Raw genomic sequence first — 65,104 nt, 5'->3', positions numbered from 1 at the left:
GTCACCCTGTTGCTGATGCGGCCCATTATGATGTACTTCCAAAGTGCCAAGGCCATATATTGAAGTTATCCAACATTTAGAAAACCACTCTCCCAAAAACTGGACATATATTGAAGTTATCTAATAAGACACTACACTTAGATTCTTGGAAAAAATTGCGTTGTCTTTTTCCTGCGCTGGCTGTGAGGAATGAGCACGCCAGTGGAGGATTATTTGGTCGAGGCCATATCTTGAAGTTACCGAACCTTTACAAGACCACTTTTTGTGCAAATAGAAGATAAAACAACTTCTATTTGGAAACCTACACAACATGTGTGACTCTTACCGGAAATTAAATCATCTGCTGCTGCTGCATATGAACTAGTGATATATGTGTCCTGGTCGTTCTGGACACCACTCCAATAACAAAGAATTTTTCTTCTAACATTTTGTATTTCCTAAAGATGCGCTTCGGTTGCGGTGGGCTTGGAAGGCACGTACATCAAATAATCGTGCATGCAGCATCTTACTAAACCCTTTGGAAAATTTTGAAAGGCGTCTACTAAATGATGCTGCTCGTGTTGAGTTAGGCAACGGAAATAGATGTTTCTTCTGGACTGATAATGGAGCAATGGTGCCACAGTAGAAGATATCACACTAGATGTTTTCAATTCCGTGCCTCCGGTCGTCGGGGAGAGAAGAACAATAGCACAAGCAATGATTAGTGCAGTATGGATCAAAGACATAAAGGGAAAAATAAATATTCACATTTTCCATCAGGTCTTAACCTTATGGGAGGTGATTTCTGAAGTTCAAATCACACATGGTGCTGAAGACAAATGGATCTGGTCGTGGAATTCTAAAGGTGCCTACTCGGCGAAATCTGTTTAGTACACTTCGCAGTGTCAGTTATGTGTAGTATTGCTTACACCATTTGGAAGCCTTGGGCTCCTTTCAAATGCAAGCTCTTTCTCTGGTTGGTCGTCAAGGGGCGTGTCTAGACAGCAGACCGTCTAGCTTAGCGTGATTTTCCTCGTAATGCTACATGTTGTTTCTGTAACATTGCGCAAGAATTAGTTCATGATCTCTTCATGGGCTGCATTGTAGGGACCATCATTTGGAGTTCAGTGCTTCTTTGGGAAAATCTAAGTGAGGCCATCCCCCAAAATGCTCCTGATCTCCGAGATTGGTGGCAAGACACCAGAAATAGAGTCCATGAACCCAGAAGGAATTCCTTGAACATTGTGGTACCACTAATTATATAGAGTTTATGGAGGGAAAGAAATGACATAATTTTTTAAATTTGCACACACCGCTTCAAGGAATCATCAATCAAATTATGATTGACGCGGTGCAATGGGCAGAAGCAAGTCTAGGTCATTTTGTATTACACTAGTTTCGTTCAGTTTGCGGTGTCTGTACACAATTCTGGTGGTTAGGGCTTTGGGTCTTCTTTGTTTGCAGTAGTTTAGGTTGTCCTTGCTATAACTCTGATGGACTTTGGTCGTGTATTGCTCCCTCTCGCTTTAATATAATACATGCACTCCTCCTGCATGGTTCGAAAAAACCGCAATAGTTTGCATCTTTAGACAGAAAGACTTCAATTTTTGAAATACGAAATCTGATTATTTCCAAGGCCATGGTTTTCTCGCAAAATAAAGCATTCTCTAATTGATACTACATACTTTAATGTCATGGTTGTAAGTGACCTGGTCAGCATGCAAAATTAAGTCTAAAATTTTGAGTAAAGATGCAAAGCCAACTAGTGGATGGTGCTTCCTTTTCCCATGCGGTCCCTGCCTCCAAAGATCTGTCTAGCCATGTGTACGTGATACATGCAAACGAGTCATCTATAGCGTCTTATTATACCCTCACAATTTGGTTGTTATAGTCTCACTGTTAGTGTTTATGAAAGTTTTATTTTAATGTGTTTGAGTCTTGTGTGCACGTTTTCAAATTTCAAGTGTGTTTCTAGAGGACGAGACTTTCTGAGAGATTTTCTTGTTTAGTTCTTCAGTGAACTGCAATCTTGGCACTGAAAACATTACATGATACAGTAATTGGGGTAACAACTGGTACCGTTGTCCCCCCTATTGATGTTTGCACCCCGTTATGCTGAGGAAACCGATACCAAAGGCTTGTATCGAGCCTTACTATTACTTTTCTCTTTTCTTTTCCAATGTGTTTTAAGCGGCACCCCTGGGGTGCTTTTTGTACACGTCCATGAGGGACTATGGAAACAGATTTGGACTAGAAATCCTAATACAATTAGGACTTGTACTTGCTCCTATTCCTAATCCTACATGTACTGGGACAACATGGTTAATTTCTACATTCACCTGCTTAACCTTGTAATAGAGGTAGACATTTTGGGCATGCGGTTGGATGACACCCTCCTGTATCCATGTCCACAGATGCGGATGGACAGTGAGTCCATTTTCCGGCACCGAGTTGAAGATGCGCTTACGTTCCCTAAAAAAACTTGAAAATATGTCACCGCACAAGCTTGCCAACATATTGGCAAGAGTTACATGCCTTTTCGCACTAGCGCATGAGAAGAGGTAGTTCGTCAAGATATCATAGCTACCTTCAAACTTAGTTGTCTAAACCTATGAGTCTATAGAGTGAAATTCGATACGATGTGTTCTATTTATGTTCTTTCAAAAATTAATGTTTATATGGCAGTACTAGTTAAATGCCACAGAATGAAACAGGCAAACATCTGGGGTAATTTCCAATTATCAGGATATGCAGTTCGATTCTCATTGGAGATATGCAATATGTGCTCACTTGCGTACTACATCCCGACATGGACAAGAAGCTCCTCTGCCCCTCGCGAGCTCACCGTTGGCATATACGACACCATCATTGTCTGTTCGAATAGCACTATCCCACAACTCTTAGTTTTCCTCCACTATCCCACATACCTGGTCAACTAACTGGTGGGGCTTCATCTCACAGCTCTTCCCTTCACTCTTACAACTCTTTCTCCTTGTTTTACACAACCCACCACACACACACACCGAGAGGGAAACACTAGATTTGCTTTGCGCGGAAGCATTTCGCCTTGGTGGCACTAGAGGCTAGTGCATTGTTTCCAACTGTTAACCAAATAGCAAACTTGGTTCCTCACAGCCTTTTCCTCTCCTCTTGGCTTCTCTTATATAGCAAACTTGGCTACATGTGTAGGCTGTTAGCCTCAGCTAAATTCATGCCAAACACCATCACTAAGTGGAATCATTCAACGAAAACTCATGACTTAACCAAATTGCTTGGCTGGCTACTCACACAACTCTACATACATGCAAGGGAAAACACATATCTGCTAAGCTTGAAATGCATGTTGTATATTGAGGCGTCCACTTTTTTTTAACATAGGTGTCCCTCATATTGTTATCATACTATCATTATGAATTATTATGTGCATCAACACTGACCACAACAAGCTTCTTTTATTAGATGATCTCCAACCTATGCAACAGATATTCTTCGTATAAATCCACCAAACGGTCATGAGCTTCAGCCCCTGGGCAAACTCTTCAAAGTAACCAGCGTCAGAGAATTCATCCTGAAAATGGCTTCCCTGAGAAGCATGCCCACGACCCCTTCCCGGCCTATCACTACGCGCGCCACCACGACCACGACCACCAGTGAGCATAGTCGAAAGTAGATCAAAGATCGCTAAACACAAATGTGTTTTTATTCTGTCTTCCTCATCTCCCACCAAAAATTAAAAAGGTCTAAAAGCCCTGTTCAAGAATTCATCCGATTAACCAGTTAACTTGCCGATTAATCCCTACTCATAGGGTCACCGAGTAGCCGGTAAACTGATAAATTATCCGATTAATTGATTAAATGGCCGATTAACTTGCCGATTAGCCTATTAATCCCCTACTCGCCAGCCAACCGAGCAGTTACCAGTTAACGATTTCCTCAACAATGTCTAAAAGTAAGGGAGGTATGGGATTTCAGGACCTCGGATTATTTAACAAAGCCCTCTTAGCTAAAAAAAAGTGTGGCAGTTGTTCGTTTATCCGGAATCATTGTGTGCTATGGTGATGAAGGCAACGTATTATCCTCTGGGACATATTCTTGATACGGTGGTTCCGCAGTCCGCGTCAGTGACTTGGCAAGGTATTATGCACGGTCTGGAACTTCTTAAGAAGGGAGTCATTTGGCGGGTGAGTGATGGATCTAGCATTGATATCTGGAGGGATAATTGGTTACCTAGGAGCTCTGGCCTTAAAATTTCAACTAAAAGGCATAATACTAGATTGAAGTGAGTCTCCGATTTGTTCTTGAGCGGGAGAAAGGTTTGGAATGAAAATTTGGTTAAGTATCTTTTCCATCGCCATGATGCACATGAGATTCGTAAGATTCAGATCCACACTTCTAGGGATGAGGATTTTATTGTGTGGCACTATGAGAAGAATGGTATATTTTTCGTTAAAAGTGAGTGCAATTTAGCGCTTAAGTTGAAGGATAGTCAGGATAAAGCGGGTCAATCTAGTGGAGAACCAAACGGAGAAAGAAGGCTTTGGAATCTAATTTGGAAAGCTAATATTCCTCAGAAGATAAGAATTTTTGCATGGTGTGCCACATCTGATAGCTTGGCAGTCCAGACTAATAGAGTTAAACACCATCAGATTACTTCAGGTATGTGCTCTATTTGTGGAGTAGAATATGAAAGCACTTTTCATGCTCTTGTTACTTGTTCAATGGCTAGTGCTATGTATTGGCTTTGAGAGAGTTGTAGAATATTCCTGATGAAGAATTGTTCAAATTCTCGAGACCATATTGGCTTTTGATTTTGTTGGTATTTGAGCTTGCAACAGCGAGAGAAAATTTTGTTTCTTTTCTGGCAAGCGTGGCACCTGAGAAACGATTTAATTATTAGAAAGGGGAAGGAATCCTATCATGATACTATTGAGGTTGTTCCTAGTAACAAAGGTAAAGGAAAAATGGGAGGTGCTATACCAATTTCCGCACCATTAAAAGATCATGTGGTTTGGAAACCTTATGATTATATCAAGATCAATGTCCATGCGAGTTATGTGGAGAGTATTAATGCTGTCAGTGTGGGAGTGGTCACTAGGATCTGGTGAAGTTATTTTTTCTTTGTACGACTTTTTGGGTCAGTGTTCCAGCGTGAATGAAGCTGAGCTGCGTCCATGCATGGCAGGCATTTATATTGTTATTACTCTTCACAGGTCAATTATTCTGGAGACTGGTTGTGCTTTTATTCGTTCTTTTCTTGCAAATGAGAAGCTTGACAGGTCTCCTCTTGTTCATATGAAGAAATAAGCCTTGAGTATATCTAGGATGATCAAGGATTTTAAAATTGCGAAAATCAACCAGCTAGCCAATGGGGTGGCTCACGAAATTGCGAAGTTTATCTTTATTAATAGATCTGATGGGATTGTTCTTAATAGTGTTCCGCCCTGCATGGTGAATTTTGTAATGAACGATTGTAATAACCTTTTTAATTAATTAATATATGGGTTTTTTCAGAAACAAGATCATTAAACACGAGGGTGAATGTCGGGTGAACTCGGTCCTCATGCTTGGTACGAAAATGTCTAATCATGCCACATACATCACACCAATCTAGAAGCCGCTCATATTTAATCCAAAAAGATCTGGCATTTGCAATCTTTCACCGTACAAATTCCAAGAGAATTCATTCGAGGTTGTTTCAGCAGCATCAAACTCCCTCACCTTTGAGGCAGAGACTTTACCATTGAGTTGTACCCATCCGGCAAATCATGAATCGGCACCCAAATCTTGAACTGGAAATGGTCGATTCTAGACGTCTTAGAGAATCCATCATACGGAGCTAGGATAACCAGGCTGCCACAGAATTGCGATGGACCTCCTCCATTGCTTTGTCCAAATCACCAAGGCACAAAAACTTTGATATGAACAAATTATCCACCAACGATCTAAACTTTACTTCCAGAGCTAGATCTCATGTAATTCTCATGTTTTATAAAATAATCTCACTATACTCTTAACCTATGTGGAGTCTGATGATGGCCACTCAGCAGGTTGCCTCCGCCAGCAACAATTCTTCCTTCTCAAACACCACATCATCAAGATTGGCTTGAGTCAATCCGAGCCTCTTCACCATCTTTTCAAGGTCATGATCCATAGACAAACTAGACACCATCCTTAAAACCCTGGACACCTGAGAGTATCTCATGATCCAGACCCCAAGGCGCGCCTGCCCTCCAAGCAGTCACACCAAAGTCGGTATGTGACACAAGGTCACCCCTGAGTCAGCCTGAGTGGGGATTGCCATTGGGGATCAGGCGGGGTGGGGGTGGGATACTCAACGCAGCCAGAGGACGATGCGAGGAGGTAGACCTAACATGAGGGGGAAAACTCCACAATAAAATCCACGCGAATATTGTGGCTTCCATGGCTCAGATATGCGTGAACCATTTTTCATTTGTAATGTTTCGTTAAAATTTATCATTTAAAAAACTAAAAAGATAGTGTTTTCCATGTATATGAAGGTTTTCCGCCGCATATTTTTGAGCAATTTTGACATGCTCCCTCTTAACCCCTCTTTTCATATGGGAGGTAAGAAGGTAAGAGTTAATTAGACCGACTACTTAATAAAAATTAATGACTCAAATTTATTATATACTCTTACCTCTCATGTCAATAGAGTTTTTTTTCAAAAAAAAAGGAGTGAATGAGCGATGTAGAAAACGAAAGTTGAAGGTGCCCTCAGAAATAAAGCTGGAACCAGATCTCATCTTCCATCTCGCCATGCTTCCAACCACTTTTTAGAAGGGAAACTGAAAAATTCACACCATTAAGGTCGCCTTCCAAGGTTACATGTTCTAGCCGTTTCTTCTCTGGTGGGGGCGTCGGCTGTGGTGCTCTCCGACAGTGAGGCTTGATACGGGAAAGTTGGAGAACTTGATGGACGTGCTGACGGCACATGCCAGTGATGCCCATGCACCGCATGGTGGAGGGAGATGCGCTCTTTGCCGGCGAGCTCGCTGCGGGCTGAGCCAACAACATGTGGGTGTTGTTTGAAGTGATACAAAGTGATCTTGAATCCAAGCGCTCTGTCCGCTTAGGTTCCGATCCAAATGGCTTCCAGCCAGCTGGTACAAAACCTATAACGCATCATCATTTGCCTGATCAGTTTCTGGCCATAGGTTATTTGATCGCACCAGTCGCATAGCAAAACATTTGGCTTGTTTGTTTCACTTCAATATCTCATAAGAGTTGTATGTAGCTAGGGTGTGTCTGGTTCAGGTCATCAACTGGAATGTAATGGGTCCGTCCCGTTCCCAGGGGTGGTTCTCGCGTTTGGTTGGGTCGAAGAACCAGAACCTAGTCATTCCATGGAATGGCATATTCGTCCCGGATGCGGAACCCGCTGGTACCTCCAAATCGGAGGAACCACACGGAACGGCTCGCGTCTTCCCTTCTCCCTAAGGCCTTGTTCGGTTACACCCCTTCACAAGAGGATTGGAGGGGATTTGAGGAGGTTTTGACTTGTAGGGGATTAAATCCATTTCAATCCTGCCAAACCCCCTCCAAATCCCTCCCAACCGAACACAGCCTAACTCTGCCCTCTCTCCCTCGACCCTTCACTCATGTCTCACCGCCGGCACACTCCTGTCCCTCATGTCTCCCCGTTGAAAGGACGACCTGGTCGCTGCGGCGGGATCCTCGGGTCTGACCCGGAAGAGGCGGAGCAGCGGCGGGCGTCCGATCTGACAGGCAGAGCCACGGCGGCGGCGTCCAATCCGACAAGCGGAGCAGTGGCCGCGGCGGCCGATCTGGGAGGTAGAGCAGCGCACGCGACTCCCACTACCTCCTGCTCCGCTCGGCCTCCTGGCACCGCCTCCACGTGGGCACCATCGTCCATCAGCTCTGCTCGGCTTTCCCTGCCTCCTCGCACATGCTCTGCAGTGCCCGTCCCTGGGCTACGTGCTACAGATGGGCAAGCAGCGGCAAGCAGTCACAGCAATTAGCGGCAGTAACGACCATTTTACTTGCTAGCTTCTCGTAATCACAGCAAGCTCTAATGGGGAAGATAATTATGTTCTGCCCCTTGCTAGCTTCCTTTTCCTAATGAATAGGTAGTATTTTCCTTGGCAATTATTTATTATGTGTCAAAAATATGAAGACTAGTGACAATTGTGCATATATATATATATGTGTGTGTGTGTGAGAAGAAACACCATTATTTTTATGCAAAAGGTGAGATGAACCAAAATGCATTCCATTCCACATCTCCAACCAAACACTAAAATGGAACCGTTCCATTTCACCTATTTGTCCAAACCAAACATAGAAACGGAACCAACGCATTCTAGTGGAATGGAACCATGACATTACATTCTACGTCCCCAACCAAACACACCCTAAGTATCCCACTAAGTCTAGGATTTCGTCCTTCCATTTAAACCAATATATAGCTTCCAGACTTGTGATGGACTATATATAGACGAGCCACCTGGCTAGATCATCAGATGGCCATGGATATAGTCATGAGTATATTACCGCACTCTGCGTGCAATTTTGTTCTTGCTAGTCCTTGTGTGACCGTTGCACGAAATTCAACCATCAGATGCTGCATTTTGGCCTCGTATTATGCACTGGTCCTTCTGGCCAAGTCAGCGTGCAAGTTCTCAAGCCAACTAGTGGGCGATGGTATTTCCCTTCACCAGTCCCTACCTCCAAGGGCATGCCTGGCACCGTGTAGCTGCCAAATACATACAGATGTGTTGTCCATGGCCTTTTTTTAATAATAACCTATTGATTTGGCTGTTACCATCTCATTTCCACTGTTTGCAAGTCTCTTGTCGACATTCAAATATTCAAGACTGTTTCACAAGGAATAAACATCTTGATAGATATTTTTCATCTGTTTGTGTAAATTGTGACCTTTGAACTGAAAACATTATATTGTCCAACCCTTGCACCGAAAACATTATATGATCCAGTAATGGGAGTAACTACTGGTGCCCTCGTCCCTCCTATTGCCGTTTGCGTCCCATTGTGATTCATATTACCCTGACAAATTCTTGAAACTCACCGTTTTCAAAATCAATGGGCCTGCCTTTTCACAGTGCTATTTTCTCATCAACAAATAGGCTACGCCTTATCTCCACATCACTATGCTTGTCCAAACCAGCTGCTACTAGCGCCAATCACATTAATATTATTTTTACGGATATCCGTGGGAGAGAATTCCCACCTGAATACGTTAATAAAGAAGTTGCCGATAAATTCATGAGAGTTTCATGGTTGTGCTAATGTGTGAGAAGAGGTGGTTCCACCAAAACACCATGGCTACCTAAATTATGTTCTCTAAGCTTATGCGTTCATAGAGTGAAGTCCAATACAATGTATTCTGTTTATGAGGCAGTACTACTCGGACAACGCCACCGTGATTGAAGCAGAACAAGAACAGATGTATTTTCCAAAGGTCAGCATTTGAGTCCCTTCCTCGCTGGAGATATTCAAGCTATCCTGGCCAAGGTGCTACGTCCAGGCATCGTGAAGAGCGGCGTGCTTAGGCGCAGTGTTGCCTCGCTGCAGGTGAGCTCACCGTCAGCATGTACGGCATCATGTTGGTATGTCTGCATTATCCCACAACTCTTTGTTTTCCTCCACTATCCCCCAGACCTCTCTATCCGCTCAAAAATCCCACAGACCTCTCTCCAACTATCTGCTGGGACTACACCTCACATCTCTTACACTATAGACTAGCTACACTGTTTCCTGGCTCACTACCTTCTCTCGCTACCTCTTACTAGCAAGCCTGATTACATGTATAGGCTTCTGTTAGCCTCTCAAGTCTGAACTAAGCTCACGCCTCTCACACAACTCCTGGGATCACTCCACGACTATATATATGACCCAACCAAATCACTTGGCTAGTTGGCTGGCTACTCACACGATCCTGCACACATGACCCAACCAAACCAACCACTTTTGTGCTGACCGGCTCACTCAATCCACACTCCAGGACTGCTGCCTATCACCTACGACTCAACCAAACCAGCTACAGTACATGCTAACAACTTTTGACAAAAAATAGGAAATATTTTACTACTTTGATGAATGTATTTTGTATTTTCAACAGTTCACACACGTCCACGGGTACTCTTAAGCATACATGAACACCTAAGAAACAATCTGAATTTTGGTGGATTTGTTGTACTACAATACCACTCTACCCTGTATCTAAACCTTTCAGTTTGCGTCAAGATTCGTGCTATCCTTATCTAGAAATTTCTCTTTTTTGTTTCTTTCAATCAAGACAACATTTGACCTTGAAACTTTGCAGTTCAACTATACACAAGTGCCACTCATTATAATAAAATGTTTCCAATTTTTTTGATGAAGCATAAGTTTGTCAAATTTCAAACTCTGAATTAGTTGTATCATTTTTAAACATTTATATTGCGCCAAAGGATCTAAACTGGTCAGACCCTTGTACATCACCAGGCTGCCCTTTTTTATATTGCGCCAAAACATCCGAAATTATTTCTGCACATGGTAGTACTTGTGTGTTGTTGATCTGCGAAGTTTCAAGATCAAATGTTCTTTTATTGGGGAGAAACAAAGAAAATCGAAATACAATTGCATGAACTTTGATGCAAAAATGGAAGGCGGTGATAGAGGGTAAATGATGATAATACTGTTAGTACTTTCCATAAATTCCCTGAATTGCATACCAGAGTACTATCGGTCAAATGCTGGTCTTGTCAAAAAGAATAGGCCTTACATTTTAAAACAGAGAGGGAGTAGCAAGAATGAGATGATTTTGCCTATACTGTTTATGTGGCAGTACTACTTAAATGCCACAGTGACGCAGACGGACAGCTGGGGTAATTTCCAATGACTTAAATGCCACATTGATGTAGACAAACGGAGGCGGCAGGCGAGGTGAGCGGCGGATTGTACAACACCATGTGGGTACCTCTGGACTGTCTTTACAATTAAGCCGTGTTAAACATAGTACAACAGGCCCATAGGGCGCACCGGCCGAACCTGGCCTAGCTAGATAGATAGAGTCCATCTTGTTGTAAATTCTTATCTCTATCTCTCTAGATCTTCCTTGTCTCTCAAGATGTAATCCCAACAAACCTTGTATGCTTATCAGGGAGATGCCCCTGCCTATATAACATGCAACCGTCGCCTCCAACGAGGTACGACGTTCTCCGCTAGTTTACATGGTAATCAGAGCCTCCTCTATCCATCACATCTAGCAAAAACACCTACCACCAGCCATGTCGTCCTCAAGCTCTGTCCAGATCGCCTCCATGGGGCTGGTCGCCGAGAAGCTCACCCGCACCAACTACGTTCTGTGGCGTGCGCAGGTGACTCCGCAGCTAAGAGGTGCTGGTTACTTCGGCTACGTCGACGGAACGATGCCGGAGCCCGCCCAGTTCATCGTCAAGAAGGACAAGGACGGGAAAGAGGAGACAACACCCAACCCTCTCTATCCGATCTGGTTCAGAGAAGGGCAGCAGGTACTTGGATACTTGCTCAATAACCTCACCAAGGAAGTCCTCGTGCAGGTCACGTCCATAGCCACGCCGCACGAGCTCTGGGCAGCCCTTGCCCACATGTTCTCCTCGCAGTCCAGGGCGCGCGTCAACAACATCAAGGTTGCGCTCTCCACGGCGCAGAAGGGAACGCAGTCGGTGGCTGCCTACTTCGCCCACATGAGGTCCCTTGCAGATGAGCTCGCAGCTGCTGGGAAGCCGATCGATGATGATGAGCTTATCTCCTACATCACCTCTGGCCTTGACATGGAGTATCAACCCCTCATCTCCGCCAACGACGCCCGCACCGAGCCCATCAGCATCGACGACCTCTACGCCCAGATGAGTAACTTTGATCAGCGCCTCGCCCTTTACAGCACGGCAGGATCCGGTGGAGGATTCAAGTCCTCTGCCAACGCGGCGTCCCGCGGCCGTGGTGGAGGCGGCCGACGCAGCGGTGGCTCATCTCGCTACCGTGGGTCGCAGCGCTCCAAGGGCAAGTCTTCGGGCGGCGACGGCAACCCTTCTCCACACAACAGCAACGGCGGCGGCGGTCGGCCCTACAACAACAGCAACAAGGGTCGCCGCGGAGGCCGCCCACGCGCTACTCCGGACATCCCACGCTGCCAAATTTGTGGCAAACCAGGCCACACTGCACGGGACTGCTGGTACCGTTACGAGGAAGATGGAGAATCTTCCCAAGATGAGAAGGTTGCGGGGGCGGCAGAAGGCTCCTACGGTGTCGACACGAACTGGTACGTGGACAGCGGCGCGACAGATCACATCACAGGGGAGTTGGAGAAGGTAACCATGCGCGAGAAGTATCGCGGGCAAGACCAAGTCCATACCGCCAATGGAGAAGGTATGAGCATTAGTCATATTGGTCATTCAGTAATAAAAACTCCCCACAAAAATATTCGTCTCAGAAAAATTTTGCATGTTCCTAGTGCATCCAAAAATCTCCTTTCCGTTCATCGCATTGCCATCGATAACCATGTGTTCCTTGAATTTCATCCGTTTTTCTTTTTGATCAAGGATCAGGTCACGAGGAAAATTCTCTATCGAGGTAGATGTGTTCGAGGGCTCTACCCGTTGATTCCGGAGCTTAGGAGATTGAATAAACAAGCCTATGGTGTCACCAAAGTGTCTTCAACACGATGGCACGATAGATTAGGACATGCATCGTTTTCTTTGATTGAGAAATTGCTTAGAAAGAATAAGCTCCCGTTTGTTGGTGAGCGTAGTTGTGAAACTATTTGTGACTCATGCCAACGTGCTAAAAGTCACCAGCTAGCTTATCCTATATCTACAAGTGTTTCCACCAAGCCTCTTGAACTCATTTTTTCTGATGTATGGGGTCCCGCGCCTACCTCAGTTGGGCGTCACACCTACTACGTGAGTTTCATTGATGATTTCAGTAAGTACACATGGATATATCTCCTCAAAAAGAAATCTGATGTGTTTCAAGTTTTTCACAATTTCCAAGCACTTGTAGAAAGAAAGTTCAACTGCAAAATTCTAGCTATACAATCTGATTGGGGAGGGGAATACAGACACCTAAACTCCTTTTTTCAACAGATTGGCATATCTCACCACATATCATGTCCTCATGCTCACCAACAAAACGGATCTGCCGAGCGTAAGCATAGGCATATCGTTGAAGTAGGTTTAGCTCTTCTTGCAGCTGCCTCTATGCCACTAAAATTCTGGGATGAAGCCTTTCTCACCGCAGTTCATCTTATAAATATCCTACCTAGTAGAGTTATCAACAATGAAACTCCGGTAGAACGCCTTCTTCATACCAAACCTGACTACAAATCACTTCGAGTATTTGGTTGTGCGTGCTGGCCAAATCTTCGTCCCTACAACAACCGCAAACTTCTATTCCGATCAAAACAGTGTGTTTTTATTGGTTACAGTCCACAACATAAAGGTGTAAAATGCCTTGATGTATCCACAGGTCGTGTCTACATCTCTCGTGATGTCGTATTTGACGAGACTGTTTTCCCTTTTGCACACCTCCACCCAAACGCCGGCACTCTCCTTCAAAAGGAAATCCTTCTTCTTCCATCTCACCTCACCGGCCTTGACAATGGGGATGCTTTTACTACTAATGATCAATTATTGACTAATTCTCCTACTAATGCTGGTGATGAGTTTTGTGATGAAGCAGAAAAAATCGGCGCAGAATATACTGAAGAAATCAGCCAAACTCGTCATTTTATGCCCCCTGCATGCAGCAGCCGCGTCATCGAGGCGGATCCGCCTCGGGATCAGGGCGTCTCAGCCGCGGGTTCCGCGCATGACGGGACGGACGAATCTTCCTCGAGCCCCACGCCACGCCACGCCAGCGGTGGCAGCAGCGGCTCCGCGCCGCGACAAGTCGACAGCGCCCCAGCCAATCACGGCGCGCCTGCGCGGGTGGGCCCTGCGCCCGGTCGGTTCGGCGTCGAACCGCGTCACTACACGCGGCGTGCGCCTCGGCGGGATCCGGGTGTGGAGTCCCGCGCCGCATCTGCGGGGGCCCACTCATCATTGCTCCATCATGAGCCGGACGCAGCTGCCCCCGCTGCCGCCGGATCTTCTGTGGCGCCATCCTCCTGTACGTCACGCCCGATGGCCGCAGAAGATCCCGCCTCGTCGCACGCGCCTGAGGCCCCCGGCAGGTCTTCTTCGGGATCTGCAGCAGCTCCAGGGGGCGGATCTTCTGTGCCCGCTTTGTCACCATCACGGACAGACTTCAAAGGGGAGTAATTCAACCCAAAGACTATAAACATATAGCAAAATTTGGTTATGCTTGTAACACACACAGTGCAGACACTGTTCCACGTACTGTTGCAGAAGCTTTGGATGATCTACGGTGGAAGAAAGCCATGGAAGAAGAGTGCATGGCGCTTCACAAAAATAAAACATGGCACTTAGTCTCTGCACATCAAGGCAAAGGTAAAAATGTGATCGACTGTAAATGGGTTTTCAGAGTAAAGAAGAAGTCTGATGGAACCATTGATCGTTACAAAGCTAGGCTAGTAGCAAAAGGATTTAAGCAAAGGTATGGCTTAGACTATAAGGATACATTCAGTCCTGTTGTAAAGGCTGCCACTATTCGCCTTGTTTTGTCTATTGCCATGTCCAGGGGAAGGTGTCTCCGCCAGCTAGATGTACAGAACGCGTTTCTCCATGGTGTTCTGGAAGAGGAAGTGTTCATGAAACAACCTCCTGGGTTTGAGGATAAAAGTAAGCCTCTTCACATTTGCAAGCTTGATAAGGCTTTGTATGGATTAAAACAAGCCCCTAGAGCATGGTATTCCAGGTTGAGCTCAAAACTTCAGGCACTTGGTTTTGCTCCTTCCAAGTCTGACACCTCATTATTTATTTATAATAAGTCAAATACCTCTATATTTGTACTTATATATGTTGATGATATCATAGTCACAAGTTCATCAGATGAGGCTGTTACAGGATTATTAAAAGATCTAAATTCTGAATTTGCTCTCAAGGATTTGGGAGACCTGCATTATTTTCTTGGTATTGAAGTAAAAAGAGTAGGAGATGATCTCTATCTTACCCAAGAAAAGTATGCAACTGATCTTGTAGCAAAATCAGGGTTGAAAGGTTGCAAGCCAGCATTAACACCTTTGTCCAGCTCAGAAAAACTGTCCTTGTCAGAGGGAGAACTCTTGAATCAAGAGGATAGCACCAGGTACAGGAGTATGGTTGGTGCATTACAATATTTAACCTTGACTAGGCCTGATATTTCTTTTGCTGTGAACAAAGTTTGTCAGTTCCTTCATGCACCCACTATAGTACACTTGACAGCTGCCAAACGTATTCTTAGATATGTCAAAAATACCTTGAGTACTGGACTAACATTCAGCAAGTCATCGTCAACACTTGTCAGTGCATTTTCTGACTCTGATTGGGCAGGCTGTCTAGATGACAGACGATCAACTGGTGGCTTTGCAGTGTTCTTTGGTCCAAATCTGATTTCTTGGTGTGCTAAAAAGCAAGCTACTGTATCTAGGTCCAGTACAGAAGCAGAATATAAGGCACTAGCAAATGCTACTGCTGAAATTATCTGGGTTCAGTCTCTGCTCAAGGAGCTTGGCATACGCTGTAAACAAGCTCCATGCTTATGGTGTGATAATCTTGGTGCTACATATCTTTCTGCCAATCCAGTTTTCCATGCACGGACAAAACATATCGAAATAGACTTTCACTTTGTCAGAGAAAGAGTTGCTGCCAAGAAGTTGGATGTTCGGTTTATTCACTCTCAAGATCAAGTTGCTGATGGGTTTACTAAAGCCTTGCCTACAAGAAGTTTTGAGGAATTTAAACGTAATCTCAACCTGTCCAAGTTGTGATTATGGGAGGGTGTTAAACATAGTACAACAGGCCCATAGGGCGCACCGGCCGAACCTGGCCTAGCTAGATAGATAGAGTCCATCTTGTTGTAAATTCTTATCTCTATCTCTCTAGATCTTCCTTGTCTCTCAAGATGTAATCCCAACAAACCTTGTATGCTTATCAGGGAGATGCCCCTGCCTATATAACATGCAACCGTCGCCTCCAACGAGGTACGACGTTCTCCGCTAGTTTACAAGCCGTTCGTAACTTCAAATGCAGATTTTGAACCACGAAGAAAGAGATGATGAGACTGGACCAAGGATTCACTTGTAGATCGTTAGCTTGAAGTTTAGTGTTACTACTGCACAAAAGCAAACTGTTAATATCTTGGTGTTTGTTTTCCTCCACTATCACACAACACATACGTACCAAGGGAGACACGCTCAGGGATTTGCTTTAGCCCAGAGGCATTTCTCCTTGGTGGCACTAGGACTAGTACATTATTTCCTGCCCTCACAGCCTTCTTCTCTGCTCTTTACTTCTCTTATATAGCAAACTTGGTTGCATGCATATGCTTTAGACTCAGCTAAACTCACGCTTCATACACCAGTCCTGGAATCACTTCAATAACACATGACTCAACCAAATCAGTTGGGTGGCTACTCACATGATCCTACATGCATTGGTGTCTACCTACGGCTCAACCAAATCGGACAGCTACATACAAACACTTCTATCTGAGTCATGTTACTAGTAGGTTGTAGCAGCTTGAAGTGCATCAGAACAACATGCGAAAAATATTACGGACGAGCTGTAGCATGAAAGTACTGCCATCTCGCAATAACAGAGTGCACAGACACAAGGATTCTTACTCTGTTAATGTGCCCGACTTACCAGTAACTCTAAGATTACTTGCTTTACATTCTGTTTCAGTGGAACTGACACTCTGCATACTTAGCTCTGGACATCTCCAACACATCTCCTCTGGTGAGTTGGCCATCATAGATAGGAGCTGATTTAAGATTCTGTTTGCTGATCAGAAATAAAAACGATATTCTCTACTATAGTAGTTTGCTGATCGCAGCCGGTCAGATATACCAATGGTTTTTGTGGTTTGTGCAGTTAACAGAAATTCATTCCAGTACCACAAACAAAGCTATGTGAAGAAAGAAATCCTGTAATGATGGTACCAAAACTACATTACAGTTCAGAAAACGTGGGTATACCCGGTAGCCATACCTCATGAGTTTCCAGAGTCTATAATTATCAACAAATAACTGGCAAACCGCCACAAGAGAAGGGGGAAGTGCGTAATCAAGATAGTGGTCTGCTGCTCTTATAGCTGCTTGCTTCATCTCAAGCTCCATCATGTATACAAGTACAACAGTCACAGGAGACTATTATTATTTTTAAACGATAGAATCTAGACAATGTTTTCTTGAAACCATCTACACTTTGGGATTTCATCAAAGAGCTGTTTCTGCCACTTCTTACCATGAAATAGACTATCAATCACCACACAGATTTATTTTGCAATTTCCATCAGAATGGATCCTCATTTTTTCTGGTTCCGGTGAATTAAGCAAGCCAGCAAAAAATACTTTTATGTCAGTTTTACTGGTTAGTAAGAATAAGATACTTTGTATAACAAAATACAAAAATAAATTAGAAATAGTACCTAAAATACAGCCGTAACATCTTGCATATAGTTATGAACTTGCTTGCATGTCAATCAACATAAACTCATCTTTTTTTTCGATAAAGAACATAAACGCATCTAACGTTTTTTTTATCTTTCTACACTGTTCCTTTAGTTCTGTACTACAGTTGCTCACATACAGCTCCTGCAGGGAAGCCGGCAGGCCCATTTCTGGCAATGATAGAATTCCTGGACAAGCCTTGATAGATAGTTTCTTGACGGAAGAAAGACGATGCAGTTCCTTAGGCAGCGATATGAGATCAGAGCAGTAGCAAAAATCAAGAATATGAAGAGATGTAAGGTGACAAATTACTTTGTCTTGTTCTTCTGTGAACGATCTCACATTCTTCGCCTGCAGAGAATGAGTGATTGAGAAATCATTGTATACCCTACAAGTTCACCAATGCAACTATACTGAGTTATTATTACCATGAAAAACACCACATGTTGGAGAGAGGGGAGGCTCTTGCAAATTGCTGTGCTAAAGAATGAAGCGTTATCAATCTCAAGCTTCTCTAGATGCAGTAAAAAGTACAGATCCTTGTTCTGCCCATCTGGAGATGAAGGGCTGCAAGGTATAGCCAAACTGGGACATTCAAAAATCCGCATGTGCTTGATACTGCAGAGAGACCCCATGCTGTCCAGAGCAGATAACCTAGCACATTTCTCAATAATAAATGTTTCTAAAGATGTGCAAGAATGGAGAATAATAGATGTCAGCCCTGGACTCCGTGATATTGCCAAGGTGGACAATGAGGTGAGATTAGAAAGCATGAAAGACAGCAACCTGTTATCCATGTGAGTAACCATAAGGTCTTGTATCGATGGTGGTAGGAGGGACCAGCTATCACTGGATTCTTTTTCTGTCCATATAGAGAAAAAATGTGGGCACCCTGTTATGTGTAGTGTTTTGAGTGAGATAAATCCAAGAAAGCCTTCATTGCACAGAAGAACCAGATCTGGGAAGTCTTGTATGCACAAATACTCAAGCCGATTTAAGAGGTCAAGTGGGATATGCAACAAGCCATCAATTGTCCAGTAGTGGTTGTAAGATGTTGAGGAGCTGAAATTCCCAGTAATCAGATCACCAACTGCCAAGGATGCTATTTTTGGACAGCTTCCAATAGTCAAGAAATAAAGGAAGGGCAATTGCAACAGCAAGTCAGATAACTGCTTCCCAGTTATACCACATTCTTGGATTACAAGCTTCTTGAGCAAAGATGGGACTCCTTGATCATACGGATAAGCAGGCAAGAAAAACTTTGGGCAATCCATAATTACCAGCATCTCTAAGCAGAGAAGTCGGCTGAAATTTTCCCAGGGCAAATATGCTAGATCTAGGAAGCTTGCAATTGTTAATTTCACAAGCCCACTAAGCCTGCAGTAAGTCAAAATTGATGTTAATATCTCATCCAAGGTTCTCACACTAGCACTCCCTTTGATATGTAATGCTCGCACAAATAATCTGATGTCAGGAAATGATCCTACTCCCTCAATAGACATTATGGATAGAGATTTCATCTCACCAAACTGGGGTAAGTCAACCAGCTGAGGACAGTTGTAAATGTTAACACGACGGAGACAACAAAATGAGTGAAAGCCTTTGTCACTGGAAGAACATTGAGGTAATGCAAATAACCTTAGTTTAGGGCAATCTCTTATTGTAAGTTCTTCTAGACATGGAAAAATGACATGCTTTTCAGACTCAGTCCAATCGTCACAGTACATAACTGGTACTTCTGTTGAAGCAGACAACTGTATCAAATGTAGTGTTTTAAGGAGTGGAAATTGCCCAAGTGGCGGAAGTATCTCCCATTTTGTGCAATTCTCCAGATAGATGGACTCTAAGCTGGTGAGTGGAAAATTGGAGCTCAACCATGTCGGGGAACAAATACCTCCATAACTAGTTATATGAAGGCGCTTGAGCCCAAAACTTGGATGAAGACCCTCAAGCACCTGTGCCTCAGTAATAGAACTCACACCAAACCGATTCTTACACCATGAAAGCAACATATCATGGATGTATATCTTGTCCCTTAATCCAGCATTCGTAGACTCCTCTCTACTACCCAAATTCTCCAGATTGTAAATTGCAAGAGATCCTCCCAATTCTTTTAACCCATTCAACTGTTCAATCTGAAAGTCTTCAGTCTCTCCCACTCGGAATTCCTTCAATTCTTGGAGGAACTTTAGCCTTCCAACTCCAGCAATCTTTGCATGCAATTCACCTCGAGCAACAAAATGCCTCAAGTTCAAAAGATTGTTCATGCCATGTGGTAAAGCCGAAAGATCCACGCAATACTCTACATCAAGAACCTGGAGATGATAAAGTCGACATATAACCTCTGGCAAGGGTCCACCTAGTCCACTTGATATTAGTTCAAGATAGCGAAGATGGATCAATTTGCCAAAGTCACTAAGAAGAGTGTCTATGCTGGAAGTTAGTACGGATAACCTCAAAACGCGAAGATGCTGCACCTCTTTGAATACCTTGCAAAAAGTTTCAGAAAACCCTTCATCATACTTTCCAAATAACATTAATGTGCTCAACGTTTTGGTCTGCACTTTTCCACCAATGTAAGCCAGCTTTCTCTGAAAGTTATCATTGGGAGAATAATGCCGGGCACTTGTGTTCCACTTATAAGCAGATCTTGTATTGATAGATAGGTGTCGAATAGTTGGGTGACATGTTCCACTTTTTGAATCAAAATTTTCCAACATATGACATTCGTCTAAAGAAACTATATGGGCCAGGTCATGAATCAGATCATGCATACAATAGTATGTGCTTCTTTGAAAAAAACCTCGGTCCACTAAATCATTCAAGTAATGATAACCAGTCTCCTCCATTCTCTTACTTCCAGGAGGAACAAAACCTTGTGATATCCAAATGCGAACCAATTCCATCCCATCAAACATGTGACCTTTAGGAAATAGTGCACAATAAGAAAAACACCTTTGGAGATGGAAAGGCAAGTGTGTGAAACTAAGTTTCAATGCAGGGATGATATCATCCGGCCCTTGCTGCAGTTTCCATTCATCACTTAGCAAAACTGACATCCAGTGCCCACCATCAAGGTTTCTTTTCAACAGTGCACCAACACTTTTTGCAGCTAAGGGGTAACCCTTCAACTTGTTGGCTATCCGCTGTCCAATAACCTGTAAACCTGGATGTCCTTCACACTACCGGAATAACCTTATATGCCTACGGCCATATCTATGCCGACGGCTGCCGTAGGCATAGATGGAGCTATGCCGACGGCCTGGTGAATACCGTCGGCATAGAAAATCCGTCGGCATAGCTTCATCTATGCCTACGGCAGCCGTAGGCATAGTAAGGCCGTCGGCATACATCGATCTATGCCTACGGCAGCCGTAGGCATAGTTAGGCCGTCGGCATAGAGGTGGCCCTGGTGGCTCGGGGACAGACGGCGGGCTGACGGCGTCAAATCTATGCCGACGGCCCTGACGGCAGCCGTCGGCATAAATATCATCTGGTTTTTTTACTAGGAGCTGCCACGTGGCAGAGCTATGCCGACGGCAAAGCCGTAGGCATAGTTATCCATCTATGCCGACGGCAAAGTCGTAGGCATAGTTATCCATCTATGCCTACGGCAAGGCCGTAGGCATAGCCCCGCCACGTGGCGCCTCCTGGTAGCCCCGAGAACTATGCCTACGGCATGGCCGTAGGCATAGATATCATCTGTTTTTTATTTTAAATTATTTTTATTTTTTAAAAGTTAAAATTTCAATAATTTAAATCTAACTTATCTAAACTTAAACATACACAAATTATACATCGACTTGGGTAGAATTTTCCATAGATTATGACTATCCAGTTTTTTTTTATTTTTGAGTATGTTAGAAATGTGACCTCGTGTACTTTTGCATATATGTCCTTATACTTTGTTAAAAGCATAAGTAATTGATACTTGGATCGATTTTGACAAATTTTATATGGTTTTTTATCAGAATCTTGAAAGGATTATGTTGCTATAATATGTTTCAAATTTGAACTAACTTAAATCATGTTTGCTTCAAATTTACAAAAAACACCATTTTGTTTTGATTTTTTTGTATATTTTGAGAAAAAACCCTTCGTGGGGTAGCAATGCCACCAGAGCATCGCGCCGGGTCCTCATACATGTCTTAAGGTGTGGTGGCACGTATAAAGAGGCAATACGCGGCTCCGGTGTGAGGTCCTCCCCCCTCACGGACGGCAATGAAATCGAAGTAATCCCTCTACGGTTTTGAAGTTGCATGAAATAGTTCTGAACACTCGGAGTGTGATCAATTCATGAAATTTTTACACAGTGCAGACACATGTGATATAATAGGTGTGGCAATTTCTTATATTTTTTAAAGATGCAAGAGTATGTGAACCCCCCCCCCCCACTACGGATTGTTCTTCGCGTGTCTACGAGTGTGGCCAGGGGCCTTCGGGGGCTAACCATGCTACCAAATCTTGCGTTGGCTCCTCTTACATGTCTGGAAGTGTGTTGTCAGGTGCAAACACCCCTCATGCGGCTCCGGAGTGTGACCCCCTTCACGGAAGGCGCTGCCGCCAGCACTTGGACGGGGGAAACAGTTGCGCCGGGTCGACACGAGGGGGATCCGATGGTGGGTTGGGCCCAGACCTTGTTCTGAAATGTTCCTATGGGATGACCTATCACAATCAGGTGGAAAAGTCCATTGGTCAAAGGCCGTCCGGTGTAAGTCAAAGGCCTAGATCTCCGGGTCAACGGGGCTAGGGTAAGGCCGGTCGGGGGCCTTCGGGGGTAGCAATGCCACCAAAACTTGCATTGTGTCTTAACATATATATACAAGTGTGATGGAGGGTTGAAATAGCCAACAGAGCAACAGGCAGCACACTTCCTTCACAAAACCAAACACATTCTTTCTCAATAACCAGATACTACCTTGGAGATGGTGTAGTTTACAAGCGGCCTCCTGTCAGGCTTCTATGAAATATGCTCAAACTTTTACAAGGGCCATATGACTACACCATGCTAGGTCCCGAGGATTTCCGGCATCGCATGATTTCCCGTGGATTTTAACGGCTAGATCTGGCATGCTGCCGAGGTACATTCACCCTATGGTGGTGGGCCTGCCCCTCCTTTGGTTGCACTAGGTCTACACATACCGCAAAGACATCATATGTGATTTAACAAAACACTTCTGGACATCATTTCAGGTGGTCGCCGTGCAGATCTGCAATTTCCCGCGTTGAAACCCTACGGATGTAGTAAATGTCTCAAATATTGCAGGCAGGCCCGAAAAATGCCATGTACTGGCACGTGTCATGCAATGCCCCCCTTTGAGAGCACGAGAAGTTTCGAGGTCAATGGAGAAACGGGCAACACACTTCCTTCACAAACCGGAGACGTTCTCTCTTGATAGCCAGATACTACCTCGGAGATAGTGCAGTTTACATGCAACCTCCGGGCAAGCTTCTACGAAACGCGCTAAAACTTTCACCGCACCCTACAAGGGCCATATGATGACACCATGCCAGGTCCTGAGGATTTCTGGCATCGTATGATTTTTGGTCGATTTTAACGGCTGGATCCGGCATGCCGCCGAGGTACATTCGCCTCTCGGTGGTGGGGCATGCCCCCCCTTGGGTTGCACTAGGCCTACACATACCGCAAAGACATCATATATGATTGGGAAAACCACTTCTGGACATCATTTCAGGTGGCCGTCGTGCAGCTCTGCCATTCCCGCATTGAAACCCTAAGGATGCATTAAATGTCTCAAATATTGCAGGCGGGCCCGAAAAATGCTATGTACTGACACGTGTCATGCAATTGTCCCCTTTGAGAGCACAAGAAGTTTTGAGGTCAGCGGATCAACGGGCAATGCACTTCCTTCACAAACTGGACATGTTCTCTCTCGATAGCTAGATAGTACCTCGGAGATGGTGCAGTTTACAAGCGACTTCCGGTCAGGCTTCTACGGAACACGCTAAAACTTTCAGCACACCCTACAAGGGCCATATGACGACACCGTGCCAGGTCCTGAGGATTTCCGGCATCGTATGATTTTTGGTCGATTTTAACCGCTGGATCCGGCATGCCGTCGAGGTACATTCGCCCACCGATGGTGGCCCCTACCCCTCCTTTGTTGTCGTCGTTCGATGCTGAGGGACGTCGCACGTGTCTTCATCGACGGTGATGGGGAAAGACGAAGAGATGTTCCGTGTGACTGTCCGTAGGTCCCCGTCCGGACTCATAGCCGTCATACCGGACGCACCATTCCCCGATCCATTCCCTCCCCACCTCACCTCACCATCTCCTCCTCGCCGCCCTCCTCTCCCATCACGGATCGTCGACGGTCGGTCCAAGAGGGTAGAAAAAAATAGAAGAAAAACAAAAGGGAGAACACAATTGTATGAGCTTGGTTTCTATTGGTGGAAACGTTTGTGCCACGGATCGATGATGTGGCGCATATCCATCCATCTATCCATCTAGCTGTCCACCCCACAACCATCCATCCATCCATCTAGAGAAAAGGAGAAAAAAGAAAAAGAAAAAAGAGCCCACCCAACCCCTACCTCGCTCTCTCCCCACGAACCTCTGTCTCTCGCGACTCCTCTCTCCCCCACGAGCCTCTCTCCCTCGCCGCCGCCACCACCCGTGCCGGCCAGTTCCGGCGAGCTCTGGTGGCGCGCAGCACACCCCCAAGCTCCCCTAGGTCCGCTCCACCTCCCCCTCCGTCCAGAATCCGCGCTCCCGCCCTCCACCGTCCCCGTGGCTAGCTAGGGTTTCGGCCGCCACCCCTAACATCGCCGGGATCAGCCACATCCTGGCGACGGCGAGGCCTGAGCTCGACGGATCCGTTACCGGCATGGCGCAGGTACGTCCTTTCCCTCTTTTCTCCCCCGGATCCACCCTCCCCACCTCACCTTCTCCTTTCCTTCCCTTGCTGCAGGTCACCTTGGCGCGGCCTGGACGACGAGGACGGCAGGAGGGCGCCGTCCTTCCTACTCGAGGAAGCGGAGACGAGGGCGCACCTAGCTGGCGGCCCTGTCCTGCTCGAGGAGGCGGGGCTGCCTAGCTCAAGCACGGCCACGACGACCCACCTCGGCAGGTAGCACCTCCATCTCCTTCGCCTCCTTCCTCTGCTCACTACTGCTGCTGCTAATTAGAGGAATATGTGATGCAAATCCTCTTGTGTGAAGGAATTCTAGAGGGATTTGTATGAACAAGTCCTTTATTTATTTATTTGTCTAGTTAGTACCAAACAGAGAGAGAAGATGAGTTTAGAATCCTGGTTCTTTAGTTAGATAGTACCAATAGGGATTGGTTAATTTTGCTGCTACAAGTCGAACGGAGATGAGGAGCGAGGTGTGAGTAGAAGGTGATGAAAGTCGACGCAGTGCTGAGCCAAACCCACTCCTTGCCGAAGCAACCTAGCTGTGGTTCTCTTAAGTCACGAAGCTGGATATATCCTTCACCGATAGCTAGTTTGATCTATCCTGATGGACAAGCTAACATACATAGCAGTAGTTGCTTTTTTATCATTCCCCCACCGGCCAGAGCACAACGTACACACACAGAGAGAGGAAATCTCTAGTTAGCTTTTTTTAGTTTGTCCTCTAATTAGCAGAAACTACTCATTCTTACTCCCCGCAGGTGGCTGGCAATATCATCCTTGATCTATATTTTTTGGATGGTTAGTAAAAGAGCATGTGATTAATAAATTAGTGGAAGTGCAGGTTACTTTGTTGTTTCCCCTAGATCTGTTCTGACGAACATGCATATGCATCACACTAATCTGCTTCATCATAATTATTAAATCCAAGCATGTAAGTCGCTATAGCATTTGCACATCAATCCAGATATGTTTCATTACTCCAGTTTCTACCTTTAGTTTTATATATGGGCTATCTACTACACAATTTAATTACTCTGCATACTTTGTATTACCTGAACATGGATAAATTGCATGTAAAATTTTGGTTCCCATAGATCTCTTGGTTGAGTCAAGGACTCTAGGTAGCAATTTTTTCTATCTCAATTTCATTTGCTATAGTCAGTTACTATTTCGCATTAATATGTTCAGATTCCCAGTTATGATTAATTGATCATATGTACCTTTGGATCTTCCAAAACAATCAACATTTTATCTGCGCTATTTTCTTTCACATTTGCCATTTTGTTCATATCTGTAGATCTATTTATATATATTCTTTTTTTGTTTCTGCCAAGCCACATATGCATCAATTTGAATGAGCTTAAATTTGATCCTTTGTTCTATTTATATATATTATTTTTTTGTTTCTGCCAACCCACATATGCATCAATTTGAATGAACTTAAATCTGATCCTTTGTTTGGTATTACCTACATATAAATTGATTATCCATCTCTTCTTTGATGCACAGGTAGGTACCGCTTATGTACTGGAGCCTTGATCTTAATTTTTCTTCATTGGTAATAATATCATCTCTCAAGAAGTCCTTTACAGATATATGTAGTACAGCGGGTCATTATTTATTTGTTGCTGTGATGTCAAGCTCTATTTTCTTTATTATGACAAGTTGCAAAATTAGTAGTGGGAAGTAAACTTTTGTTAACTTGTTGGCTGAACCAATGGAACTACTGTTATATTTGATTTGTTGCTCAACTAGTGCTGCAATGATGGAACCGATGATTGTGCATGGTGCATCCATCCATTCTATCGGAGTGGCTGTGTTTTTTCTTCTTGTGCTAAGATTGATAGCATCACATATCCTATTATTTTGTTTCTCCAGTAGAGCCTTGTGAGTTGATGTGTCTGCCACCGTCCTCGAATGGTTGTGCAATAATAATGGTCCTAGCTAATTACTAGTATGTGTGTTGCTAAAACAACTTGCTCCTCGTTTAGCAACAACAACAACCACGCTTTGGTTCCCCAAAATTCAGATGGCACTTGCATCTCTACATACACACACATATGAATATGCACCTCGGTTTGGTTCAGTTTGCATGTTTACATTTGCTTTAACTTTGACTGAAACTATCTTGGTGGCACTTGCATTAATGGTGTGTTCTGCCCTTGTAGATGTCCTTGGAGAAGATGGCCATTGGAGTGTAGGGGAGGAACAACCTTGTCTTGCTCAAGGAGGAGGACCACCCGATCTCGACGACGGCACGGCAACAGGTAGCACTCGCCTCCCTCCCAAGGTGAAGGTCTGATCCGCCTGTTTACATGGTCTGCTCTTGTCTTATGCATGTGAGGGGAGAAGAAAGCCATTGGACTGAATTATATTTGCATGTGAGGGGAGCGGTCTTTTTGGTAGATGCAGAGTATAGATTCACAAAATTCACCACATGAGCGTACTACCTATATCCAAATTCTGGATAGCACTTGCATCTTTTGTATGTACACATGAAAAAGCATGACGGTTTGCTTCAGTTTGTATGTGTCCAATTGTTTTTTTACTTTGACTGAAACTATCTATCTTGGTGGCACTTGCATCTCCTGTACATACATACATATGAATCAGCACCACACTTCTCTTCAGTTTGTATGTGTCATTTTTTTTGGTTGAACTTTGACTGAAACCAACTGGATGGCACCTCAATTTGTACATGCACATGAATCAAACACCACCTTGGTTTAGTTTTGTATGTGTCCTTTTGTTTTTACTTTGACTAAAACCAACTCGATGAAACTTGCATCTTCTGTATATACATATGAGTCAGCACCACACTTCTCTTCAGTTTGTATGTGTCAATTTTTTGGTTGAACTTTGACTGAAACCAACTGGATGGCACCTCAATCTGTACATGCACATGAATCAACACCACTTTCATTTAGTTTTGTATGTGTCAATTTGTTTTTACTTTGACTAAAACCAACTCAATGACACTTGCATCTTCTGTATATACATATGAATCAGCAGCACCACACTCTGGTTCAGTTTATATGCATCAATTTTTTGGTTTTACTTTGACTGAAAATTTATATGAGTAAGTATCATCAGTCACAATCAGAGACCAATTTCTTTCTCTTTGGAGCTCAATTTCTTTCTCTTTGGAGCTTGCCTTGAACAACTCATGCTTGATAGATACAACCAAAACTGGAGCATCTTCATGAAAGGCAATAATTTTCTGCCTTTTTAGTTGGATGCCCCTGTTCTAGGCGGGTTTCTTTTGGTAAATTCAGTGTATAGATTACATATTCATCCTCATATGTAGGATCTTCGGTTTGTTATACTGACTGTATGCCACCTCCATCGTGGCAGCCTTGTCTCCCCCACCAATGCCCCTCGGCCTCCTCTAATGCTGTTGTGGAGTCTTAGAATGGGAATGTTATGTACATAAAAAATATTCTATGGTCTGTGTTTGCAAATCCATGGTTGTTGAATCATGTCTATATAAGCATTTGTAAATAGCTAGCCTTTTTGGCTAATCTTTTTTTTCGTTCTGGTGAGCAAGTATGCCGACGGCAATGCCGTAGGCATAGATGGCTCTCGTGATACCAAAAGCTGCCATGTGGTGTGTATGCCTACGGCTAAGCCGTCGGCATAGTTTTGCATCTATGCCTAGCCTGCACCAGGAGCTACCAGAATGCGCCATGTGGCAGGGCTATGCCTACGGCTTAGTTGTAGGCATAGGTTTGAAGCTATGCCTACGGCTAAGCCGTCGGCATAGCCCTGCCACGTGGCGTCTCTTGTATGGGCAGCACTTGACGGCCGCAACAGCAATCACCGTTAGGCACGAAGCATTGCCGACGGCCAGGGCCGTCGGCATAGATGTACGAACGACGTTGGCATAGGCATCTATGCCGACGGCCATTCTATGCCGACGGGGACCTGGGGTACGCCGACGCATATGTTGCCGACAGCCCTATGCCGACGGGTATCAGGGCTATGCTGACGGCCTGGACCGTCGGCATAGGGGCTCAGTGTAGTAGTGTCATATTACTCATCACCAAATGCACATGACTTGAACATAGGCCAAAAGTCATCATCTTTCAAGCTATCCAAATGTTGGGGCTGGAAAGCAACAATGCGCTACACAAATTCACCGACACGGTAAATATGCACACTACACAGCCCCCTTCACTTGTGATGAACTTTGAGGACAGTTTCAACCAACAAGTAAGCAGCGGAATAAGACAAACAACATGCACATGTGACACGGGATTTAACGTGGAAAAACCTCCTCAACTTGAGGGGTAAAAAACCACGGCTGTGGAACGACCGGTCCACGCAACTTCACTATGAGAATGATGAGTACAAAGTCTTCTCTAGAATCTCTACAGAGATTTACAACACACTCTCCACGTTGCCAACCGGCAACAGCAACAACAACCACAAGAAGCAAGATTTCAGCAAAGCAGAGTTTACACAGCTTTTGTACCCTTCAGTGTTTTGCAAACTGCTCTTAAACCGCTGAACCAAACAGCACCAAATTTGGCAGACAAGTAGACACATGAGTTCTTGACATCCCCACCAAATTTCAGCTTAATCGGACATCATTTGCCTACCCAAACTGTTCGTCTCCCAAACCTACTCTATTCTGAAACTGCAGCAGTAAGAGCTGACAAAACCACTCTCAAATCTGATGCTCCACTAACCCAATCCTCAAACCAGCTAACCAGATCGACGTACTCAAAGTAAGGAACGAGCTCACCAAGTTTGTGGTCGATCTAAGAACGTTTGAGCCTCCAATCACCAGCTTGAACACTGTCTAGTCAGATGCAGTAAATCTGGACAGAACCTCTGCTTCTTCTTCTTCTCTCTCTCAGGTTGTGGTTTCTCTTGTGTGTACTCTCTCGCACTCTCACGAATGGCAGCCACCACCAGCAAGGGGTGGGGTGGCCAGGGTTTTCTCCTTACTTCACTTCCCTTGGAAGCACTCTCAACTGTTGGATGCAACGAGGATCAACGACTGACATGTGTTGGACTTATGTGGGCTGATGTTGGGCTGCCAACACACCTCCATGTGGAGGGACTTAGCCCAACAAACTCCCCCTCTCGACATCATGGAGGGTATCACTGCCTTCCGGCAGCCATGCCAGCGAGCCGGCGGCATACTTCAAGTTTCTTCTTTGTCACCACTTTAGTCAACATATCAGCCCCATTGTCATCAATGTGAACCTTCTCAAGTTGCATTTTCTTGAAATACAACACATCTCGAATCCAATGATAATGGACCTCTATATGCGTAGACCTTGAATGAAAGCTTGCATTCTTACTTAAGTGGATAGCACTTTGGTTGTCACAAAGCAACACATATTTGTCTTGCTTAAAACCAAGCTCACAAGCCAACCGTTTCAGCCACAATAGCTCTTTGCTCGCCTCTGTTACTGCAATGAATTCAGCTTCAGTTGTATTCAGTGCCACACATTTTTGCAGCCTGCTTTGCCATGACACCGCTCCCCCTGCATAGGTAACCAAGTAACTGAAGTAGACTTCCTTCTGTCAACATCTCCAGCCATGTCAGGATTTGAAAAGGCAACCAACTTGGCTTCACCACCGCCAGCAAAGTTTCAGATTTGTGCTGCCCCGGAGATATATCAAAATCCACTTCATGGCTTCCCAATGAGGTCTTCCTGGATTGGACATAAATCTGCTCAAAGTACTAACCGCATGAGCAATGTCAGGCCTTGTACATACCATAGCATACATCAAACTCCCAACCGCTGAAGCATAAGGAACATGATGCATTTTCTTTTTCTTCTCATAAGTGGTAGGACATTGCTTTCTGCTCAACTTGAAATGGGCTGCTAGTGGACAACTCACAACTTTAGCATTTTCCATCCTGAACTTCTGAAGTACCTTCTCAATATACTTCTCTTGAGACAAGTACAACTTGTTGCAATTTCTGTCTCGCTCAATTCTCATCCCGAGAATGTTCTTTGCTGGACCTAAGTCTTTCATAGCAAGACATTTGCTCAACTCCTTTTCAACTTAGCAATCCTAGAGACATTCTTGCCAACAATCAGGATATCATCAATATAGAGCAATAATATGATGAAATCATCACCTGAGAACCTCTGAATAAACACACAATGGTCTGAGCTACACTTCTTGTAGCCTTGCTCCCCCATGACAGTTTCAAACTTCATGTACCATTGACTTGGTGCTTGTTTCAGGCCATAGAGACTTTTCTTCAGCTTGCACACATAGTCTTCTTTGCCTTTCACAAGAAACCCCTTAGGTTGCTCCATGTATATTTCTTCCTCCAACTCACCATGAAGGAATGCAGTCTTGACATCCATTTGCTCAACCTCCAAGTTGAGACTTGCTGCCATGCCAAGGATTACTCTTATGGATGTCATCTTCACAACTGGAAAAAAGATCTCATCATAGTCAATGCCTTTTCTCCGGCCGAATCCTTTTACAACTAGCCTGGCCTTGTACCTTGGATGTGATGTGTGCTCTTCTTGCTTGATTCTGTAGACCCACTTGTTCTTCAAAATTTTCTTGCCCTTGGGCAACTTCACCAACTCATAAGTATGATTTTTATGCAAGGAATCCATCTCTTCTTGCATAGAATTTTCCCACTCCTTCTTGTGCTCATCTTCCATTGCATCTACAAAGCATTCAGGTTCTGAACCATCAGATAATAACACCACGTATTGATCTGAGGGTTACCTGCTACAAGGAATTTGACCCCTGTTGGATCTTCTGAGTGGAGCAGTTGGTGGACTTTCTGGTGCTGGTGCTTCCCGCTGATCTGGATCATCAACTTCAGCATCATACTCTTGCTGCTACTGCTGGGAAGCATCTTCTTCACCTGCACCACCATGTACATCATCTTGTACATCTTTTGCATCTGCTTCAACTTGCACGGGAGCTGGAGCTGCAGGAACTGGGTCAGAATCAATCATGTCTTGATGCTGCTGAGGAGGAACCTGCCCCTTTGTCTTCACAATATCCTCAATTGTTTGGTCTTCAACAAACACAACATCATGGCTTCTCACGACTTTCCTTGCTATAGGGTCAAACAGCTTGTAGCCAAACTCATCACCACCATAGCCAAGAAAGATACATTGTCGTGTCTTCGAATCAAGCTTTGACCTTTCATCTTGAGGAATGTAAACAAAGGCCTTGCACCCAAAAATCTTCAGGTGGTCATATGAGACGTCCTTGTCACACCATACCCTATTAGGAACATCTCCCTGCAAAGGATAACTTGGTGAGAGATTAATAAGATAAACTGCAGTCATCAAAGCCTCACCCCAAAATTGTTTGCGTAGCTTTGCACTTGACAACAAGCATTTAACTCTCTCCACAATTGTCCTGTTCATCCTCTCAGCAAGACCATTCAGTTGTGGTGTCTTTGAGGGACTAAATTGATGCCTAATACCTTGCTGCTTGCAATATGCATTAAATGGCCCAATATACTCTCCTCCATTATCAGTGCGAATGCACTTGATCTTCTTCTCAGTTTCTCTCTCAACCGAGGCTTGGAATTGCTTGAATACACCTAGTACTTGATCTTTGGTCCTCAAAGTGAAGGCCCAAACTTTCCTGAAAAAGTCATCAATAAAAGTCACAAAGTACTTAGCACCACCAAGAGATCTTACCGACATTTTGCAAACATCGGAATGTATCAAGTCCAGCTTCTCGGGCTTCTTGTGAGGATGTAACCCCCGGATAATTAGGCTACAGTAAAACTCTCCTGATGATGCCATGTCATCTAGGGTACTATTGCTAATCAGGTGGTAGTTCCAAAAACATTGCAAATTCAAAAATGAATTAGTGACGAACGCCCAACGTTTTCAAAAGCCAAAACAAAAATGTTCGGTGGGTGCCAAATATTGCACTGGTAATTATGGTGTAGAGGACACAATTTTACAAAATCCCTAAATGCCATAAACTAAATAAAATAGAAAAGGAAAATAAATAAAAGAAAGAAATTACAAAAACAAAAAAAGGGGGGAAGCCCCCCTGGACCAGGCGGCCCAGCTCACACCGGCCGGCCCACCTGGCCCACCTGGCCACACCCGGCCCGCCTCCCTCTGCCGCGTCCCCTTCCCCTGTTCCCCCGACCCGGGTCGGAACAGGGCGCGTCCCCGCCGAACCCCCCTCGCCGGTGACGGGGCGAGGATAAGGCTGCCACGCCCCCGTCTCCTCAATCCCGCCTCTCACTCGCCCCCACTCTCGCCTCAGTTCCTGCACCTTCCCCCCTCAGATCCACCGCGCCTCTCCCCCTCGTTCCCCTCTGCATCCGAGCGCCACCGACGCCATGGCTCCGGCCTAGCCACGGCCACCGAGCCCACCTCGCCGCCCCATGGTGTCTCCAAGGGCCGCCGTCGTCCGCTGCTTCGACTGGAGCAACCCGTTGGAGAACGGAGCCACCGCAACGCCCTGCCGCCGCCGTCTTCCTCCTCTGCTCCGACGAGACGTGTCGCTGCTCATCACTAACTCCGGCGACGCACCTGCAGCTACTAAACCCCCAAGGGCCACCGTGTGTGCCGCTCGGTGAGCCCCCGCTTCCTCCCCTCTCTTTCCCGAGCATTTCCGCCACTGTAGCTCCTTCCCCACCTCGTGCCCGAACGCGGCTCCGCCCGAGCTCGTTGTCGGCGTGGCTCCGGCGACCAAGTGGTCACGAGCCCGTGCGCAACGTGTTCCCCGCAACGCGTAGGACCTCCCACCCCCTTTAATTCTCCCGTCTGCACCCTACTGCCGCCGTTCGCCACTCACCCGACTGTGCCGCCGCCTGCGCGCGTCGTCGGCGCCCTTACGGTGACCAAATTGTCACGGGGCCGATCCCTTTGTGCTCAGCGCGTCACGCAGCTCCCCTAGCCTTCCTGTTAGCCCCGAAGTGCGCTGCGTCACCGTCTTCGTCTCACGCCCGGACCACCTCACCGCTGATGAGCTCGCCGCACTCGATTCTGGCCACCACTGCCCGCGTAACCACCACCAACCGACGCGTCATCGTCTCGCCGTTCTAACGCGCCCGGCCACGCTCGTTCTGGTGCCCTATAGACAAAACCCGACGCTCGCCCAAGCCGCGTCGCCGCGTTTTGCCTCGCCGCCGCCGTTCGCTGACATGGCTAGGTGGGCCCCACCCCCTAGGTCGCTGCCTATGGACCTGGGGGCCCCAACTGGCCACGTTGACCGAAGTCAACTTCGCTGATGTGGCAGCTACTGCCACTGACATGCGGGCCCCATGCCATAAAACAAATAAAAACAAATTTATAAACTGCTAATTAATTAAGTTAATTAACTAAAATCTAATTAGACACTGACTGCTGGGACCCACCCACTAATTAACCTATTTAGTTAGTCTAAACCCCCTATTATTGCCCACTGACAATGACATGTGGGTCCCACTGGACCCACCTGTCTGGTTTGACTGGTCACTCGACCAGTTGACCTACTGACATCACTCTGATGTCATGCCTGTGTCATCATTCACTGTTTTGGATAATGTTAGAATTAAATAACTAATTAGAATCAGAAAATGATTTAAATCTTTAGAAAATCATATCTTTTAATCCGTAACTCGGATGAAAATACTTTCTACATGAAAGTAACTCAGAACAACGAGACGAACCCGGATACGCAACCTGTTCGTCCGCCACGCATCCCTAGCATACCGAACACGCAACTTTCCCCCTCCGGTTCATCTGTCTGAAAACGCGAAACACCGGGAATACTTTCCCGGATGTTTTCCCCCTTCACCGGTACCACCTCGTACCGCGTTAGGGCACATCTAGCATCACGCTTTGTCATGTCATGCATCGTCATGAATTTGTTTGCATTATTTTTATTGTTTCTTCCCCCTCTTCTCTCGCTAGACATCGAGACCGACGTTGCTGCTACCTAGTACGACTACGGTGTTGACGACCCCTCTCTCTTGCCAGAGCAACCAGGCAAGCCCCCCGCCCCCCTTGATCACCAGATATCGCCTACTCTACTCTCTATACTGCTTGCATTAGAGTAGTGTAGCATGTTACTGCTATCCGTTACTCCTATCCTGATGCATAGCCTGTCATTATTGCTACAAATGTTGTTACCTTTACCTGCAATCCTAATGCTTATTATAGGATGCTAGTTTATCATCAGTGGCCCTTCATTCTTGTCCGTCTGCCATGCTATACTATCGGGCTGTGATCACTCGGGAGGTGATCAAGGGTATATACTATATACTTTATTTATGATACTTGTGGTGACTAAAGACGGGTCGGCTCGTAGGAGTACAAGCGAGTGATTCACGGATTGGGTCCGAAAGGACGTTTGTCCCGACGGCCCTCTGAGTGGATCTTTGTGGCGAAGCGACAGAGTAGGTTGAGACCACCTAGGAGAGAGGTGGGCCTGGCCCTGGTCGGTGTTTGCGGTTATTTCAAAATAACACGTTTAACGAGATCTTGGTATTTGATCTAAGTCTGGCTACTGGCCTATACGCACTAACCATCTACGTGGGGACAGTTATGGGCACTCAACGTCGTGGTATCAGCCGAAGCCTTCGTGACGTCAGCAACTGAGCGGCGCGCGCCGAATTGGACTGGAAGGCCTGCTAGGCTAGGTCTGCTTCCGGCCGCCCACGCAACGTGCAGGTGTGCTAAGGGCGATGGGCCCAGACCCCTGGGCGCTTAGGTTTAGACCGGCGTGCTGACCTCTCTGTTCGTCTAGGGGGGGCTGCGACGTGTTGATCTTCCGCGGCCGGGCATGACCCCGAAAAGTGTGTCCGGCCAAATGGGATCAAGCGTGTCGGGTTATGTGGTGCAACCCTGCAGCGAAGTTAATCTATTCGAATAGCTGTGATCTTCGGTAACAGGACGACTTGGAGTTGTACCTTGACATTATGACAACTAGAATCGGATACTTAATAAAACACACCCTTCCAAGTGCCAGTTACAACCGGTGATCGCTCTCTCACAGGGCGACGAGGGGAGGATCATCGGTTAGGATTATGCTATGTGATGCTACTTGGTGAACTTACCATCTACTCTCGTCTCCTGCTGCAAGATGGAGGTGGCCAGAAGCGTAGTCTTCGATAGGACTAGCTATCCCCCTCTTATTCCGGCATTCTGCAGTTCAGTCCACATATGATACCCTTATTCCATTTGATACCAATGCATACATATGTAGTGTAGTTCCTTGCTTGCGAGTACTTTGGATGAGTACTCACGGTTGCTTTGCTCCCCCTTTTCCCCCTTTTCTATACTCGATTGCTGCGACCAGAAGATGGAGCCCAGGAGCCAGACGCCACTGCCGATGACGACTACTACTACTCGGGAGGTGCCTACTACTACGTGCAGCCCGCTGATGGCGCAAGGAGTAGTTTAGGAGGATCCCAGGCAGGAGGCATGCGCCTCTTTTGATCTGTATCCCAATTTGTGCTAGCCTTCTTAAGGCAAACTTGTTTAACTTATGTCTGTACTTAGATATTGTTGCCTCCGCTGACTCGTCTATGATTGAGCTCTTGTATTCGAGCCCTCGAGGCCCCTGGCTTGTAATATGATGCTTGTATGACTTATTTTATTTGTAGAGTTGTGTTGTGATATCTTCCCGTGAGTCCCTGATCTTGATCGTACATGTTTGCATGTATGATTAGTATACGATTGAATCGGGGGCGTCACAGAGGAGGTAGAGTCTTGAAGGCCACTCGGTGTTGCTTCCCTGCTAGACAATCTGAACATTTCTAGATGTGAACTCCTTTCACACCCTTCAACAATTTTTTCTTCACTAGCACTTTCATCCCCTTCTCACTCATGTGCCCAAGTATCTTGTGCCATAGAGCATAATGATCATCCTTCTCTAGTGCATTGACAGAAGCACTAAAGAGCTTAGCATGAACATGATACAACACTGAGACCATTTTACCTCTTGCAACAATCATGTTACCTTTGGTGAGCTTGTACTGCCCTTTTCCAAAACTGCTCAAGTAATCATCTCCATCAAGCAAACCAACCGAGATAATATTGAGACGAAGTGCCTCGACATGCCTCACAGATTTAAGGACTAACCTTGTACCATTTGCGGTCTCCAAATGCACATCTCCTTTTCCAATGATGGCTGCTCTAACATTGTTCCCCATCTTCACAACACTAAAATCACCTGATATATAGTTAGTGAAGAGCTCTCTGCGAGATGTAGCATGAATGGTAGCACCGCTGTCTGGTATCCAAATCATCTCCTCACCATCCACAAGATTGACGGTTTCATCAGAAACAACAGTGATCTTCTCCTCAACAGTGGAACCAAATCTGCCCTCATTTTGTTCATGCATAACAAGCATGATGTCCTCCTCTACTGTAGTAACTCGGTTGCCCTCTGTGTCACTATCACTGTCAACTTGCTTCTGATCTTGCTTCTTCTTTTTCTTTTTGTCTTTCTTCCACTTGTCACATTGCCACTTAACGTGGCCCTTCTGATGGCAGTGATGGCACTCATAATTAGCATACTTACTTTTTGATTTTCTCCTACCTCTTTCTGCCCCTTTACCTGGACCTCTGCTCTTACTTCTCCCCCTAGACTGAGTGACCAGCACCTCTGAATGTGAGGAAGAACTAGCTTCAGCCACCTTTCTGGACTCTTCATTTAGTACCCTGGTTTTCACAAGATTCCAAGTGACAACTCCATTAGGTGCTGAATTGCAAACCATGACCTTAAAGGTCTCCCAGTTGTCCGGTAATGAGCCTAGTAGCAGCAAAGCTCTCACTTCATCTTCAAATGTTATTCCCATTGTAGAAAGCTTATTTATAATGCCTTGGAATGTATTCACATGATCTGTAATTAGAGTGCCCTCTTTGTACCTCAATCACATCAATTGTTTGATCAAGAACATCTTGTTTGTACCTTCTTTTCGGGCAAACAACTCTTCCAATTTCTGCCATAAGGTGTGTGCATGTGTCTCATCAATGATATGGTTCAAAACATTATCATCGACCCATTGCCGAATGAACCCACGAGCTTGGCGATGAAGTACCTTCCACTGACCTTCCTCAATGCCCTCCGGCATCTCAGTGGAGAACACTGGCTTCCAGTATTCTTTCACATACAATAAGTCATCCATCTTGCCCTTCCATGCTTGATAATTTGTACCATTCAAGGATATTATCCTTCTGGTATTCACTTCCATCTTTCACCACAAGAAACTCAGAAATTTGCACAAGCAAACCAAGGCTCTGATACCACTTTGTTGGGGCTGGAAAGCAACAATGCGCTGCACAAATTCACCGACACGGCAAATATGCACACTACATAGCCCCCTCCACTTGTGATGAATTTTGATAACAGCTTCAACCAACAAGTAAGCAGCGGAATAACACAAACAATATGCACATGTGACACATGATTTAATGTGGAAAAACCTCCTCAACTTGAGGGGTAAAAAACCATGGCTGTGGACCGACCGGTCCATGCAACTTCACTATGAGAATGATGAGTACAAAGTCTTCTCTAGAACCTCTAGAGAGATTTACAACACACTCTCCACGTTGCCAACCGGCAACAGCAACAACAACCACAAGAAGTAAGATTTCAGCAAAGCAGAGTTTACACAGCTTCTGTACCCTTCAGTGTTTTGCGAACTGCTCTTAAACCGCTAAACCAAACAGCACCAAATTTGGCAGACAAGTAGACACATGAGTTCTTGACATCCCCACCAAATTTCAGCTTAATCGGACATCATTTGCCAACCCAAACTGTTCGTCTCCCAAACCTACTTTGTTCTGAAACTACAGCAATCAGAGCTGACAAACCCACTCTCAAATCTGATGCTCCACTGACCCAATCCTCAAACCAGCTAACCAGATCGAAGTAGTCAAAGTAAGGAATGAGCTCACCAAGTTTGGGGTCGATCCAGGCACGTTTGAGCCTCCAATCACCAGCTTGAACACTGTCTAGTCAGATGCAGCAAATCTGGACAGAACATTTGCTTCTTCTTCTTCCTCTCTCTCAGGTTGTGGTTTCTCTTGTTTGTACTCTCTGACACTATCACGAATGGCAGCCACCACCAGCAAGGGATGGGGTGGCTAGGGTTTTCTCCTTACTTCACTTCCCTTGGAAGCACTCTCAACCGTTGGATGCACCGAGGATCAACGACTGACATGTGTTGGACTTATGTGGGCTGATGTTGGGCTGCCAACACACCTCCATGTGGAGGGACTTAGCCCAACACTAAATGGATAGGGTCCACAGTAGAAATCATTTTTACGACAGAGTGATTTCTAGTTGTCACCAAGATTACATTGCCATTCATTGAACATCTTAGTGGTGCTAATAGCTTGTCCCAGCGACTTTTATCACTGTCCTCCCACATATCATCCAAAACAAGGAGTAGGCGCTTCGACTTCAAATCCTCATCAAGAATCTCTTGGAGTTTATTCAGGTTTGTGACTCCCTCATGCTTGCTCACACCAGTTGACACGCAGTCCAGCATCTCACGAGTGAGCCTTACTTCTTCAAAGTTGGCAGACACCGAGATCCATATGCGCTTGCTGAAGCAGCCTTTCACTCTCGCGTCGTTGTAAACGAGTTGTGCTCGGGTAGTTTTCCCAACACCGCCATTGCCAACAATTGGAAGGACTGACAAATTGATGTTGGGCTAAGTCCCTCCACATGGAGGTGTGTTGGCAGCCCAACATCAGCCCATAAGTCCAACACATGTCAGTTGTTGATCCTCGCTGCATCCGACGGTTAAGAGTGCTTCCAAGTGAAGTGAAGCAAGGAGGAAACCCTAGCCACTCCACCCCTGCTGGTGGTGGCTGCCATTCGTGTGAGAATGAGAGTGAGAGCACACAAGAGAAAACACAGCCTGAGAGAGAGGAAGAAAAAGAAGCAGAGGCTCTGTCCAGATTTGCTGCATCTGACTAGACACTGTTCAACCTGGTGATTGGAGGCTCAAACGTGCTTGGATCGACCCCAAAATTGGTGAGCTTGTTCCTTACTTTGAGTACTTGATGTAGACCGAACCCCGTTGGCGAGATCCGGTCTATTGTTGCGGCCCGACCTTTCACGACACTCCACCTTCAGCAGCAGTAGCCTCTCACCCATGCACGCGATATGCACAAAAAATAGAGGGTTTGAACCTTACGGCCCAGCACGAGAAAATCAATCTCGACGATGATACTCACGCGCAAAAACAATTTCTACAAAGAAATCGCAACACAGAGGTTTTCTAAAGATCCCTCTAAAACTTGATACGGGTGTTTACCCTTGAAAACACATCGTGTCTATTTTATCAAATAACCTCATTTACATTGACCGTACTATGGCTATTTATACTAGTATAGCCGACCCTTTTAACTTGACCGACAAACAATAAAACTAGTGTACGTAAACAAGTCAAACTCTTATCTCTAATTAAACTGCCTTTTACATCTCGGCATATATGATAATCTAAGGTGGACCCCAGCCCGTATCCTTTAATGAAAGCAAATCACGTACTAGCAACCTCCAAGTCTTGCCAGATTGAGGGACCTTCTTTTTACGTGGAAGTGGCAAGAATAAAAACAAATTCCTTTCTTTGATTTTATTGGCTGGGTCAAATAGATCACAGATCCTATACTCCCATGTATGTACGTAGGCTCCATTAGCTTTCCAAAATTTGGAGAGTGTTTCTGTTTCCTTGCCAGACCTTGCTTGATCAATGTTGCATGTAGATGTCACGTCTTGATTTACCTCTTCACCTTGCATGTAATTACTCTCCTTTAATACATGCACGTCCAGAGACTTCTCTTCCTTCTCGTTGGCGCAAAGATCAAACAAAACAATGTCCTGTTTTATTTTAATAGAAAATAATTCCTCTAACCAACTGACATGCGGTACTATTTTGCGATCATCAACGCTAACATCAGTTGCGGCCATATCATCCTCTCCTCCTTGAAACGAAACCGTCCTCGATTTCGAATCTATCTCTTCAACAATATTTGTATTTGCAGTTTGAACGATGCTTGGAAAATTTTCAGCGACTTCAACCTTCTTCTTCTTTACTTCAGATGCAGCTTGAGCAATGTCCCGCTTCTTGCGATCAGCCATATACTTCTCCAATGTGTACGAATCAAGTGCTATGTATTGTCCTCCACGAACAAAAGAAAATTCGCCAACCGAATGATATGTCAACTGTCTTTTATCTGTCCATGGTTTTCCTAGCAGTATTGAACATGTATGTATGTGCGTAGAAAGCACATCACACACGACCATATCATCATATCCACATAGAATAAACCGTACCTCAACGCGATGCATGATCTTGACAAACTTGTCCTTCCACCAAAGCTCATACGGTTCTGGATGTTCAATCAATGACAAGTTCAAAGCATCAACCATAGTCTGACTCACCATATTCATACTAGAGTAGCAATTCATCAATGTTGCACAACTCGTCGGCCCGACGCGCACACGCGTAAAGCATTGGTACCAAGGCAAGGAACGCAAGGGATCCTTCTCGACCGCCATCATCATTTGCGAGCTACAATCTTTTCTCATGATAAAAAAACTTCAATAGTAACTCGAAGAAAAATATTGTGTCGTGAACACCCTTTGCTCTGAATACCACTTGATGTAGACCGAACCCCGTTGGCGAGATCCGGTCTGTTGTTGCGGCCCAACCTTTCACGACACTCCACCTTCAGCAGCAGTAGCCTCTCACCCGTGCACGCGATATGCACGAAAAATAGAGGGTTTGAACCTTACGGCCCAGCACGAGAAAATCAATCTCGACGATGATACTCACGCGCAAAAACAATTTCTACAAAGAAATCGCAACACAGAGGTTTTCTAAAGATCCCTCTAAAACTTGATACGGGTGTTTACCCTTGAAAACACATCGTGTCTATTTTATTAAATAACCTCCTTTACATTGACCGTACTATAGCTATTTATACTAGTATAGCCGACCCTTTTAACTTGACCGACAAACAATAAAACTAGTGTACGTAAACAAGTCAAACTCTTATCTCTAATTAAATTGCCTTTTACATCTCGGCATATATGATAATCTGAGGTGGACCCCAGCCCGTATCCTTTAATGAAAGCAAATCACGTACTAGCAACCTCCAAGTCTTGCCAGATTGAGGGACCTTCTTTTTATGTGGAAGTGGCAAGAATAAAAACAAATTCCTTTCTTTGATTTTATTGGCTGGGTCAAATAGATCACAGATCCTATACTCCCATGTATGTACGTAGGCTCCATTAGCTTTCCAAAATTTGGAGAGTGTTTCTGTTTCCTTGCCAGACCTTGCTTGATCAATGTTGCATGTAGATGTCACGTCTTGATTTACCTCTTCACCTTGCATGTAATTACTCTCCTTTAATACATGCACGTCCAGAGACTTCTCTTCCTTCTCGTTGGCGCAAAGATCAAACAAAACAATGTCCTGTTTTATTTTAATAGAAAATAATTCCTCTAACCCACTGACATGCGGTACTATTTCGCGATCATCAATGCTAACAGCAGTTGCGGCCATATCAGTACTTCGATCTGGTTAGCTGGTTTGAGGATTGGGTCAGTGGAGCATCAGTTTTGAGAGTGGTTTTGCCAGCTCTGACTGCTGCAGTTTCAGAACAGAGTAGTTTTGGAAGACGAATAGTTTGTGTAGGCAAATGATGTCCGATTGAGCTGACATTTGGAGGGGATGTCAAGAACTCATGTGTCTACTTGTCTGCCAAATTTGGTGCTGTTTGGTTCAGCGGTTTAAGAGCAGTTTGCAAAACACTGAAGGGTACAGAAGCTGTGTAAACTCTGCTTTGCTGAAATCTTGCCTCTTGTGGTTGTTGTTGCTGTTGCCGGTTGGCAACGTGGAGAGTGTGTTGTAAATCTCTCTAGAGGTTCTAGAGCATACTTTGTACTCATCATTCTCATAGTGAAGTTGCGTGGACCGGTCGGTCCACAGCCGTGGTTTTTTTACTCCTCAAGTTGAGGAGGTTTTTCCACGTTAAATCCTATGTCACATGTGCATGTTGTTTATGTTATTCCGCTGCTTACTTGTTGGTTGAAGCTATCCTCAAAGTTCATCACAAGTGGAGGGGCTGTGTAGTGTGCATATTTGCCGTGTCGGTGAATTTTTGCAGCGCATTGTTGCTTTCTAGCCCCAACAAAGTGGTATCAGAGCCTTGGTTTGCTTGTGCAAATTGCTGAGTTTCTTGTGGTGAAAGATGGAAGTGAATACCAGCAGGATAATATCTTTGAATGGTACAAATTATCAAGCATGGATGGGCAAGATGGAGGACTTGTTGTATGTGAAAGAATACTGGAAGCCAGTGTTCTCCAGTGAGATGCCGGAGGGCATTGAGGAATGTCAGTGGAAGGTACTTCATTGCCAAGCTTGTGGGTTCATTCGGCAATGGGTCGATGACAATGTTTTGAACCATATCATTGATGAGACACATGCACGCACCTTATGCTAGAAATTGGAAGAGTTGTTTGCCCGAAAAGAAGGTACAAACAAGATGTTCTTGATCAAACAATTGATGTGCTTGAGGTACAAAGAGGGCACTCTAATTGCAGATCATGTGAATACATTCCAAGGAATTATAAATTAGCTTTCTTCAATGGGAATAATATTTGAAGATGAAGTGAGAGCTTTGCTGCTACTACGCTCATTACCAGACAGCTGGGAGACCTTTAAGGTCACGGTTTGCAATTCAGCACCTAATGGAGTTGTCACTTGGAATCTTGTGAAAACCAGAGTACTAAATGAAGAGTCCAGAAAGGTGGCTGAAGCTAGTTCTTCCTCACATTCAGAGGTGCTGGTCACTCAGTCCAGGGGGAGAAGTAAGAGCAGAGGTCCAGGTAAAGGGGCAGAAAGAGGTAGGAGCAAATCAAAACGTAAGTATGCTGATTATGAGTGCCATCACTGCCATCAGAAGGGCCACATTAAGTGGCAATGTGACAAGTGGAAGAAAGACAAAAAGAAAAAGAAGAAGCAAGATCAGAAGCAAGTTGACAGTGATAGTGACACAGAGGGCAACCGAGTTACTGCAGTAGAGGAGGACATCATACTTTTTATGCATGAACAAAACGAGGTCAGATTTGGTTCCAGTGCTGAGGAGAAGATCAATGTTGTTTCTGATGAAACCGTCAACCTTGTGGATGGTGACGAGATGATTTGGATACCGGACTGCGGTGCTACCATTCATGCTACATCTCGCAGAGAGCTCTTCACTAACTATATATCCGGTGATTTTGGTGTTGTGAAGATGGGGAACAATGATAGAGCAGCCATCATTGGAAAAGGAGATGTGCATTTGGAGACCGCAAATGGTACAAGGTTAGTCCTCAAATCTGTGAGGCATGTTGAGGCACTTCGTCTCAATATTATTTCAGTTGGTTTGCTTGATGGAGATGATTACTTGAGCAGTTTTGGAAAAGGGCAGTACAAGCTCACCAAAGGCAACATGATTGTTGCAAGAGGTAAAATGGTCTCAGTGTTGTATCATGTTCATGCTAAGCTCTTTAGTGCTTCTGTCAATGCACTAGAGAAGGATGATCATTGTGCTCTATGGCACAAGAGACTTGGGCACATGAGTGAGAAGGGGATGACAGTGCTAGTGAAGAAAAATTGTTGAAGGGTGTGAAAGGAGTTCACATCAAGAAATGTTCAGATTGTCTAGCAGGGAAGCAACACCGAGTTGCCTTCAAGACTCTACCTCCTCACAAGAAGCCCGAGAAGCTGGACTTGATACATTCCGATGTTTGCAAAATGTCGGTAAGATCTCTTGGTGGTGCTAAGTACTTTGTGACTTTTATTGATGACTTTTCCAGGAAAGTTTGGGCCTTCACTTTGAGGACCAAAGATCAAGTACTAGGTGTATTCAAGCAATTCCAAGCCTCGGTTGAGAGAGAAACTAAGAAGAAGATCAAGTGCATTCGCACTGATAATGGAGGAGAGTATATTGGGCCATTTGATGCATATTGCAAGCAGCAAGGTATTAGGCATCAATTTACTCCCTCGAAGACACCACAGCTGAATGGTCTTGCTGAGAGGATGAACAGGACAATTGTGGAGAGAGTTAGATGCTTGTTGTCAAGTGCAAAGCTACGCAAACACTTTTGGGGTGAGGCTTTGATGACTGCAGTTTATCTTATTAATCTCTCACCAAGTTATCCTTTGCAGGGAGATGTTCCTAACATGGTCTGGTGTGACAAGGACGTCTCATATGACCACCTAAAGATTTTTGGGTGCAAGGCCTTTGTTTATATTCCTCAAGATAAAAGGTCAAAGCTTGATTCGAAGACACGACAGTGTATCTTTCTTGGCTATGATGCTGATGAGTTTGGCTACAAGCTGTTTGACCCTATAGCAAGGAAAGTTGTGAGAAGTCGTGATGTTGTGTTTGTTGAAGACCAAACAATTAAGGATATTGTGAAGACGAAGGGGCAGGTTCCTCCTCAGCAGCAGCAAGACATGATTGATTCTGACCCAGTTCCTACAGCTCCAGCTCCCGTGCAAGTTGAAGCAGATGCAGAAGATGTACAAGATGATGTACATGGTGGTGCAGGTGAAGAAGATGCTCCCCAGGAGCAGCAAGAGTATGATGCTGAAGTTGATGATCCGGATCAGCAGGAAGCACCAGCACCAGAAAGTCCACCAGTTGCTCCACTCAGAAGATCCAACAGGGGTCGAATTCCTTCCAGCAGTTATCCCTCAGATCAATACGAGGTGTTATTATCTGACGGTTTAGAACCTGAATGCTTTGCAGATGCAATGGAAGATGAGAACAAGAAGGAGTGGGAAAATGCTATGCAAGAAGAGATGGATTCCTTGCATAAGAATCATACTTATGAGTTGGTGAAGTTGCCCAAGGGCAAGAAAATTTTGAAGAACAAGTGGGTCTACATAATCAAACAAGAAGAGCACACATCGCATCCAATGTACAAGGCCAGGCTAGTTGTAAAAGGATTCGGCCAGAGAAAAGGCATTGACTATGATGAGATCTTTTCTCCGGTTGTGAAGATGACATCCATAAGAGTAATCCTTGGCATGGCAGCAAGTCTCAACTTGGAGGTTGAGCAAATGGATGTGAAGACTGCATTCCTTCATGGTGAGTTGGAGGGAGAAATATACATGGAGCAACCTAAGGGGTTTCTTGTGAAAGGCAAAGAAGACTATGTGTGCAAGCTGAAGAAAAGTCTCTATGGCCTGAAACAAGCACCAAGACAATGGTACATGAAGTTTGAAACTGTCATGGGGGAGCAAGGCTACAAGAAGTGTAGCTCAGACCATTGTGTGTTTATTCAGAGGTTCTCAGGTGATGATTTCATCATATTATTGCTCTATGTTGATGATATCCTGATTGTTGGCAAGAATGTCTCTAGGATTGCTAAGTTGAAGAAGGAGTTGAGCAAATGTTTTGCTATAAAAGACTTAGGTCCAGCAAAGAACATTCTCGGGATGAGAATTGAGTGAGACAGAAATTGCAACAAGTTGTACTTGTCTCAAGAGAAGTATATTGAGAAGGTATTTCAGAAGTTTAGGATGGAAAATGCTAAAGTTGTGAGTTGTCCACTAGCAGCCCATTTCAAGTTGAGCAGAAAGCAATGTTCTACCACTGATGAGAAGAAAAAGGAAATGCATCATGTTCCTTATGCTTCAGCGGTCGGAAGTTTGATGTATGCTATGGTATGTACAAGGCCTGACATTGCTCATGCGGTTAGTACTGTGTGCAGATTTATGTCCAATCCAGGAAGACCTTATTGGGAAGCCGTGAAGTGGATTTTGAGATATCTCCGGGGCAACACAAATCCGAAACTTTGCTTTGGTGGTGGTGAAGCCAAGCTGGTTGCCTTTTCAGATTCTGACATGGCTGGAGATGTTGACAGAAGGAAAGTCTACTTCAGGTTACTTGGTTACCTATGCAGGGGGAGCGGTGTCATGGAAAAACAGGCTGCAAAAGTGTGTGGCACTGAATACAACTGAAGCTGAATTCATTGCAGTAACAGAGGCGAGCAAAGAGCTATTGTGGCTAAAACGGTTGGCTTGTGAGCTTGATTTTAAGCAAGACAATATGTGTTGTTTTGTGACAACCAAAGTGCTATCCACTTAAGTAAGAATGCAAGCTTTCATTCAAGGTCTAAGCATATAGAGGTCCGTTATCATTGGATTCGAGATGTGTTGTATTCCAAGAAAATGCAACTTGAGAAGGTTCACACCGATGACAATGGGGCTGATATGTTGACTAAAGCGGTGACAAGGAAGAAACTTGAAGTATGCCGCCGGCTCGCTGGCATTGCTGTCGGAAGGCAGTGAGACCCTCCATGATGTCGGGAGGGGGAGTTTGTTGGGCTAAGTCCCTCCACATGGAGGTGTGTTGGCAGCCCAACATCAGCCCATAAGTCCAACACATGTCAGCCGTTGATCCTCGCTACATCCAATGGTTGAGAGTGCTTCCAAGTGAAGTGAAGCAAGGAGAAAACCCTAGCCACTCCACCCCTGTTGGTGGTGGCTGCCATTCGTGTGAGAGTGAGAGTGAGAGCACATAAGGGAAAACACAACCTGAGAGAGAGGAAGAAGAAGAAGCAGAGGCTCTGTCCAGATTTGCTGCATCTGACTAGACAGTGTTCAAGCTGGTGATTGGAGGCTCAAACGTGCTTGGATCGACCCCAAACTTGGTGAGCTCGTTCCTTATTTTGAGTACTTCGATCTGGTTAGCTGGTTTGAGGATTGGGTCAGTGGAGCATCAGATTTGAGAGTGGTTTTGCCAGCTCTGACTGCTGCAGTTTCAGAACAGAGTAGTTTTGGGAGACGAACAGTTTGGGTAGGCAAATGATGTCCGATTGAGCTAAATTTTGGAGGGGATGTCAAGAACTCATGTGTCTACTTGTCTGCCAAATTTGGTTTGGTTCAGCGGTTTAAGAGCAGTTTGCAAAACACTTAAGGGTACAGAAGCTGTGTAAACTCTGCTTTGCTGAAATCTTGCCTCTTGTGGCTGTTGTTGCTATTGCAGGTTGCCAACTGAATAGTGTGTTGTAAATCTCTGGAGGTTCTAGAGCAGACTTTGTACTTATCATTCTTATAGTGAAGTTGCGTGGACCGGTCGGTCCACAGCCGTGATTTTTTACTCCTCAAGTTGAGGAGGTTTTTCCACGTTAAATCATGTGTCACATGTGCATGTTATTTGTATTATTCCGCTACTTACTTGTTGGTTGAAGCTGTCCTAAAAGTTCATCACAAGTGGAGAGGGCTATGTAGTGTGTATATTTGCCGTGTCAATGAATTTGTGCAGCGCATTGTTGCTTTCCAGCGCCAACAATCGACACCACAAGCCTCAGCACTCATCAGCGTCTGCACAATGCGCTCCTTCACAGCATCTCTCCCAAATATCTTCGGCTCTGTAACAAAAGCTGTTGTTGGGCTGCGGTGATCCATACCAGCATTCAGACCTCCGTAGGTGACAACAGCGTCCAGCTTCTCCATCTTGAGCGTCTCACGAACGTCATCTCTAGCTTCACACATTTGCTTCAAGATCTCATCAATCCGAACTGTAGCGGTGGCATCCTCGTCCCCATAGCAAGCTGAAGAAAAGTCTCTATGGTCTGAAACAAGCACCAAGACAATGGTACATGACGTTTGAAACTGTCATGGGGGAGCAAGGCTACAAGAAGTGCAGCTCAGACCATTGTGTGTTTATTCAGAGGTTCTCAGGTGATGATTTCATCATATTATTGCTCAATGTTGATGATATCCTGATTGTTGGCAAGAATGTCTCTAGGATTGCTAAGTTGAAAAAGGAGTTGAGCAAATGTTTTGCTATGAAAGACTTAGGTCCAATAAAGAACATTCTCGGGATGAGAATTGAGCGAGACAGAAATTGCAACAAGTTGTACTTGTCTCAAGAGAAGTATATTGAGAAGGTACTTCAGAAGTTTAGGATGAAAAATGCTAAAGTTGTGAGTTATCTACTAGCAACCCATTTCAAGTTGAGCAGAAAGCAATGTCCTACCACTAATGAGAAGAAAAAGGAAATGCATCATGTTCCTTATGCTTCAGCGGTTGGGAGTTTGATGTATGCTATGGTATGTACAAGGCCTGACATTGCTCATGCGGTTAGTATTCTGTGCAGATTTATGTCCAATCCAGGAAGACCTCATTGGAAAGCCGTGAAGTGGATTTTGAGATATCTCCGGGGCAGCACAAATCCGAAACTTTGCTTTGGTGGTGATGAAGCCAAGCTGGTTACCTTTTCAGATTCTGACATTGCTGGAGATGTTGACAGAAGAAAGTCTACTTCAGGTTACTTGGTTACCTATGCAGGGGGAGCGGTGTCATGGCAAAGCAGGCTGCAAAAGTGTGTGGCACTGAATACAACTGAAGCTAAATTCATTATAGTAACAGAGGCGAGCAAAGAGCTATTGTGGCTGAAACGGTTGGCTTGTGAGCTTGGTTTTAAGCAAGACAATTATGTGTTGTTTTGTGACAACCAAAGTGCTATCCACTTAAGTAAGAATGCAAGCTTTCATTCAAGGTCTAAGCATATAGAGGTCCGTTATCATTGGATTCAAGATGTGTTGTATTTCAAGAAAATGCAACTTGAGAAGGTTTACACCGATGACAATGGGGCTGATATGTTGACTAAAGTGGTGACAAAGAAGAAACTTGAAGTATGCCGCCGGCTCGCTGGCATGGCTGCTGGAAGGCAGTGAGACCCTCCATGATGTCGGGAGGGGGAGTTTGTTGGGCTAAGTCCCTCCACATGGAGGTGTGTTGGCAGCCCAACATCAGCCCATAAGTCCAACACATGTCAGCCGTTGATCCTTGCTGCATCCAACGGTTGAGAGTGCTTCCAAGTGAAGTGAAGCAAGGAGAAACCCCTAGCCACTCCACCCCTGCTGGTGGTGGCTGCCATTCGTGTGAGAGTGAGAGTGGGAGCACATAAGAGAAAACACAACCTGAGAGAGAGAAAGAAGAAGAAGCAGAGGCTCTGTCCAGATTTGCTGCATCTGACTAGACAGTGTTCAAGCTGGTGATTGGAGGCTCAAACGTGCTTGGATCGACCCCAAACTTGGTGAGCTCGTTCCTTATTTTGAGTACTTCGATCTGGTTAGCTGGTTTGAGGATTGGGTCAGCGGAGCGTCAGATTTGAGAGTGGTTTTGCCAGCTCTGACTGCTGCAGTTTCAGAACAGAGTAGTTTTGGGAGACGAACAGTTTGGGTAGGCAAATGATGTCCGATTGAGCTCAAATTTGGAGGGAATGTCAAAAACTCATGTGTCTACTTGTCTGCCAAATTTGGTTTGGTTCAGCGGTTTAAGAGCAGTTTGCAAAACACTGAAGGGTACACAAGCTGTGTAAACTCTGCTTTGCTGAAATCTTGCCTCTTGTGATTGTTGTTGTTGTTGCCGGTTGGCAACTGAAGAGTGTGTTGTAAATCTCTGGAGGTTCTAGAGCAAACTTTGTACTTATCATTCTCATAGTGAAGTTGCGTGGACCGGTCGGTCCACAGCCATGATTTTTTACTCCTCAAGTTGAGAATGTTTTTCCACGTTAAATCATGTGTCACATGTGCATGTTATTTGTGTTATTCCGCTGCTTACTTGTTGGTTGAAGCTGTCCTAAAAGTTCATCACAAATGGAGAGGGCTATGTAGTGTGTATATTTGCCGTGTCGGTGAATTTGTGCAGCGCATTGTTGCTTTCCAGCCCCAACAATCAACACCACAAGCCTCAGCACTCATCAGCGTCTGCACAATGCGCTCCTTCACAGCATCTCTCCCAAATATCTTCGGCTTTGTAACAAAAGCTGTTGTTGGGCTGCGGTGATCCATACCAGCATTCAGACCTGCGTAGGTGACAACAGCGTCAAGCTTTTCCATCTTGAGCGCCTCACGAACGTCATCTCCAGCTTCACACATTTGCTTCAAGATCTCATCAATCCGAACTGTAGCGGTGGCATCCTCGTCCCCCCTCCCCCCATGCGTGCCCTTTTAGCGCCACATATCATGGAGACCACCGACTGGACGACCGACGACGACGAGGAAGTGTCGCTCCCCACATCCGGATGGAGCTGGCGGTGGATCTGGTGGTAGAGCATTTCGTCGAGCAGGTTGTCGGCGTCACTGGCGAGCCCGTGGAGGCGGCGCAGGGAGCCGAGCAGGGCCTCGCTGCGCGCCCTGGGCACGCGCTCCCGGGCGGTGGAGAGGACGAGGTGAAGGCCTTGCAGGCGGGAGCGGAGCCGGTGGATGTCACCTCCGGGGTTGGGGTTGGGGTCGGCCACGCGCGCCGCGGCCCAGGCGGCGTCCATGCCGTTGCTGACGAGCTTCTCCAGCACGACCTGGACAAGCCAGGACGCTGCGCCCACGACGTCTATGGGTGCAGGGCGGCGGCCGCAGCGGTGGACGAGAGAGGTCCGAGGATGTTGAGATGAGATCTATGGCGATAAGGAGCTTCGACTGGATACCGGATGGACGAAGCCTGCCTGCCTGCAGCAGCAGCAGTTGACTTTGTCGTGTCATGCTACTCGTCACCGATGTATGGAGATGTTGACTTTGATTCAAAAGCATTTTTCCAAAGGATTTTTGAATGATTTTCAATTTTTAGGACTGCAATATACATGAATTTTCCATACAAGTTATCTGTACTAGACTTCGTAGGAACATTTCAATCCACTCCAACTTTATGTAAAGAACCTTATGATTGTTCTGTACAGAATCAACATCTATGCAATCCTATAATGTTGAAAATGACATGACAATCACTCAATGTGTTTTCCTACAAATAAAAAGAGCACCCATTCCGATTGAACATACAACAAAGGAAAAAAACGGAATCAAAGCTGATGTAAATAACTACAAATATTCACCGAGTATAATTTTGAACCTAGGCAGTCGAAAAACATTCTTCTACTCAATAGAAAAGTGGCATGTATGAACTTCGATTTTGTTCTTTTGTATATGTGTTCGGACAAAAACTGTACTTAACCTTCCGCCAATGCCCCTGCTGACGTAAGACACAAGCAGGCAGACGACAGTCTTGTTGGGCCAAGACATGGTAGCCAAGGGGAAGATGTGCAGGCGGATGACACCAGCATTTTTTGTTTCACCCCAACATCTCATAGCAATTGTACATAGCTAAAGACTGCAATGTCTTTTACTGTATTAGTATTGTCTTCAGGGCTACATGCCTTCACTTCAACATACAACCCGCTCACTTACCATTATTTGGCACTTGAGGAAGGAAGACACTTTGATTGGTTGTGTATATACACCACATGCCAAGATCATCCAATGGCCATGTATGTAGTCATGAGTATATTATTTGCACCCTGCATGCAATTTGTATGTGCTATACATTGTTTATCTTTCTCATTCACATGAAAAAAGCATGCACAAAATGATTTTTTACTAGAAGTTAAATTAAACAGGTTGTTGCAAATGGGCCTGATCAACGTCTAGCAAGGAAAGTTCTATTTTTTTTTCCAAACCAACAAGCAAGACAGGGTTGTCCCGTCATCGAGGGATATGACCTGGTTGTAATAGGACACATGTCCACCGACTACTACTTCGACAAGATAAAGAGCCGAGAGGACACCCACTTTGCTTGCATTGGGGGGCTGCATGTATATGTGTAAATGTTTGTTCAATCCAATATCCACATCACCAGCAACTAGATGCATCCTGGCGAGTGTTCAAAGCGTTTGTGATTGGTTTTTCGGCCCTTCCATAATGGGCTACTACTTCCTCCATTCCACGATGCAGTGCATTTTTTTTTTACAAAATTCAAACATATTTATGTTTGACCAAGTTTATAGAATAAACCATTTACATATAAACACAAAATAGATAAAAGCATAGAAATGCACTTCATGATGAATCTAATGACACTAATTTTAAACTTCGGTTTGTATATTCTCTTTTATAAAACTTGGCCAAACATAAATATGTTTACATTTTGAAAAAAATGCACTATTAGCGAAAGCGTACATGCAAATGGTGTTGCCTTTCATAAACAGAGGGAATATGCAGTATTAATGAAAACTTGCATGCAACTGGTGTTGCCTTTCATAAAAAGCATTCCCACTGTAAATTAATATAAGACGTTTTAGATCACTACTTTAGTGATCTTAAAAAATGTCAGAGGGAGTACAACTTTTGATTGCGGGAAAATACTTGTATTACCAAGGAATGGTGTGTCCCTCCGTACATGAAATACAACCAAATATGTGTGGAATTCTATCAGGTTGCCAACCATACACTACCCATAGATTAGTTTGAGACCGGGCAGGGTATGCTAATCTAACCTATAAGGTTTCTGGGCAACTAGCTAGCCTCCAAGAGGCTCCCCCGATTTAAAGTTTCGTTGGTCGTTGGATTCCAGTGAAATCGGTCTTCAACTTCGTCTCGCTTGTTCAATCTTCATTGATTTATTTTCACCGCCCAGTGGTTTTCTAGACCAATGACTGGTGAGCTCATGCTTGTGTGCATGTTGGTTAGGTGAAACGTTCATGGGTGAGAAGAAGCCTATCCTTGACGATGATAAGGATGTAGAGATCTATGGCGATAAGAAGTTTCCACTGGATACCCATGGACTCACCTTAACAACAGAGCCTGTCTGCAACAAGGGCCGACTTTGTCGCGTCATCTGGCTCGTCAAAGGAACTAAATGAATGGAGCACTATGATCTTCAAGAACTTCTTTATACATGTATTGTTTAATTTGTAGGACTGCGATTGATATAGAATTTATTTGTCCAGATGCAGAGGCCGAGGGTCTTCCTCTTTTTCTAAAAAATTTTATAGAATTTATTTGTATGGAATTTGGTAGGACAATATGTATCCACTCCAAAGCATATATGAAGAAATTATGTGTTTTCATGTGCACAATCAGCTTTGCTTGCAATTCGTACTAGTATTGACAAATGGCATACACACGATTCGAGTGTTTATTCTATCCCTGGGTTTTAAAAATCCTAAATATCAAAGAGCCGTCACTGAAAAAAGAATCAAACAGGCGCCAACTCAAAGGACGACATGAATCAGTTGTGGTTAGTGGCCACGGAGGAGTTTCACACACGCGTGACATCAACCAAGAACATGCCGCTGTGTCATTTTCTCCCATGGAACGGCTGTGAACTCCACCCATGATAATTAAATAAAAAATAATAGAGAAGCACAAGGCTTGTTTGTTTTGCTCCAACGTCCCACTAATTACTGTAATGTATGTCAGTTCACTAAGGTTTTTCGGTCTAGGACTGCATGATTTCGTTTTGACATATAGCCTGCTGACTTGCTACTGGTCGGTACTTGAGAAAGGAAGGCGCTTTGCCATGGGATGTATATACACACCACATGCCAAGATCATCCAATACTCATGTATGTGGTCATGAGTATATTATGGCACCTTGCATGCAATTGTTTTTCTCTTTCTCACTCACATGAAGAATACATGCACAAAATGGGATTTTTTTTCACTAGAAATTAAATTAAATGACTTGCTGCATCTGGTCCTGATCAACATCTATGAAAAAAAGTTATACTTTTGCCAAACAGACAAGCAAGACAGGGTTGTCACCGTCATCGAGGGATATGACCTCACGGCACCAGCAGTACTAGAATCTCTCTTTTTGCCGGGTTTCAAAGAAACTCGGCAAAGCCCATATTAAACTCGGTGAAATCTTCGTCGAGTGCCATACTCGGCATATCACGCTCGGTTGGACGGGGCCGACAATCATTAATATTGTCGAGTTCTTTCTATCGTGAACTCAATGAATATATAAACAATGTTTGCCGAGTTCCTGACCAAAAAAAAACTTGGTGAACCACAACGTCGAACGGGATGGGCCGTTACCAAAAGTGCCATGTGTCACCACAGTTTGCCGTGTTTTGGCACACTAAACTCGGCAAAGTTAGGCTAATAGAAATTATCCACATGGCAGAACTGATTGCCCAGTACAAAATATCTGTCGAGTTCTTCATTCAGCAGAACTGGGCAAACTGTTTGCCATCCAGTAAGCGTCCGACGCGTGGCAGTGCATTATTACCCAGTGCCACATTCCGCCCAGTTTGTAACGATCAAAACTGAGCAAACTTATGTTGATTATTTGCCCAGTCCACATATTTACCACGTTTTCTGCCTATGTAAACTTGGTGAATGTTTGCCTTTCGCCGAGTTCCACACTCGGCGCAATATGGCAGTAGACCGGCAAATTATATGTTTGCCGAGTTCTGAACTCGGGAGAGAGCATAGTAGACTGATAAAACGGGTGTTCGTCAAGTTTCTCCGGTGCATCTTGTGATGGTCTCATGCAAAATTATTACGTCATCGAGTATATTCCTTCCTTGCATGAACACCATTTGAGATGGCCGGACAACATGGTCAGCTACCAAGTTTAACTTATTTGTAGTCACTTTGGTGAAAATATTGAAGCTAACATTAAGGAGGCATATGGGTCTAAACTGTTGGATCCGTTCGACCTCCTTAATCTTTGGTAACAAGATAATCTCGCCAAAACTACGTCTGAATAGGTCCAGTCAGTCGTCATGAAAACAATGGAACAGATTTGAAAGGTCAATCTTGATGATATCCCAAAAATTCTGATAGAATTATGTCGGAAAACAATCTAGGCCTGGAGCTTTGTTATGTTTCATTTGAAACACCGTCGCTCTCACTTCTCTTCTGAGAATATTGCCGTTAGGATATCATTTTTTTTCTACCGTGACTTGTGAAATATCATCTGTTCGTGTCTCGTCAAGGGTGAAGTTCCCTTCAGCTGGCAGTCCGAACAGAGATTTGTAGTATTTGATGATATACTTGAGACATGGAGTACTCTGATCTTCAGGATTTTCTTTCTACATGTATCGTTTAATTCGTAGGACCGAAATTCATACAGAATTTGTTTGAACAGAATTTCATAGGATCTTTTTAATCCACCCCAAAGCATATACTCGACAAACTGGGTATGAAGAATTTGTATGTTTGTTGTGTACAATGACACATCCGTGAATGAATAAACACACCAATCGTGTGTGCTATTGACAATAATGTTTATTCTATCACCGCGGTTTAAAAATCCGATCAAAGAGGTGCTAACTCAAAAGGAACTACATGAATGGAACACAGACTTGCTGGCCCAATTCTTGTTAGTACAACTCAACCATTCTGTAAGTTATATCAAGTTTACTCACACTTTATTGTACGTCCTCTTCAGATTCATATGCAGTCTGATGCAGCGCAAACTCACATGCAGTCTCATGCAGCGAGACGACCACCGTGATGAGCCTAACAACACGGAAACTGCATGTGTGAAAAACGGACTTGCCGGCTTCTTGCCAGTACAAGGAACCAGCACGGAGAATAGCGCATCGATGCTCCTGTGCAAAAATGCTAAACACACGGGCATTTTATGGAGCTGTTACGGGGCTAACGATAAAATCTCTCCATCCCCCCCCCCCCCCCCCCCCCCCCCCCCTATTTTCAGGTGCGTGAGGCCCAACCTCCCCCTTAATCCAATAGTAACTTGCCATGTCAGAAGGAACTCCGTGAAACCCAGTAATAAGCCCGTGAATGTAGCATTGTTGTGCTCCTGTGCATAGTGGCCATGGAGGAGGTTCACACAGGGGTAACATCAACCAACCACGTGCCGCCGGCCCATTTCCTCCCACAGAACCGCTGTCTACTCCACCCATGATAATTAAATAAAAAATAATAGAAACACACCGGGCTTGTTTGTTTCGCTCCAACGTCCCGTAGCCACTATACATAGCTTATTACTGCAAATGACTTTCAGTCCGCTAAGGTATTCCGGTACACATGCTTTCAATTTAACATATAGCCTACTCACTTGCTACTAGTACTTGGTACTTGAGGAAGGAAGTCACTTTGCCATAGGCTCTTTATGTACACCACATACCAAGAACATCCAATGCTCATGTATGTGGTCATGAGCATATTAATTACTGCACCTTGCATGCAATTCGTTCATCTTATGCATTGTTTATCTTTCTCATTCACATATGCGCAAAATGTGTCTTTTACTAGAAACTAAATTTAACGACTTGCTGCATCTGGTCCTAATCAACATCTAGGAAGAAAAGTTCTATTTTTGCCAAACAGACAAGCAAGATAGGGTTTGTCACCGTCATCGAGGGATATGACCTGGTGGTACCAGTATCAAAAGCCAATCTCAGGTGAAACATGTCCATCGGACACTACTTCCCCAAGATAAAGAGCCCATAGGACACTCTCATTGCCTAAGGTGGCATAGAGACGTAAGTGCCCCTCTGAGTCAACGTCCACATCACCAACAAATAGATGCATCCCGATGGGTTTGTCTCATTGCCTGAGGTGGCACAGAGAGCGTAAGTGCCCCTCTGAGTCAACGTCCAAATCACCAATAAATAGATGCATCCCGATGGGTGTGCAAACCGTTTGCGATGGGGTTTTTGACACATCAATAATGTCTTAGTATGTAATAGTAAAATCCATCATGCAAATGGTGTTGCCTTTAATGGGAAGTACATGCAAACAAGATACGTTGGTAATTTCTAGTCTATCAGCATGATTCCCTTCCACTAATTTGTGACTTTTCACTAATTCTTAGTCTTTATTTGATCTAAAAAAACTTGCCATGCTTATGAAAAGTTATTTAAGAAGCAAAACAAATGAGCAATACAAAATAAAAGGAAGCTGAATGGAATCATGAATCATTCTAATACGGTAACGTTGCTCAAAACTCAAAATACTAGGCAATCACTGGTAGAAAAAGAGGCTTCCGTCCAGCCCCATTAGTCGCGAAACTGTAGGAACCGCGACTAATGAAGTCTTTAGTCGCGGTTCGGCAGAGGAACCGCGACCAAAGGCCTGGGCCCAGGGCGCTCGGTGGCCAGCTGGTGCACGTGAGGGGCTTTAGTCGCGGTTGGCCAGGCCAACCGCGACTAAAGGTGCGCAAAGGCCTTTAGTCGCGGTTGGCCAGGCCAACCGCGACTAAAGCTCCTCCCCTATATATACCAGTTCAGCACGCTCACTTAGCCATTTGGTGCCACTTCTCTTCACAAGCTTCACAAGGGGGTGTAGGTTTGCTTTTGGTTCCTCTTATGCACACAAGGTGTTTGATGAAATGCCCTAAGAGGGTGAAACAAACATGATATGAAGTGTTGGAGCCACACTTGAGGTTCCTCATTTATTTTTTCCTCCTCGATCGCGGTTAGCAACTTGAACCTTTCATGCATGTGTGTCATTGATAAAATATGCATGTGTGCAGTTCATTGTTTAATTTATATTGTTTGTAGCTAGTTAGTTTAACAAATGCATGATGGTTAATTATATATTTTATATTATAATAATGCAGATGAATCGGCAATGGATGTACGGTAACCGACTCTCCGGCGAGTTCACTACGGGTTTGAAAGATTTCCTCGTAGTGGCTAATGCGAACAAGCAGGGGGGTTTTGTTATCTGTCCATGTGTTATCTGTAAGAATCAGAAGGGTTACTTTTCCTCAAGAGATGTTCACATGCATCTGCTTCGGCACGGTTTCATGCCAAGCTATAATTGTTGGACCAAGCATGGAGAAAGAGGGGTTATAATGGAAGAAGATGAAGAAGGGGATGATTTCATCGATGAAAGCTATCTTGCTCATTTCGGTGATACTTTCATGGAGGATGCTGAAGGTGAAGGGGAAGGTGAAGAAGAGGCACGTGATGATCCCGTTGATGATCTTGGTCGGACCATTGCTGATGCACGGAGACGCTGCGAAACTGAAAAGGAGAGGGAGAATTTGGATCGCATGTTAGAGGATCACAGAAAGGCGCTGTACCCCGGATGCGATGATGGTCTGAAAAAGCTGGGCTGCACACTGGATTTGCTGAAATGGAAGGCAGAGGCAGGTGTAGCTGACTCGGCATTTGAAAACTTGCTGAAAATGTTGAAGAATATGTTTCCAAAGGATAACGAGTTGCCCGCCAGTACGTACGAAGCAAAGAAGGTTGTCTGCCCTCTAGGTTTAGAGGTTCTGAAGATACATGCATGCATCAACGACTGCATCCTCTACCGCGGTGAATACGAGAATTTGAATGAATGCCCGGTATGCACTGCATTGCATTATAAGATCAGAGGCGATGACCCTGGTGACGATGTTGAGGGCCAGAAACCCAGGAAGAGGGTTCCCGCCAAGGTGATGTGGTATGCTCCTATAATACCACGGTTGAAACGTCTGTTCAGGAACAAAGAGCATGCCAAGTTGTTGCGATGGCACAAAGAGGACCGTAAGTCGGACGGGGAGTTGAGACACACCGCAGATGGAACGCAATGGAGAAAGATCGACAGATGGTTCAAAGATTTTGCAGCTGACGCAAGGAACATAAGATTTGCTCTAAGTACGGATGGCATGAATCCTTTTGGCGAGCAGAGCTCCAGCCATAGCACCTGGCCCGTGACTCTATGCATCTACAACCTTCCTCCTTGGTTGTGCATGAAGCGGAAGTTCATTATGATGCCAGTGCTCATCCAAGGTCCGAAGCAACCCGGCAACGACATCGATGTGTACCTAAGGCCATTAGTTGATGAACTTTTACAGCTGTGGGGTGGTGTCCGTGTGTGGGATGAGCACAAACAAGAGGAATTTGACCTACGAGCGTTGCTTTTCGTAACCATCAACGATTGGCCTGCTCTTAGTAACCTTTCGGGACTGTCAAATAAGGGATACAATGCATGCACGCACTGCTTACATGAGACTGAAAGTGTACATTTGCCAAATTGTAAGAAGAACGTGTACCTTGGGCATCGTCGATTTCTTCCGAAAATTCATCCAGTAAGAAAGAAAGGCAAGCATTACAACGGCAAGGCAGATCACCGGCCGAAGCCTGCGGAACGCACTGGTGCTGAGGTATTTGATATGGTCAAGGATTTGAAAGTCATCTTTGGAAAGGGTCCTGGCGGACAATCAGTTCCGAAGGGCCATGTGGAAGAAGAAATCTATATTCTGGGAGCTAGAATATTGGAAAGTCCTAGATGTCCTCTCTGCAATCGACGTGATGCACGTTACGAAGAATATTTGCGTGAACCTCCTAAGCTTCTTGGGCGTGTATGGGAAGACAAATGATACAAAGGAAGCACGGCAGGACCAGCAACGTTTGAAAGACCCTGATGACCGGCATCCGGAATGGTTTCAAGGTCGTGCCAGCTACGCTCTGACCAAAGAAGAGAAGGTCATCTTTTTTGAATGCCTGAGCAGTATGAAGGTCCCGTCTGGATTCTCGTCCAATATAAAGGGAATAATAAACATGGCGGAGAAAAAGTTCCAAAACCTCACGACTGCCACGTGATTATGACGCAATTGCTTCCGATTGCTTTGAGGGGGCTCCTGCCGGAAAATGTTCGAGTAGCCATTGTGAAGCTATGTGCATTCCTCAATGCAATCTCTCAGAAGGTAATCAATCCAGAAGTTCTACCACGGTTACAGAACGATGTGATCCAATGCCTTGTCAGTTTCGAGTTGGTGTTCCCGCCATCCTTCTTCAATATTATGACGCACCTCCTGGTTCACCTAGTCGAAGAGATTTTCGTTCTCGGTCCTGTATTTCTACACAATATGTTCCCCTTCGAGAGGTTCATGGGAGTATTAAAGAAATATGTTCGTAACCGTGCTAGGCCAGAAGGAAGCATCGCCAAGGGCTATGGAAATGAGGAGGTAATTGAGTTTTGTGTTGACTTTGTTCCTGACCTTAAGCCGATTGGTCTTCCTCGATCGCGGCACGAGGGGAGACTAAGTGGAAAAGGCACGATCGGAAGGAAATCAACGATATGTATGGACGGCCATTCTCTGACTGAAGAACACCACACTGTACTGACCAATTCCAGCTTGGTGGCTCCGTACTTTGAGAAACACAAGAATATTTTACGCTCGGACAACCCGGGGAAGCCTGAATCCTGGATTAGGAAGGCCCACATGGAGACTTTCGGCAGTTGGTTGAGAAAACATTTAATGAATGACAATGATGTTGTAGATCAGCTGTACATGTTGGCCAAGACACCATCTTCGACTATAACGACTTTCCAAGGGTACGAGATAAATGGGAATACATTTTACACGATCGTCCAAGATAAAAAGAGCACCAACCAAAACAGTGGTGTCCGCTTTGATGCAGCAACCGAGAATGGGCAAAAGGTCACATATTATGGTTACATAGAGGAGATATGGGAACTTGACTATGGACCCTCCTTTAAGGTCCCTTTGTTCCGGTGCAAATGGTTCAAGCTAACAGGAGGTGGGGTAAAGGTGGACGAGCAATACGGAATGACAATGGTGGATTTCAACAATCTTGGTTACCTTGACGAACCATTCGTCCTTGCCAAAGATGTCGCTCAGGTTTTTTATTTGAAGGACATGAGTAGCAAACCGAGGAAACGGAAAGATAAGAAAACGATCAGTACATCATGCGATGATCCAAAGCGCCACATTGTTCTTTCAGGGAAAAGAAACATCGTGGGAGTGAAGGGCAAGACAGACATGTCAGAAGATTATAATATGTTTGGTGAAATTCCGCCCTTCAAAGTGAACATTGACCCAAGCATTAAGTTAAATGATGAGGATGCTCCATGGATACGGCACAATCGTAAGCAAGCAGGGACACAAGGGAAGAATTGATGTGTAATAATTTATTGTACCAAACTTTGTATTTGGTCGATGAACTGAATGATGTATCAAACCTTTTGTCAAACCTTCAAGGGGTTTTAAAATGAATTAGTTTTATTTTTCTGATTTTTTTGATATATAATTGTATTTTTAAGATTTTAAAATGAATTAGTTTTATTTTTCTGATTTTAAAAGGAAAAAGGAAGAAGAAGAAAGAAGGAAAAAGGAAGAAAAAAACAGAAGAAAAAAGGGAAAACAGAAGAAAAAAACAAACAGAAGAAAAACATAAGAAAAAAACAGAAGAAAAAAGGAAAAAGGAAAAAAGGAAGAAAAAAAGAAAATATGCCACCTACTGGGCCACCACGGCCTGAATACGACTAGAAACCCATTAAAGGGCCAGGATTCAGGCCCGCAGAAGGCCGAGTAGGCCCACAGGCACATAGTGACAGAATAGGCCCGTAAGCCTGCATTTGAGAGGAGCTCGAAGTGGTGAGCGCAGCCGCGCTTATAAACCACTGTCGAAGCCTCTCGGCTAGCGAGGTGGGACTAAACATCCCACCGCACCGCGCCAGTTCTAGCACAGACCTTTAGTCCCGGTTGGGGAGGCGGACCGCGACTAAAGGGTACCCTTTAGTCACGGTTGTTGTCCCCAACTGCGACTAAAGGGTCTTTCTGCGCGGGAACGGAAGCGGCGCCAAAACCCTTTAGTCCCGGTTGGGGTTAGTCGCGGTCCGCCTCTCCAACCGCGACTAAAGGTGCGTCTATAAATACTGCACTTAGCAGTTTTGCCACTTCCCATTCTCCTCTCTCTCGACGCCGAAGCGCTGCCCCGACGCCGACGCCGAAGCCCTGCCCCGACGCCGACGCCGACGCCGAAGCCCTGCGCGCCGCCGCCCCCGTCCCCAGTGAGCGCCGCCTCCGCCCGTGCCCTGCCCTTGCCCGCCGCCCGTGCCTTGCGCCCTTGCCCTTGCCCGCCGCCCGCCGCCCGCCGCCCGCCGCCCGCTGGCCCTGCCTGCCGTCCTCCGCGCGCCGGCAGAAGAAGAAGAAGGAAGAAGAAAAAGGAAGAAGAAGAAGAAAGAAAAAGGAAAAAGGAAGAAGAAGAAAGAAGGAAGAAGAAAACAAAAGAAAAACAGAAGAAAAACAAGAAAAAGGAAGAAAAAAGGAAAAAGGAAGAAAAAAAGAAAAAGGAAGAAAACAACAGAAGAAAAAAGAAAGAAGAAAAAAAGGAAGAAGAAAAAAGAAAAAAGAAACAGTGAAAAAATTAAATACGTGAACTATTCTGAAATCACAATGTTTTTGTATCCATGAACATTTTATGATTCATTTTTTTGAATTCACATACATTTTATGATTTCTCAAATATCTTTTTCATTGCTATATTTTGATATACTGAATTGTTTTAAAGATGAAAAGGATAAAAACAGGAAAAGAAAAAATGAAATGAAATGAAAAAGAAAAGAAAAAAGAGTGTGGCCAGCACCCCCCGCCCTGCACATGGGCCATCCCGACCCCACATATATTCGTCTCCATCCGCATCCCTGGCCAAACCCTAGCCACTCTACTCCAAGCTCTGTTCGGACAATTTGTTTATACGGAGAGGGGCGGCGAGGGGGGCGGCGATGCGCGCGGTGTTTTTTTAGGGATCGAGAGGGGACGGCGAGGGTTATAAATGTGTTGTCCTCGCCTCCCCTCTCCGTGACGCCGTCGTCTGCCGCCCCGTCTCGCGCTCTACCGCGACACCCTCTCCCACCCCTTCCTCGCCCCCTCCTTTCGCCACCGCCCTTTCGCCACCGCCACCGCCACCGCCCCCCTTCTTCACTTAATTAATTTGTTTTTACTACATGTTTTCAGGACTGACATAATGGCGGACGATAGAGCTGACCCGATTATGGACAACTATGATCCGGACGGTGAAGCACATATGTTCGGCATCATAAACGGCGATATTCTATATGTGCCGACCGGAGAAGAAGAAGATGATATCTCTTCTTATCTGAACCTTGACGGTGAAGATGAAGGGCGCCGTCAGCAAGATGATGCCGAACAAACGTCGATAAACGACGATCTTCAAATGGAAGTAGCAACCACCTCCGGCGCCGAGGTATATATATACATTGAGCCTCTGGTGATACAAACTAACTGATTTGAATAAATATGTGTGTACTAACGCGCGCGACTCTTTCTTATTTTAGCCCTCGGCCGGATCGTCGAAACAATCGAGTACGTCGTCAAAGCATGGCGCAACCAAGACGATGAAACAAGGAGAAACATGCACCATCGAGGTGGTGGTGGCGGTTCACCTACACCTCCGTCACGTCAGCCGACGCCGCCCCCCAGTCCACAACGTCCGGCGGGTGATCAGCCGCCGCCCCCCAGTCCTCGTCCGGCGGGTGATCAGACGCCGCCCCCCAATCCACCTCCGGCAAAGAAGCAGAAGCAGTCCTGGATTATTAACCCGGACCCTTATGTACCTAAGACCACAAAGGTACCGGAGCCATCACTGAAGCCTCTCCCCACAAGGCCTTGGGAACGTAGTGCCGAGGAAGTCGACGCGGCCGCGGCTGCTGATTTGGAGAAATGGAAGGCGGACTGCAAGAAGAAAAGAGAGCCCGAGCCCAAGCTAGTATTTTCTGATGAGCAAAAGAAGTGGGCTAAGTCATTTTTGAGCACACCGTCCCAAGCCGCGAAGAATCTGCCTAACGACTATGCACGTGAACTTCGCAGGCAGGCACTCATGTTCAAGGAGAACAAAGAGCGGGAGAAGGCCGAAAGTAAAAAAAGCGGGAAACAAGTTGCCCAGCTCGGGGAACAAAGTAAACAATCGATTGCCCCGCTTATAGTGGAAGCCTTCTGTCCGGATGCCCCCGAGATCATACAAGCTGCGGCAGCACAGGGATTGACTGTAACGAGTGCCAGAGAACAAGCGGCCAACTTAGGTATTACTCTTCGTGAACTGTTAGGCCTTGATGAGGCGCCAGTGAAGGAGGTAGTAATTACATATGTCAAGAATGGGCCTCTCGTCGAGCCTGCGCAGGAAAAGGATCTACCTCCATAAATGAAAGGTCTGCTGAAATGGTACAAGGGTTACATAAAAAATAAAAACGCCAAAGAATATATTTATGCGGAAGTTAGACATGAGCATCACTTCAAACATTACTATGTACAAATTGAACTGAGTGAATTGTTCCAGCTTTTCAATCTGCGCGAGCTCGATAAATCTATCATCAGTTGCTACGTTCTGTAAGTGATTTATTAATTTCTACCCCATCTCGTTCATATTGCCTGCACTATATATATGTCCTAACTATATTGTTGTATCCGCTATTATACATGCAGAATGAAGATTAAGGAATGCAGAGTAAGGAACATCCATGATGTTGGGTTCATTGACCCACACATCGTTAATGGACATGTGTTGGAGCGTTACCCCGCCGACGTGGAGGCAGACCTGTGGCAGTTTCTTACAAAGCAGGAACTCAAAAGTGATATTCTATTTCCTTACCATTTTGAGTGAGTGTTTCTGTCTTGAGCACATTCTCTTTTGTTTACTCCATGCATGGTATGTGGCCGGCTAATCGATGAGTTATGCATGACGTACTGTGCATGTATCGTGTCCGCAGGTTCCACTGGATTCTGCTAGTAATTAAAGTTAACACCTCAGAATGTCTCGTCCACGACTCTGTGAATATGGATCCAAAGCTTTGGGGCGGCATGAGAAGAATGCTGCAGAAGTAATTATTTTCATTCATTTGCGCTCTATATCGATCGGCCTATTTCGTTCATTTCCTAATATCAAGTAACTAATTAATAACTCTCTTGTTCATTTAATTTTCTTTGCCTCGTAGGGTTTGGAGACGGTTCGTAGATACAAAGGTCGGTGAATTCAAAAAAGAGCTAGAATTCAAAATGTTAAAGGCTAAGAATGCTGGGGATATTCAGCCACCGGAGACCAATCTATGTGGATACTATGTCTGTGAGATGATCCGGAGATACACCTCTGAGCGGGTTCCGAGTGATACCAATGCTCAGAGGAATAACCTCCGGTGGATGCTTAGTCCAGAAGCTCGCTTCCGACCACTTCAAGAGGAACTAGC

The 65,104-nt window shown here is 45.0% G+C and overlaps 1 long non-coding RNA gene and 2 pseudogenes across 1 annotated transcript; 2 read left to right on the top strand and 1 right to left on the bottom strand.

The window, feature by feature from the left end:
* The first annotated feature begins 11,726 nt into the window (after window positions 1–11,726).
* Window positions 11,727–11,865, top strand: LOC123063847 (uncharacterized; annotated as a pseudogene).
* A 2,185-nt stretch (window positions 11,866–14,050) lies between these two features.
* On the bottom strand, window positions 14,051–50,872 carry LOC123056664 (putative disease resistance protein RGA1; annotated as a pseudogene).
* On the top strand, window positions 25,279–27,975 carry LOC123059975 (uncharacterized). The gene is made up of 3 exons (XR_006427680.1): window positions 25,279–25,360; window positions 25,939–25,987; window positions 26,598–27,975. It is a non-coding gene; the product is annotated as an uncharacterized lncRNA (long non-coding RNA).
* Window positions 50,873–65,104: the final 14,232 nt, after the last annotated feature.

Source organism: Triticum aestivum, chromosome 3A, assembly GCF_018294505.1.
Source record: "Triticum aestivum cultivar Chinese Spring chromosome 3A, IWGSC CS RefSeq v2.1, whole genome shotgun sequence".
NCBI classification, from domain to species: Eukaryota; Viridiplantae; Streptophyta; class Magnoliopsida; order Poales; family Poaceae; genus Triticum; species Triticum aestivum.
Note: the sequence above shows the minus strand (reverse complement) of the source record. Positions and strands in the feature narration are given on the sequence as shown.